This window comes from Callospermophilus lateralis, unplaced genomic scaffold, assembly GCF_048772815.1.
Source record: "Callospermophilus lateralis isolate mCalLat2 unplaced genomic scaffold, mCalLat2.hap1 Scaffold_63, whole genome shotgun sequence".
In the NCBI taxonomy this organism is placed as follows: Eukaryota; Metazoa; Chordata; class Mammalia; order Rodentia; family Sciuridae; genus Callospermophilus; species Callospermophilus lateralis.
In genome coordinates, this window is record NW_027514713.1 from 14047530 (window position 1) to 14119618 (window position 72089).

General features: G+C 38.8%; 3 pseudogenes; 2 read left to right on the forward strand and 1 right to left on the reverse strand.

Moving 5' to 3' along the window:
• Positions 1-36955: 36955 nt before the first annotated feature.
• Positions 36956-37442, reverse strand: LOC143389605 (transmembrane protein 138 pseudogene; annotated as a pseudogene).
• Positions 37443-37644: 202 nt separating this feature from the next.
• Positions 37645-44713, forward strand: LOC143389672 (ribonuclease H1 pseudogene; annotated as a pseudogene).
• Positions 44714-52904: 8191 nt separating this feature from the next.
• On the forward strand, positions 52905-54459 carry LOC143389671 (unconventional prefoldin RPB5 interactor pseudogene; annotated as a pseudogene).
• The last annotated feature ends 17630 nt before the right edge of the window (positions 54460-72089 follow it).

Consider the following 72089-nt stretch of genomic DNA (forward strand, 5'->3'; position numbering starts at 1 on the left):
GGGAAAACCATATCCCATACCCCTAAAGCTACAGCAGGGCAGAGCAAAAAAATTGATCTTCCCACTCTGCTTGTTGGAAGCAGGCAGTGTTCATCAATACCTTGCAGGGTGTGTCAACAGCAGGGTGCTGATCTTCCATTCCATGATTGACAGAACTAGGTGATAGTCTAGAAGAGTGCCAGGGAATATAAGTAGGGGTGAGGGGGGGATGGGGGTGGGGTCCAGGCTGAAACTGAGCTTCCATTCCCATCCTTCTGCAACAAAGTGGTAGAATCATCCCTCCTCTCCCCTTCCCCTGGGTGCCAGTGGGGCTGAGAGGAACCTGATCTTACACCCTCAACTGGCAGAAATGAGGCAAGGCCAGTGAGTGCATATTTTCTTTGGAGATGTGTCAGAAGGGCCAAGCAGGGAAGTGAACTTGCACCTTGCCCTCTGTAACAGGCAATGAGACTCAGTGCATTCTTTTTCCACTGTAGTATTTGGTGGGTCCCAGAGGGAAACAGAATCTACACCCTGCCTCCCCATCCCCCATGCTACATTTCAACATGCCTACTAACTAAAGACATCTGGAGTAAAATGAAAAGAATCAGGAAAATCGAACATGAATGAGAATAGCCAGTAGCACATGTCAGCACTGAGATGAATAAGATATCAGAATTACGAGAGGAATTTAATACTTCAACAAGGAGTTTATTTAAACAAATGAAAAACATGAAATCTTAGGAAAAAGTCTTGTGGGCCCAACAGGAGACCAGTTTTGATGTTCACAGCGTGATGGAGATGTTGTAGATCTTGGTTATGGATACTACACCAAACAGTGTACTTAGAATGGGTATTTTTTTTTCTGGATCTAAAGTTTTAATTTTAAATAACCAAACTTTGTAATTTTATACATAATCCAATACAATGTTAATAAAATTAGCATTTCAGCCTCCAAAAATTGGTATGTGACGGAGATAGTCTTGAAACCAGAATGGATACTTTTATTTGAAGTAAATTATACCTTAATAAAGTTGATTTATAAAAAATACATGGGGCCAGTAATTCAACTGTGGATCTTCTGGTTCAGTAGTTCTATGACAGAGTCCAAGCATATATATTTTTTATTTTAATTAATTCCCCATATGATTTGAAGGAGCTGGAGTCTCTGAGGAATACAGATTTCTCCGGAGGAATCTAGGCTAGTTGTGAATTCTTTAGAATATAAATCCGTTAGCAATCTGTACAAATAGAAACTTGTTCTGGTAAATTATGAATTACTGGATAAGTACCTGCAGAATAAACAGAATACATAATTACAAACTGTTAAGTGTATTATCCCCATATGGAAGTTGTTTTTGTCCGTTTCTTTTATTGGGCAATGTTGTGAAAAATGTTATGTGGTCACCGAATTGGACAGGGTTGGGGGGAGCCAGGGGAAGCAATTTGGGGTGGAAATGGGAAAGACAGTAGAATGAATTGGATACAACTTTCTTATGTTCAAACATGAATACATGACCAGTGTTACTCCACATGAAGTTCAACCACAAGAATGGGAAGTTGTACTCCATGTATGTATGATATGTCAAAATGCATTCTATTATCACATATAGCAAAAAATAACAAATTAAAAAAAAGTTATGTGGTATTCCTTGAAGCTATCAATTATGGTGCTAGGTCATAAGAAAGCTGCATTGTGGTATGTCAGGTGACTAATGAGAGAGGAGATTAGATACAGTTATATATTCTAATCCTATTGGCTTTGTATTAGGGGAACTATTTGTGGGGGGAAAATAAACATTTGGAATATTCAGCCTATATTAACAGGTGATACACTTAAAAATTTGCGTATGTACTTGTCTTCAAATCTGTATGATTTCTAAGATGGGGTAGCTTTTTTCTTTCCTAATGTAGAACCATGACTGAATTAGAAGGCAAATACAGTATTATTCTGTTTTAGGAATAGCACTCTGGTGAGATTTTAAAAAATGTAAATAAGTCTTATGTAAGTGAAGGTATTCAAGAAGTTCTGGGTGTGGCACAGAAGGGATGGGTACTGGGGAACCTCTAAGAATATTTTAAAATTTCATTTTTTGCTGTTCTTTAAAAGACAATAAGCCATGAATACAATTGTGGAACCATAAGAAATACTCATAAAAAGTGATTTCTGCTGGGTGTGGTGGTGCACACCTATAATGCCAGCAACTCAGGAATGTGAGGCAGGAGGATCAAGAATTCAAAGCCAGACTCAGAAAAAAGCAAGGCATTATACAACTCAGTGAGACTTTGTCTCTAAATAAAATACAAAATAGGGCTGAGGATGTGGCTCAGCGGTTCAGTGCCCCTGAGTGCAATTCCAGTATCTCCCCTGTCCCCCAAAGTGATTTCTATATGTGCTGACATCCCTGGTTATGGATCTAATATGCTTGTTTGTTTAGTAAACCTAGGAGTTAATAGTGAGGAGTCATTTTTGTTTCCTTAGGTGGCTCTGGGATCTATGAGGTAACAAGAAATATCAAGGTATGTGCTTATCTCTGTGTCTCTTGCCCTTCCCATGGAGATTCCTAAGTTTGCAGGATCTCTGTTACCTGTCTGTTTGACAGCATGATTCTTAACCAAGTGTAGTATGTACAGCCACTTTCAGCATCACCATTGTTTGACCTGGAGAGGAACACAGCCAGTTTCCCAATCATTAATGACTGACTGTGGAAAGCAGTTTACTCAAGAATGGGTCCTGATTCCTACTCGAGGTGAAGCTTCTTTTATTGAGGGCAAAAATAAACTCAAAGTGCTTTTTCTTTGAGGGTAGTGGTGGGAGTAGGGTTACCAGGGGTTGAACTCAGGGTCATTCGACCACTGAGTCATATCCCCAGTCCTATTTTGTATTTTTTAAATTTAAATTTTAAAGTCAGGGTCCACTGATTTTCTTGGTGCCTTGCTTTTGCTAGACTAGCTTTGAACTCAAAAGTGGTTTTTGAAGTAACCATCATAACCACTTTTCCTGCTTGGTGCCTGTACTTGCCCTTCTATGGTGAGAACAATTTAATATGTTTGGAAAATAATAAAGGCATTGTATCTAAAGGGAACTTTAGAATTACATGTCTTTCCTTAATTCTTGGGCAGTCTCAAGTAATCCCAGAAAGTGTGGTCACAAGTAAACCAGTGGAGGCTATCATAAAAGGAGGAAATCTATCCCATTATGTCTGCCCCATGCCATTTTCTTATCTGTCACTTAGGGTTTCTGGACTACTAAAGTTTTCTGGTTGTGTTAATGGAATGGTTGTATTTATTTACAGCTCTGTTACTTAAGCAACTTTCTAAAAGTCATTTGTACACTTTGTAGTTCTGAGAACACACTTTGCTTTAATTGAAGGTCTTGCACCCATATTCTGATGGAAGCAGCTAACATTTTTTGAGCAATTCCTGTGAAAGCTTCCCTTTATGTAGATGATTCTCAGAAAGCTAGGTTTTAGACTGATTCCCTATAGGTGCTACTATTTTACTCTAAGGCCTTTGAGCTTTGATATTTTTTAAGGTTCAAGGTATTGAACCCAGGGGTGCTTAACCACTGAGCCAGGTCCTCAGCTCTTTTTACTTTTTGAGATAGGTTCTTATTAAGTTGCTGAGACTGGCTTTGAACTTGGAATCCTCCTATTTCAATGGATGCACCATTGCATCTGGTCTGAGCTTTGATTTCTAAGAAATAGTTGAATCTTTATTGAAGTCCACTGAAGTGTTTTTTATTCAATAGATGATTATTATTGATTTTAATATAAAATCATTTCCCAATAATTTTCTTTCTTTTAAAAACAGACTTTGAAGAAAAATTTCTTCTTCAGGATAATTTTTCCAAATTTCTTCTTGTAACTCTTGATTAAAGAAAGATAATTTTTGGATAGTACGGGGACAGCTGACTCCTGTAGGTTTAGAAGGAATTGACATTTAATCAAGTTTCTGGGGACAGACCACTCTTGCCAGTTTATATTGGCATAGAGCCCTCCCTTTTCTCTGTGGAGAGTGTGGCTTATGATTCCACATGGAGGCTGGCTGAATGATAAGCCATTAAATATTAACAAAGCACCTACCCGTGTAAGGCACAGTACTGGCTATAGGGATATTTAGAAGGTTAAGTTTCTTTCTTTGAGGACTTTATTATATAATTATAAAGGTAAGATGTAAATGCCTTAAAATGAATCAACAGTACAGTAATTCTTAAATATTTTTAGGTTTTCTAATGTAGTGGTTCTTGGATGTTAATGTGCCTTAGAATCACTTGGAAGCCTTGCTGAAATACTGATAGTGGCCAGGTGCCGTAGCCCACACTGTAATTCTAGTTACTTAGGAGGCAGAGGCCAAGAGAATCTCAAATTTGAGGCCAGTTTGGGCAACTTAGACCCTGTCCCATCCTCTCATTATCTCTCCCTCCTTCTTTCTTGTTCTTATCCTTTCTCCTACCCACCTCCCTTTTGTGTTTCTGGGGATCAAACCCAGGTCCTTTACTGATGAGCTACACCCTCAACTCTGAATTTCTAAGAAGTTCCCAGATGCCACTGGTGTTCCTGGTCCAGAGACTACACTTAATGAAGCGCTAGCGGTCTTTGTGCATTAGAATAACCCAGGGACTTTAAAACACACACACACACACACACACACACACACACACACACACACACACACACTTTCCAGACTGGGTAAATAAGGATTGCGGTGTGATGGGACCTTCAATGTATTTTTCATTTTTTTAAAGCTCTCAGTTATTTGTAGTATGCAGTCAGATTGGGGAGTTACTGGTCTCACATGTAAGGGGCATAATTTTAGATTTAGAGTACATGATATTCCTGAGAAGTTATTGATTCTGATCTTAAAGAATGGTAAGAGAAAAGAAAGGGATATTTTATGTTCTTATAAAACTAACACTGAGAATAAGTCAACCAGTTTTCTAGTGGTTTCTTGGGGGTAGGCAGAGAGGCTTGTGAGGCAGCAAGGGGCCAGTGGGTAGGATTGAGGTGCATGCTACCACTAGCAGTAAGGAGCATTTGCTAACTGCCTTCTGAACTTCCCCTTAAATAGGCTAGTACTTACCCTAACAGAGTTTCTTGTAAGTGCATTTGGTGTGAGGCATGACTGTGGACTATGAAATAGTGATAGGCTAAACTTTGAAAAATGACTGTCATTTTTACATTTCATTTAAACTATATTTATTTATGTATAAAATAAGATATTGCATATAGTTGCTATAGTTCAGTGTGTGTGTGTGTGTGTGTGTGTAACAATTTTAGAAACATTGTTTTTTACATGTTGATCCCTTAAGTTCTAGCTATCGGTCCTACATACAGTGTTTGCTCAATAAATCCATGTTTGTTAAATGAATTGGAAAGGTTATCTTTTCGCATTAAGTGATCCTACATTAGGAAGGACAGAGAACACTTGTTTCTGAGCTTTACAAAACAAACAAGCCCCTGCCATTTTAGGTTTCCTAACCTAGGCAAGAAGTCTCATAATTAAAGGAAATAAAAAATAATGGAAATACATTTTCTCTAGTGTACTAGTCATAAGCTGCCTGTCATCTTTAGAGTTCTTTTCCTTTTCAGTTCCAATTGATATTTAATCATGTAAAATTTAGGTACTGTTTTTAGATTTTGTTTTTGACTTTATTAAGTTAAATTGATTATAAAATAACAATATTTTATGCTTAATTTCTTGGAAATATAACTTTTGTTATAAATTTCGTAGGGCTCAAAACTTAAAAAATAAATATTGGAGATTTGGTATTAAAATTTCGACCTTTTCTGTTTTAAGTCAGTTGGAATGCTATGGTGAAGTGGCCATCCTGTGTTGGTGACAGGTCTTTTCTCCACCCATCAAGGGAAATGTGATGCACAGCAGCATCTGGATTTTTGGCCCAGGGCGAAGAGGAGGAGAGATAGTAAAGAAACCTGATCAGATCATTTGATGGTAATTTCACAGGTGGCAGGTCACTGTGTAGGGCCTGGCTTTTGCTATTTATAGAGCTGTAAGTGGATGTAAGTACACACTGGGGCCTGAAAGGATGGTCTTAGAGTGTAGTGGTAAAAGTGGGAAAGTAGAATCTAGGGATAAATGGTCATTGGTGAGTATCAATGCTAGAGTTAAATGAGACTCAAGTGGCTGTCATGATTTCCACTCTGAATTAATTGCCATTCTTGAGTACCTTTGAAAGCAAACAACAAAACAGACCAAAGCAATCACTGATAGGCTCTGCTTTTAAAAAAATTTTTCATTGATATTATAATCAGGTAGACTTGATTTCAATTTCAATTTAAAGAGCTATCCACAGAGCTACAAATTAATTCAATTTCAAAAGGACTTGATCATTTTCACTGCTTCCCTCTCTGATTCCCTATCTTTCTGATGGGGAAACAGATCTAGCAGGGTCATAAAACCAGCTTAGTTTCACAGCATTGAAACTGGAGCAGGAATCTGGATCTTGAACCTCTTGGTTAACTTTTTTTCTATTTCATTCTTTTTCCCAGCGTTTTTCTTCCCACTTCTTTGACTGGATATTGAAGCCAGGGGTGCTCTACCACTGATATACATCCTCAGCCCTTTTTGTTTATACTTTACATTTTGAGATAGGTTCTCATTATGTGGCCCAGGCTGGCCTCCAACTTGGCAATTCTCCTATCCTACCTCAGCCTTTAGATTCATGCCTGGCTCAATTTTTTCTTTTTCTACTCTGTTAGTTCTATAAGGTTATTCTTTGGTGTGATATTTTCTCAGAATTATTTCATTAGTTGAAAAATGTCTCTGTTGTTTTTATTTCTTAAAATGAAAAATATAAACTCCTTTAATTGATAATACATCTACTCAATTCCAGCATTATTAGTAATAGTCATAGTACCTCTTGGGAGAAAAGGGGGTGTTGGCTAGGTATGGGGGCCAGTGAGGAGCATACAGCATTAGTTAGCTGTTGTCCATAGACTGGTGGTATCTGAGATAATGCCTGCAGGGGTAGTTACTTTGAATTACATCTTGGTCTTGACCTCAGATTTGGAGACCAGCTCTCCTAAGAAAACTCTTCTTCTGTTCTGCCTTCAGCAGCCTTGCAGAGAAGTAGAATAACTTATTGTTTAAGTAATTGTTTGTTTAAAGTTTTACTAGCTAGTTCTTCTGCATAGAATTGACAGGCATCTCTGTGAGAGTATTTCTAGTCTATTAAAGGCTCTTCACCACATTACTTGTAATCTAATCTTAGTGTAGAATGTAATGATAGGTTTCTGTTTTTCTCTCCTTCCCTTCCCACTTGTTTTCAAGGCCACACACCAAGCTCTGGAGAGGGAGATGCCTGTGGGCTGGGAGTTGGCTGCCCTTACTCTGGCTGACTATATGTGGCTGCTGAAACAAGTGTTTTTGGGTCATTCATTCTCAGGTCACAAAGTTCTAATGTGAAGGCCTGAACATAGACTCTCTCCTGAATGATTTATTAGTTCCCCATCTGTAATTGGAGGGAAAGAGATGAACTTAGTGTTTCTTGAACTTAAAAATAACCCCAGGGAACTTATTAACAGCACACGCTCCTGGATTCTACCTCTGGGGGATCAGGTTCAGATCTAAGATTAGGACCATATTTTAGAACCATGATTGCTCTGAGTGCTAGGATCTCATTTAGTCCTGATGATGTTTTTATAGTACCTACCAGTGGAAGATGAATTTTAGACCACAGAAAATTTATTTGTAGTTATAGTCAATTCTCAAGGATTTACCTCATAGATGTTTTTAATCCCCAAAACCTTTAGCTTGAGAAGGTTCCAGGTTATATTTTCAGGCAACCCTGTTGGTACGTACCCAGATACTAAAATATATATATATATATATATATATATATATATATATATATATTTTTTTTTTTTTTTTTTTTTTTTTTTTCAGAAGAACTAATTTGGATGGGAAATCTGCCATTTGAAAAAAGTTCTACCTTCTGTTACTGTAGTCAAGTACAACTGTTGGCATTCTTTATTGGAAAACAACAGTGTGATATGTTGCCTTGTGTTTGGGCAGTTCATTAGGGTCAGCCAGTATAGTAGCTCTTAACTTTTGGGCCATGTTAAGAGTAAATTTGATTTTTGAAAGGATTTGCTGAGTCCATTTAAATGGCCTCTAAATGTGTGTAGTTCAGTATTGTTTCTAGTTGTTTAGATTTGTTGTGTATCAGTTCTTTGCTCTGGATGTTACCTCTTGGTAACTCTTACTCATATCCAAATCCATACTCCACATGCTGTGGGGCTCCCTGGCATGTCCAGCTTTGCCACGTGGGGCAAGGTAATCCCTGCATGCCCCCCCATCCCACTTGACATCGCAAAGCCTGCTGTGACCTGAAGCACCACTACCCTGGTGGCTCTCTTCTGTGCTTCACTGAGTCTGTTGAAGATTTGAACATTCACCTTAGAGGGAGGAATGATTTTCTAGTCATTGGAACTTCTAACAGGCCAGTTGTGATTGTAGGAGGGATTTCTTCTCTGATCCTATTAACCACACGGTTTATACTTAACTGGACACTGGCTATTTAAATAGATGCTTATTCTTCAATTATTGAGTAGTTCCCAGTTGGCAGATTTTCAATTGGGATTGAATTTCCTTGGCCATTGCTGTTTGTTGTGCTCATGCTGGTTTTTGCGGCATCTCTCCAGGCTCTTGAGCCTTTTCTAAGCAGGAGAGATGTCAGAGTGCTTTGTCTCATTTTCTTGGCTATTAGGAAAGGACTTCCTGTAAAATAAATGGAGGGCAAAGGAGAGTATCATGCCTGTGGCATAGAAATGCTGCTAGCAAGCTTGAGGCATATCAGAGAGATAGGTCCTATGAGTAACATTTACTATTGCCTTTCTGCTTTGGAACCTTTCTTTTTCCTTCCTTTTTCTGTTTCTGAGGCCTGAGATTTATCCTGAATTTAAAAATGGACTGGTTTTGATCACTTGAATAGGCAACACATTCAGCCGGGAATACATGTGCAGACTGAGATGTCTCTTAATGCCAATTTGTAGTATAAAGTCATTTGAAATGATATTTTCAGTCAGTAATGTATTACTGCTTCAGAGTCTCTGGCTAGATTTATGCATTTATCTCCTGTTTTACTAGGTGATTTGCTTTTATTCTGCTAGGAGAGCCCATTCCACCTCCCAAACTTTAAATGTCAATTCAAGACACATGCATGTTTAAATGAGAAGGCATTAAACTACTTCCAAATGACATCAGACAACAACACCATAAGCTTAGAAACAAGGAGAACCTTGGATTCTTGTTAGATTTTCCAGCAAGCTTGATCAAGTCATTGCAGAAAGGATTATGTGATCCTTAACATGAGTTTTGGAGAGATTCAGTTAAATAGGTGGATGAAGTACCAATGGAAAATCAGTACCCAAATGTCAGTTGGTATGATCTTTTCTCCCATAACTTGGGGTATGCAGCCAGAAGACAGCCTCTTTTTCAGGGCCCAACTACTTCTTTGCAGAGGGATACAAATAGAAAAAGATGAAACCATTTTCAGTTTTACTGGACTACGGCAAAGTAGAAGCCTCTGGTTTGTTTTGCCCTGCTGCCATTTGCCTTTTCCTTGCTGCTGTTATTCTTTGTGGCCTGAGGAGCTTCTTACTTTAGCTGAAGGAGGGGCATAAGGACAGGGTGCTTTGATTTCACATCTATTGTTTTTTCAGAAAGGAAATGAGCAACTGGTAGTTCCAAAACAGTGCCAAAGGGAGCTGGGGAGTTGTTACTTGTAAATGTACAGGAAGAAAGAAACAAGCACTGATAGGTAGTGCATGATGTACAGCTTATGCCTTCAGAGTATACAGGCTTGTCTTTCTGTGATTCTCTCATAACCATGTAGGAGGGGAAAGAATGAGGCATGTGATTTGTTGGGGTTGAACTTCCGTGCAGAAGTCAGTGTTCTACTCATTTTATCACTAATTTATTAATTTGTTTCACAAATATCTCTTGTGTTCCTAATCGTCTAAGTACTAGGGATAGCAGTAAATTAGACAAGCAAAAATAGCCCTTGCCATCATGAAGCTTAGACTCAAGTGAGGGGATGCTGCTGAAGACACATGGTGGTAGTTGTGATGAATATGATGAAAGGAGAAATAAAACAGCAGAGAAGAGAATGAATAATGTTGTATGGAATATCTCCTTATAAATGACCAAAAGATAAATAAGGACCATTAAAGAAAATGTGGAGTTTTTATTATCTAAAATTTTTATAACATTTCAGTTGTTCAATTTATTATGGAATATTAGCATGTATAGTGACTTAGAAGATTTCATTTTTCCCTTGCAGTATGGAAGTTATCCAAGAACATATTATTCCTTGGATATTCAGCCTCAGTTAGCTGGACTAGAGTTTATCATCACAGTTGCTTTTAGTGTAGATTGTATATTAAGACATGTCTTATAGCCCCCACTTTTCTTTCATATTACTGGGGATTAAACCTAGGGAGCTCTAACAATGAACTATACCACAACCCCTTTTATTTTTTGAGATAGGGTCTTGCTAAGTTGCTGAGGATGACTTGGAATGTGTGATCCTCCTGCCTTAACCTCCCAAATTGTTGGGATTATAGGCATGCACCATCATGTCTGGTTTAAGGGATTGCTTTTTTTTTCTTTTTTTTGGGGGGGGTTGTACTGGGGATTGAACCCAGAGCCTTGTGCATGCTAGGCAAGAACGCTACCAATTGAGATATATACCCTCAGCCCAAGGGCTTACTTTTTATAAAATTGCTATAAAATTATTTTCTGTGATTAAGAGGAGCCTTCCCACTTTAAATAGATGTTTAGTGGTTTTCATTGTCATTTTGTTTTTAACAGTAATGAGTAAGCTTAATGCATTATAGTTATATAGAAAATCAGCATGCATTGTAGTATATTCACATGTGTACCCAGTATAATTTGGTCAACTTTATTTTACAGTTCTTTCATTTCCCCTCCACTCCTCTTTATTCCTTAATCCCCTGCTTTTACTTTTTTGATCTCACTTTGTTTTGACAGGATCCCTTCTCTTATTCCTATCTCCTCATGTAATTATTCACACTATAGGGAATAAATATTTATTATTGTTATATCTTCTTGTTGGATTAATTTTATTCTCTTTGACAGTATTTAGTGTTCTTCCTTGTCTCTTCTGATTAACTTTTCTTTGCAATCTACTTGGTCAGATATGAGAATAGCTACCCCTGCTTGTGTTTTTGCATCGAATGGTTTTTAAAATAGCAATTCTCAAGATATTAGTGATAGCCAGCATTTTATAAAATGGAATCAAATAAATGATTATCAGAGTATATCACACTTTCTAAGATTGCATATTATTTAAAAACTTTTTTGTGTGATATGTGTACATATCACACACATGGATGGGTATGTGTGTGCATGCTACATCCTGATGATATTTGTATTATGTGTCATGCTTAAAAATAAATTCTACTTACTTAGAATTAAAACAAGTCCAAGAGGTAGTCACATATGCCTTTTGTGCCAGACTTATGGATTCGAAGGATCTGAGAGGCATCATCGTCATGCTGTGGTAATACACTGTGGTGATATAAAGGATGAATTAGTTAATCCTGTCAGTTAAGATTTCTAAAATCCTTCAGTAGGATGGGTTTCCTGTGTTCTCCATCAAAGCTGCCTGAACCAGCTAAATAAAAGGCATTTGTAAGAAGAGTGATGCTGAATGATTTTCAGCTGATTTTGGAAAGCTCCATGTTCACATGTCTTTAGAGAATGATTTGGCACCCAGTCAAACACTAATAGAGTGTTTGGAGAATTCTTGGCTAAGGGGTAAAAAGATCCAGCATAAGTGCTTCTAAGTGTTAAAAGGGTCAGTTTTGACAGGGAGGAAAAGCCACATTTAGGGTGCCTGTGACAGAGGTGAGCTTTTCCTGTGGCAGCCAGGCTCATGCCACCACCAGTATCACATCACTGTTCTGTGTTTCCAGAAAACTTTAGAAAAAATCTTTTTAATTGCTTTTTTAGCTAGAAAACTAATAAAAACAGTGACATACATCAGGATTTTCCTGATTCCTTTAAATGGCTGTTTTCTCTCCCATTCACATGATTTCTCTGGTCATATACACAGATTGTTTAAAATACTAACAATCAGTGGCTCCAAATTATAATTTTAATTTCCTAAAACATTTTTGACATATATGCAAGTTCCTTAAAAGATTTGTAGCAGTTTCTTTTTTTGACTTCATGAAATTTATTCTATCTTTGTTTTACATTTCTTTTTGCCAAGGCAGCATAGGTATCAGAAAAATTTCTTAAAAATTTAATCAATATGCTTTTAATGAAAGTCCACAATTTTTCCTGCCTGGGAGATAGTGTAGCCAAATGATTACACCAGCCCAGCGGCTTCTGCAGATTAGTACCAGGCTGGAATGCCAGCGCTCCCTGCCCTGTATGACCTTGCACAAGGTTTTTCAGTCTCAGTTTCTTCATCCGCAAACAGTACCTCTCTCAATGGTTTCAGGTAGAGCAAACAAACTGAAGCCCACAGGCCAAAGTGGACACCCTGCCTGCTTCTGTAAATAAAAGTTTTATTGACACATGTCATGCTCATTTGCATATATCATGCTGTGCCTGCTTCTGTGCAATAAGCAAGGTTAGGTAATTTTGACAGATACCATGTGGATGGCAAAGCCTAGAGTATTTATTATCTGGCCCTAAGAGAAAAAGTGCTGAATCCTGAATCAGAATATTTAACTTATATGTGTATAAACATATATAAAAATCTACATGTATGTATGAGATTTCATATGTGCTTGTGTGTATACATGTTGTATGTATGTAAAGTCTTTCATGAGTTTTGATACATTGCCAACACTTAGCTTTCATAAATATAATTTCATCAAACTCGGTTTTGCTTCATTGTTCAAAAATCACTTGTGAAGAGGGCATTAGATAACATTAAATAAGTATGACAATTAAAGTATTATCCTCTGAAAGTATAAGAAACAACTATCATCACACCTTTCCAGTGTGTTCCACCTGCTGAAAGAATGATTGTGAATGTGTGTGGCTGAAAACAGCAGAAGTTCCTCCTCTCACAGTTCTAAAGGATGAAATCAAGGTATCAATCAGCAGGGCCATGCTGTCTCCCCAGCTCCTGCCCCTCCCAGCTCCTACCAATTGCATTCCCTGGCTTAGAAATGTTTCACTCAAAGTCCTGTCTCTGTAGACACTTGGCATATACTTTGTGTCTGCTTCACATTGTCCTCCCTCTGTACCTCTGTGTCCAAAGTGCCTTATTGTTGTCTGGGTGCCCCAGTCATGATTAGAGCCCACCCTAACACAGTATGACCTTATAAGTTGATTATGTCTACAAAGACGCTATTTCCAAATAAGCACACAGTCACAAATTCTGGTGGTTTGCCTTTCCACATGGCTTTTGGGAGATAGAATTCAACCTGTAACATCAAGTAACTATCCTCAAGAAAACTGAAGATTCTCTTTGTATCTTAGACAACAGATTACATTTTGAAAAAGATTAAAACAAGTATTTCAGTCCATTTGATAACAAAGTCAGACTGATTAAAATGCTGTTGGCTACATATCTTTCCAATGTTTATGCTAGCAACATAGAACATCTATGTTTAGTTGCTCCTAAGTGAACATGAGATTGTAGATGATGAGCACCAGAAGGGAAATACAAAGAGATATTTTTAAAGTGACTTGGTGCCAATATTGATCACACTATGAATGTCTCCATTTGTCCTCCCAGTCTTTTACAGCCTCTGTCTTAGTATTCTTTTCCGTTGTTTCTCTTTTTTTTTCTCTTACTGCCCCCCACCAACACACACATTTATGTTTTCTCTATATGTTTGTATCTTGATTTTTTAATTGACAGTCATTTATTGGACATTTTCAGAGTGATGAAATATACTTTTTCAGCTGGCATCCACAGATATTGACCATTGTTCTGCAGTCTGTGTTTTAAATTTGGGTAAAAGTTGTATCACCTGGGCATTAAGGGTTCTTTCACCTATGAAATATTACACTTTGGGCAGACCCAGTGGAAACTCCTTCTAGAGCATGGCAAACCATATGTAATAAAGTGATTTTCTGGCAGGAAAGTCATTTCTCAAGGCACAGTTTTTTTTTTTTTTTGGAAAAAAAAAAAAAGCCTAGATTCTTGAAAGGAGCTGGAGAGAGCATGGAAATCAGGAGTCCAGCCCATGACAGTAATACAGGTGTCAACAAAAAAAATCAACAAATTCCTTTTAAGGATGTAATTGGCTGCTAGTGTGGTTTCATGAACCAGGCAGCATCCACTTGACAAACAGTAAAGAGCTCCACTGGCAGGATGATGGGCTTTTTAAAGTCAGCTTTAGCAAGCTTAAGAAGAAGCCTGGTGTAAAAGGTGAGTTGGCTGCTTTCCTTGTGTGGTTTGAGCAGAGAGTTCTTTCATATCAGTCAATGGGCCCCTCTTCATAGGCTGCTGAAGGTCTCCTGTTTGAGGTGAGGGAGGGGTTAGGTTTTTGTTTTTTTCTTTTTCTTTTTTTTTTTAGTTGTAGATGGACACAATACCTTTATCTTATTTATTTGTATGTGGTGTTGAGGATTGAACTCGGTGCCCTACATGTGCTAGGTGACCACTCCACTGCTGAGCCGCAACTCCAGCCCCTGGATTTTGTTTTTTCTAACTGGCATGTTTGGGGCTGGCTCTCATCTCGGTTCTGATTTCTCAGGTCTGATCTTACAAACAACTTCAGTTTCAGTTGATGATCAACTTTCACATGAGTGAAACTTTCACATGAGTGAAAGTTACCATTTTGTTAACACATACTTGTGAAACTTCTGGTGTCTTTCATACATGAACTGTGAATCAAATAATGCATAGATACATTTTAATACACCTTGAATTTCTTAGTCCTTTGATGTGAGATTTTAAGCTTTAAATAGTTAATCTAACACTGTTGGTCTGGGTCATCAACATGTTGATTTATGGTGTATTATCCTGATACTTGAACTCCCAGTTGACTTTCATGATGAGAAAGTGATGAGTTCCTCCATTCACACTTGTAGCTACAAAATTCGTCACATCCCAAGCTTCCCCCTTCCTTCTCATTCACCCACACTAGTGGTAGGTTGGAAAGACCCTGGCGTGCCATGGCAGGAGGTGCCCTGGCAGTCTACCTCAGCCCCTGGTTGGAAGGGGATCAGGGACACTTCACCCTCAGGGTGTCCCACCATCTAGAATGGGAGAAACAAATGGCCTTTTCTTGGTTCTGTAGGATCCTGAGAGGTTACTGCAGTCTAAGTCTGAGATGGAGACCAAGAGAAAATGTTAAGTGACTGTCCACTGAAAAGTTAACTGCATTTTCCGCTGGTGGATTTTATAACTGAGTTTTTGTCAGTCTCACTTGCAAACCACTGGGAGAACACTGGGTAGCTTGCCAGATCCTGAGCACAGAGTCAGTGAGCAACAAATAAAAAAAAAGTATTCTGTCAGCAGGTTCTGGACGAAGAAACTCTTGGAATATAAAGAGGCTCAAGTGTGTCCCTTGTCTAACTTTGGGGCAATACCAAGAGTTGCAGCCTGGATCTCTGAGCACCTGGGAGGGGTGGCAGCTGCATAGCACAATCTCAAGTACTTGTATGTCATTTTGCTACTGTATTTAAAGCCATACTTTTAATCATTCATTTTTATTGAAAAAGAAACCATCTTAAAATCCTTTCTGGTCCTAAGTGAAGAGTAGGCACACAGAGGTTTGTATATAACTGCACCTACACATCACATAGAGAGTGTCAACCCGCTGCCTGACATCAACCTGCAGAATAGGGGCCAGACTCATCTCTCCACGATGTGTGAGCTAATGATATTTAAAATCCCAAGTCCTGCTCTCGGCCCATTGTAATTAGGAATTTGTCAGAGTTAATTTAGTAACTTCTAAAAAAGTGGATTCATTCTTAACCAGTGACTTGTCAATTTCCAATAATACTCAATTTTATGTTACTGTTATAAGGATTGCTGATAAAATGGTCATCTTTACCACCTTGACTTTTTCGGATTATCCTCTTTTAACATATTAGAATACATATTACATGAAATATTTAAATATTTTAATCTTATTAAAATAATTTTATTGCTTTTTCATTGAGTTTTCACATGAGGTTTTTTTGAGAGAGAGAGAGAGAATTTTTTAATATTTTTTTTTTAGTTTTCGGTGGACACAACATCTTTATTGTATTTTTATGTGATGCTGAGGATGGAACCAAGTGCCCTGCGCGTGCCAGGCAAGTGCGCTACCACTTGAGCCACATCCCCAGCCCATGTGGGGTTTTTAAAAAAATTTTTTTTAGTTGTAGACAGACACAATCAATACCTTTATTTATTTATTTATTTTTATGTGATACTGAGGATCAAACCTAGTGCCTCATACTTCCTAAGCAAGCTGTCTGCCAACAAGGCTCAACTCCAGCCCCTCTCCCTTTATTTTTCCCCAGAGAGAGCACATGAGGCAACAGGATTTATTAGAGTAACAGAAAGAAAACAGAGCTCTCAAGGGGTGAGACCCTAAGAGGGATGCCAACAAGACCTTGTATTTTTTTAAGATCCTTTTTCAAGTATATAAATTAAATTCATGAGAAGTAACAAATTTAAAATTTTGCATTATGTTATACATTAAAGTGCAAATACATTACTTAATAGTTTCTTATGGATCAGGCCTTCCAAAAATGTCTAACCAGAAGAAATATTGTTTTGAACTGTTCACCTCTCTGCATGAGCCTTTGTTTATCTGTTTAAAATACATTTGCCAACTCTGTTTCTTCTCATTGTCATTGGCTGACCTACTGCCCACTCCTCTCTCTGTCACTTCAAAGCTATAAATGTTGGATATGAACACATTATTCAAAGAATGGCCATCACTCTGCGGTAAGGCAGCCTGATGTATTGTTTTGTTTATACCTGCAAAACTCCATGGGGAAGATCATAGATAAAGCTGAAAACATAGGGTTTGCATTATCTCCATTTTAGAACAATTTTCTAAGTGGCTTAAAATGTGTTTGCCCCCTTTTAAGTATTAGTGAACAAGCCTAAGAGATGAAGACCTTCTTTGACCCATCGTCTTGATATGGGAGAGCTGGACCCATTCAGTCCTGCCTTTGGAGGTCATTTACAACATACCAATGATCTTAAGATAGGTCTTTTCAGACAGGGCATAGTGGCACATGCCTGTAAACCCAGTGACTCAAGAGGCTGAAGCAAGAGGATCCTAAGTTCAAGGCCAGCCTCAACATCCTATCAAGACCCTTTCTCAAAATTAAAAGAGACAAGAAGTGTAGCTCAGTGGGAAGACAAACCAGTTCAATCCCTACTATCAAAAAGCTCTTCTCAAACCTTTTACTCCTGTCTGATGGGGAAAAATTAACAAATTTAAGGAACAGTTCAAATAGTTTCAAGATGAAATTATTTTTCATTAGGTCCGGTGAATAGTATCCTTGGTTACAGAAAATGTGAATGTGACTTAAGAACAATTTAGTCTGGGATTGTGGCTCAGAGGTAGAGTGCTTGCCTGTCATACATGAGGCACTGGGTTCAATCCTCAGTACCACATAAAAATAAAATAAAGATTGTTATAACTAAAAATAAATATTTAAAAAAGAACAATATGACCAGATCTATTCCTCCATATTTTTGCTATCTGTTACTGCATGACAGAACATCCCCCCAAAATAAATGGCTTAAAAGAGCTGTGGGTATTATGTCTCATGATTCTCTATGAAGACTGAGTTTAGCTGGGAGTTCTCCCTTGGGTAGTATCATAGGTTGCAGCAAGATGTCCCTGGCAATGTTCATGTACTATCCCTACAAGATTGGACATCCAAGATGGCATATTATTATGCAGACAGTTGAAGTTATGAAACCCGAGTTCAGTTGGATTACCTGCCTAGTCACCTATGCCTTATGGCTTGATCTTCTCCCAAATGGGATCTAGGAGGGAGTATCCAAGAGACCTAACTGGAAGTCACATCGATTTTTATGATCTGGTCACACACAGAGACGGATTTCAAGAAGTTGGCTCACTGAACTGTGGGAGTTGTCAATTCTGAAATCTGTAAGGGATGTTGACAGGCAGGAATCAGGTACAAGTTGATTTTACCATCTCAAGGCAGAATTTTTTTCTCTACCAATCTATTTTTTTCTCTTTCAATGACCTGAAGAAGCCAATGACATTATTGAGGATCATCTCCTTGACTTACAGTCATCTGAGTATACATGGTCCTCACATCTCAACACATCTTCAAGGAAACCCTTTCATTCAGGTTTGGTGAAATAGCTGGGTACTATATTCCAGTCAAGTTGACACATTACATCATAAACTTCTATGAAAAGGGATTTGCTGATCCATGAACTGAGCAGAGATGAAGAGCGCAGAGAGACACAGAATTTCCTAATTAGCTGCTCTCTGGGAAGCAGGGGGAAATCAAAAGAAGTTAAATGGAGACAAAAATATTATAGATTTTCTGTCTAAACACGCTTTGGGTAAGATTTTTAAAATTGAAATATGGGAATGCTATTCAAGATGATGTAAAATTCTGGGGTTTATTGTTTTTAAAATTCTCAATCTCAGATGCAACCATTTTCTTCCATTCTAGAAGATAAGAAGAAATACTTTTTAGTGATGTTCATCAAGTATAACTAACTAAAACATTTTTTTTTCTAAAAATATTTTAGAAAAATTTTATGCTCATGTGAAAAGAGTAGAGAAAAGTGAAAAATGAGACATTCAAGCCTAATAAAGATGAAGTGATGAGCAGATTCTCTCACCTTGGGAAAGGAATTGGAACATGAAAGTCTTTTTCTGCTTTTGTAAGATTTTTCTGTGTCACCTTGAATAATGCACTGAGCCAGTTGTGCCTGAGCAAACCCTTGTGGAGAGTAATTGCAGCATTTGTACATGAGTGTTTTAAAGGATTTGGGGTGACCAGATGGAAGCCACTTTGCTGCCAGGGAGAGGAAAGAAGGGAGAGAGGGGCTGAGCAGCCACCCCCAGTGGTGCCAGCATGGCCTCCTTTCCAGCCCGGCTTTGGCCTCCAGTCTGTCCCTTTCCTGGCTTATGGACTTGTCATGATGGCAACTCATGCCAGGTTCCCTAACAGGAAGAGTTTTGTGTTTCTCTCCTTTCTGTTTTTTTTTTTTTTTTAAAGAGGAACTCCATTAAGCCTATGGTGCCAGTCTGACTTCCTGCTGACACAGCGCAAGTGGATCTGCACTGAAAAGATCTAACTTTCGAGCAGCCTGAGTTTGATGGAGAGCCCAGACCAGTTAAATAGCATTATTCACCCAGGAATATAATCATTGAAAATGCTACACCAGCTCGATTTCCTGACGGAAGAGAGGCTGACGGGGTAGTAAGAGACTGACAATGATGTTAAAATGTGTGAGAAGAGTCATTTAGCATAGGGACTCTCTTGCAAATATGTGAGCATACTGCAAAGCTCCCTGTAAGAAGGTAGCATAATATCATCAATTGCTCATTCACCAAACAAGGTTTTTCAGGCACTGAGAAGGCCAGTCAGCCACTGTTCGGTGGCTAATGACCTCTAATCAGCTCTTGTAATATTCCTGTTCCACCTGTAATGCCATCACATTTAGTTTTCTGTGCCCCAAGCTGGGCTGATAGCTAATCATTCACTTAGGTTCCGTGAACCCAAAGGTTGTCACTAACTGCCTCACCCACTCTGTCCTTTGCATCCATGATTCTAGACCCAAACTCACTGAAATCTCAATCTAAGAAGCCTCTCCATTGTTTGGCTCTTTCATCAGGAAGATGTCAGAGAACAGAGGCCTATCTGATATGATCAGAGGTGCTACATGTCCTGGACTTTTGTCTTTCTGCTTCAGAATTGTGACTTCACAGCAGTGGTTCTCAAATAAGGATGAATCCCCCACCCCAGGGGACAACGGGCAATAGCTGCAGGCATTTTTAGTTGGCATGATGTAATCAGACAGGACGCTATTGGCACCTATTGGTAGAGACCAGAGCTACTGTTAAACATGTCCTAACACAGGGCAGCTCTTGTCTCCAACCAAGAATTATGTGACCAAAGTGTTTGTAGTGCTGAGTCTGAGAAACCCTGCCTCAACCTGAGGTTGCTCCTTCCAAACCCACCTCATCCTCTCAGTCACTAGGTCCTAGAGCCAGTAACCTTGATTATTCACTCTGCTTCATTGTCAGTCCATCAGTGTTTGGTGAATAAATGAACAAATCGGGTCCGGGGGATACAACCAGCAAGAGAACAAGCAACACTTAGTATATTACATATATGCTTTCTAGCATCATAATTATTTTTAGCTCTGAGATTTTTCCACCCCGGAATAGTTTTACTTGTTCTTCAAGTGCCTACCATGTCAAAGCCATGTGCTAGATGCTGAGTACACAGTAATGAGTTAAAAATGACATGATCCCTGCCTGCTGGACTTTACTGCCTGGTGAGGAAACCATCGTTGCCCAAGTACACAGCAAGTGTGAAGTTTCAGTGTGAGAAGCTATGGAGGCTGCTCGCTTGCCACAGGAGAGGCCAGGGAAGGTCCTGTGTGGTCAGGAACCAGCCAGGGTTTTCTGCAGAACAGTCTGACCCACAAGTGATATTGTAAGTCTGTGTTTGGATACTAGTATTCCCTGGGAATAGTGTCAACTTCTGTGCCATCTAGAACGGACTTTTTCAAGTGCCACTGGAGTGGGGTTGGGGCATGTTAGCAAAGGGGGAAGTGAGAGAACATGGCTTGGCCTGTGTTAGAAGCTGTGCATAGTTGGGCGTGCACACAGGGCTTGCACAGAAGGGCACATAGAGTGACAGTACAACTGGAAGAGGAGGCAGAGGCCAGAATATGAGACTGTGGTGAATCTCAGCTCTTTGAGTGACAGCGTGAGTGCGGTTGCTAGGAGGTCACTAGTATGCTGGGAATTGTCTGGGGAGGCCTAGCGCTGGCATACTGTGTAGGATAGAGTGAAGCAGCACAGCCTGGAGTGAAGAGCCGTTACAATAGTATCACAGTGTTCAGAGCATTAGAAACAAGGCCTGCAGCTCAGCCATGAGAATATTTGGATTACGGAAAGCGAATTGACAGCCGTGTGCCTGGATGTTCGAAGGAACTTGTAAGTCATTCTTTTAATCCCAGTAACTTTTCCCCATTAGTTAATGAAAAAAACAGTCCCTTGTAAATGTTTGTGTTGTCCCAAGATAACCCCTCCCCTCACCAGCATCCTGCTAGACTGGGTAACCTTTATGGTCATGGCAATTTTATGGATTTTGCAATTCAACGAAATTTTAAAAATGAGGCAGGACTGAGGTTTGCCTTTATGTTACGATATTCTGGTGATTTTAGTTCCAAGAAAGTATTTTTCACAAAAATATCTGAAACTTTCCTAGCTGCTAAATGAATAGGGGAAATTGCTCGGGTTCCAGTATGCTTCTGTGTCACACATTGGCCTGTGTAAAGTCCTGGCTGGCTTCTATGTCAAGCCAGCATGTGCAAAGTCTGATCTCTGAGAATGATGTGTGGAGGTCACTGGGGCCCAGCAATTGCAGATAGGAGCTCTAGGGACAAAGAGAGGACAATCCTTTCCTTGCTCATTATAAAGGGTCTTGGCTGCACTGGCTGACAAAAGATGAGCATAACATGTTTATTTGATCATAGTTCGAGGTGGTGTGGAAGCCTTCACATTAAAGACCCAAAGCCCCAGGTGAACTTTCTGCTTTTATGCTTGGGTTGGATAAAGCAGAGACAGCCGTGGAGACATATGACTGCATCAAAGTGGTTAAGCTAATGGAATAGGCAGAGTGGGAACCCAGCCACTCCTATCAGCTCAGGTTCTTCTTGGCCTCTCTGTGTAGCTTTCCTTCCTGTAGGGCAGGAGGCAGGACCCTACAGAAATGGGTCCCTCTGACCTACTCAAAGTAAACTAGAGGGTTTCTTTTATGACCAGCTCTTATGCAGAAAAATGAAAGAAAGCTCTAGTAATAATTTTGGTTATATGGCTGGCTTTAGGGTAAATGGGGTCTGATTTCTATGCCATACCTTGGAAAAGGGAAAATCTAATTTCTGCACTTGTCTTAGGGGGATTTGAGGGGGTGAAAAGAGTGCAAGAGAAAGTCAAAGAGAAAGTTTGCTTCTGCGGCTGCCTCTGAAGTCTTCATTTTGGGGTTCTGTTGGCTGAGCCCCATTACAGCTGAGACCTGAGGAGCCCTTTCTGTAGCTGAAATGTGCTGACACCTTTTGTGAAGTAAGATTTAGTTTGGGTTCTTTTCCCTGTGTTTTTAACACAAATCTTTCTTTCCCTTCTTCTATTTCACTACAAAGGAAGTATTAACTCACACAATAGGCAGTAAACTTAAAATACCAGCTACTCTAAAAATTGAAACCTAAATAGGTCAAGGGATATTTAGAAAAAACTCGCAGATGACACATGTCATAAGAGATGAAGGGAAAGTGTTCAACCCCTGTACTCCTGAACTTAAAGCTTTGACATCCCTTAGAATCAGATTTTTTAAATAGTAACAACAACCCAGATCACTTGGTACACAGAGAAATAAAGATGTGTAATTGAGTTGATAGTACACGTGACCTAACACAATGCCACTCACATATTGTTCTGGGTTACAAATGTGCAGAATATTCTATTCAATCCCAAGTATTTGCAAATACGAGTCATAATTGCTCTCTCAACTCAGTGAAATATTTTATAGATTTCACACTTCTCCTTGAAGTTAAAAAAGTAAGTCTAGACTGAGTTTTCTCCTTTGTAACTTTGACAGCCATTGACATAGGACAAATCCGAATGTTCTTCTAGGAAACATGAATTTCCTCTGACCAAGTAGAAGAAGAACCTTCTCTGAGCCCTTGCCTCTGAGCATATGCACCCCTCATATTTACTCAAATGGAGTCAAAACATTGCCCGAAGTGTTCTGAATAGGTTGAGTTTGCTCAATGACTTGTGGAAGCCAGGAACAGCGTTCAATGCCCTCCCTGTTGTCCAACCACTACATTGTAACTGGACAGAGGTAGAAGTAATCATAGAACCAAACTCACAGAGCTTTTGTCCAGATAGTGAATTGACAATCGACATTTATTGTGCAAATACTAAGGTCAAGTACATTAACACTGGGGTGATTTGTGTAAATTTTTAAAACCCAGATAGCTTGCTAGATTTGATCATCAGACAGCTATTGTTTTCGGAGTATCCTATCCATGTAAAGCATTTTTCTTGTAACCACAGTGGATATAATAGAAAATACTACATAATTTCAAGGCAATGTAATATATTATACCAGGGAAATAAGTATAAATAAATGGATATATTGGGAGTACAGGAAAATAAATGTTTTATATCATGCTGTGTATAAAGAGAACACTTGTTTTAAGTTCATTCTGCAGAATTTGGTTGGCCTTCCAAGTCGCTTTTGGAAGACTTTAAACAGGAGAACACTAAGATTATTAGAAGAAAACATTTAGGAAAAGTTATTGTATCTGGAATACTTTATTCTTTGCATCAACAAATAACATCTCTTTATTGAAATAGGTGGCTAATGGTATATTTTGTTTGTATATTATAGTTATTAATTGAATGGTAGGTGAACTACAAAAACAGAATTATAGATCAAAATTTGGAAGAAATTTCAAAAAATGGGCTGTTGGTAAAACCAAGCACAATTTAGAGACTGGATCATGAAGGACAAGAAAAGGATAATATCTGAGGAATTGGTTGAGGGCATGGATATTTCTTCAGGTAGGACCTTTTATTCTCTCCTCCATTACCTGATTCTGGGCCCCAGAATTCTTAGAGGAAATTACCTAAAATTATAAGCATGTCTATTATATTAGAATTTTTTTGCAATTAGTGGTTTATAAAAGTCAACAATATACAACATTGTTGTGTGAGTTACTGATTTTTTAGAAATCACACAACTCTTGATTTAAAAAGAGAAAGCAATTACATTAGAAAGATATGTAGTAGACATGGTATTAGTCCTGAATCAAATGAGTTTTACCTTATCCTCATGAAATTTCTGAGGGGTCCACATTTGTTCTTCTCTCAAACCTGTAATAGCTTTCAAAACTAATAACAACCATGGTGTGATGAGACAGTGAGCCTCCTGACTTTGAGTGGGGACTCTAAGGAGACTGTCTGCATATTAATTCTGCCTCCATCACCTGCTTATTTCTGGACCTTAGGGGAAGTGTTGATAGACTCTGCTACAGCAGCTACATCTGTAAAATGGGCATATTAAACGCTCTACCTCAATGAGAGTGATGATCAGTAATGGGTAAGGCACAGAGGCAGTTCCTAGGAACACAGGATGTGCTCTATAAGAACAAGTTCTTCAATATGTCGACTTATTTCTGCATGAAAGGAAGTTATGTCAGTGCTTTTTTTTTTAAAGAAAGAGTGAGACAGAGTGAGAAAGAGTGAGAGAGAGAGAGAGAGAGAGAGAGAGAGAGAGAGAGAGAGAGAGAGAGAATTTTTTAATATTTATTTTTTAGTATTTGGCGGACACAACATCTTTGTCTGTATGTGGTGCTGAGGATCGAACCCGGGCCGCACGCATGCCAGGCGAGCGTGCTACCTCTTGAGCCACATCCCCAGCCCCTATGTCAGTGCTTTTTGTAAAGTAGTAGTATGCACCTCAGATAATATCACTCTGATAATGAAATCTCTAATTGTCTCTAGAGGTAGAGAGGAAGTATTGCATTCTTCCAACTTTGGATTCCAGCACAGTCATGTCTTCAAAAAACTGCTTGTTACATTCATCCAAGAGCAGAGTGTCCCATCACTATATTCATTTGCTTTCTCTGGCTCTCAGGTCCTCATGTGATTCTCTCTTCTGCAGTTTAAACCTATACATAGCAGCCCAAGAAAAGCTCGGGAGAAAGGGCAAGAAATGGGTGGGAAGGAGGGTCCCTTAAGGTCAAATGCAATAGTGAAGACGTCAACATCAATTTCATACAGTGAGGAGCATGCTGAATATAATAACATAAGTGTTTTCAGTGATACCACAACACTAAAGTGGTACTTTTCATCGAGTTTCATGATCCCATTGTACTATGCCCTTGCCCAGGTCAAATAGAGAAGGAGGGAGAAGGCGACTTTAAATGTGGATATTTTCCCTAAGTTATTTTGTATTTTTATATTGTAAATATAGAATATTTAACAACAAATACATTGCTATCATTTAGGGCCTTTCACAGTCATAGAATAATACACCTAAAAAAGAAAACTGTTAGAGTGATAGTTTATTTCCCCAAATGACAAATTAGTTTCACTTTATTTACTGAGTTGCTTAATTGAAATACTGAATTTCAACTACCCAACAAACTTCCATTCATATCTGAACCATCTGTCCTTCCACTGATATCTGTTCATTTTACTGCAGTTTCTCATTCAGGTTCAAGTTTAACAGGTACTGTTAAAAACTTTCACTCACTGCTGTTTCCCAGTTACACACCAAGGCCCCCTGGCCACACAGCAAACTCAGAGGAGCTCCCAGGGAGATTTTAAACTTTAGAGGGAAATAGAACAAAGTCTGTTGGACACCAAGTGAAGCATGAGTTTAAGTTCAGCTTCAAAATTCTGTTGTCCAATATTCTCCCTGATGACTTCATAAGTCTGCTACCTGGATTTTCAGGTTTCTGTGATTAAAAGTAAACACATGTCAATAAAGGAGACAGAATGAAGATGACATTTTCTGAATCCAGTGTTTGAGAAGTTGCCTGGTACCCAGAAGCACAAATCGTCAGGGCATAGATAATTCAAAAGACACTGGATCTCGTCACTTAATGAATGGGACTGTCAGTTATTTCTTTTGTCCCAGGGACACTGTGAAACATTTATAGCAAAGGGCCCTGTGAACCAACAAAGTTTGAGAACTTTTTAAACTCAAGCTTTGAGAACTGTTCAGTAACTTCTTACTAAAAAAGAAAGAAAGAAAGAAAGTTTTGTTTAAAAACATATATTTGTACAATAATTAAATATTGAATTAGCATTCTTAAAGATCCAAATTCTGTTTTTTTTCTAGTTGCTTTGGTTTGCTACCATGTAGACAGAACTTAAAACAATGTATTTCTTGTGTATTGAAAAAATGCTTAATGAAGAAACTACATTTTTTTTTTCTTTTTTTGTGGAGATGGTGATTGAACCCAAGGCCTTACACATGTGAACTACAGCTCCATCACAGAAACTATCATTTGTAATTAGTGAAAAAGGTAATAGAAATAACATACCTTTTGGTTATTTGCATAAGTAAACTTTTATTTATCTTTCTACCTTTGGCTGTTTTTCCTATAGTCAAACCTCTTCCATTTGCCTTGTCTACCTCCTGCCCATTTTAAATTATAGAGGTTTGTGGCAACAATAGGAGGAAAATTTTTGTGAATTCATTGCAAACTTTTAGTTAATTTTCAAATAAGTCATAACCATTTACTGTGAGTTAGCCACACATGATGTAATAAAAGCCTCATCTAAGACTTTATCAACAGGTCCAAGTTAAAGATAATTGGATATCATCATCTTGAAATGAATTTTATTATTATTATTATTATTATTATTATTATTATTATTATTATTATTACACTGTGCAAAGAATCTGGCCAATGTATTCAGCTGCCCAGCTATAGAATCATCTAGGATGAGGGTACAGGTGGCCTTTTGACACCTCTTTGATTCATGTTCTGCAGGGACTGCTAATGAGTATCCAATGTTGGTTGTTTTATTCAAACTGAAGAGTGAAAACAATGTCCATATTTTACATTTGGAAAAATCCAGACAGTAAGATGGAAATAAGTTAATAGTTTTATATCAAATGTACTGTGAAATAAGGTAAAAGAAACACCCATGGAATTCCCTTGTACTTCATGCCTAGTAATGAGAAGTAATCATGAACAGCTATTCAGACATTGTACTTGTTTTTTTTTTTCTTATATTGAGAGTAATGATGAGCTGAACATGTTAGTTCATACCTGTAATCTCAGTGACTCGAGAGGATGCAGCAGGAGTATTGAAAGTTTGAGGCCAGCCTCAGCAATGATGAGCAATACAATGAGCAATACTGTACTCCCTCAGGTTTAAGGTTCCCTAAAGGAAGGTAGACCAGGCACGGTCATGGAAGAGAGAAGAGACCAAGGTTCTGGGGATTCAGATGCGCTCCTGCAGGGCAGTCAGAGTAGATGAAGCAAGGTGCAGGCAACAGAAAGCCCAGAGCAAGGCTCCACAGAGGGCAGCAGTGAGCACAGCTGTCTGGAGGAGCCTTTCTGTAGCCCATGTGACACATCCACTGAAAGACAGATGCCTGGTGACCTGTCTTTGTGTAAGGGAACATCTCTCCCTTCTCCCTTTCACCCCAGCAGCAATGGAGAAAGAGTAGGGAGGGAAAGGAGGAAGAAAGGAGGAAGAAAAGAGTGCACTGAGGGTGGGATGCTGAAGACAGGAGGAGACAAGGGTCCAAGGGTAACAGGCAGGCTTCATCTATGTGGCTGGGATGAGCCTCTCTTAATAAGTGGGTGGAAGTTAGGGATTCAAACTAATGCTGTATTGAGACAAGACACCCGATTAAAACCTCCAGGTGCACCAGGTTCCCTTTGCAAGACACATGAGTCACAGCACCATCTCAAATCTGGCTCATGACATGGGAAGAGAGAAGCAGGTATCTTCTGCTATAATCTCTGTGAAGTTACTGGATTAGGTTTGCTAATTTCACTTTGGGTTATTTTAACTTCATCTTCTCTGGGCCATTCTTCCCTTTTATTTTAATGGGTCTTCTTATTACCCTCCCCCACCTTGGTCGGTTGTCTTTCCAATAATGAGCAAAAGAGACAAAGACTGTCCAAACGTCATTGCAGGTGCATGTGCATCCTGGTGGAGGGCCTGCTCTGACCCAGGATTTCTCCTAGTGCCTTGTTTCCTGGGCATGTTTCAGAAGCTTATTTCATGATTTAGAAAAGAAGACCTATTACCTAAAGCACTAGCCCTTCCTTTGAGGACATAATCCAACTTTATAAACAGCCTAAACTTCTTCAGCTCTCTTTTGGGCCATTCCTTCTCCTCATCTTTAGGAGAGGTGGCAGGAAAAAAACTGAGTTCCCACCTCCCACCAGGCTTTGCTGCTAGCTCACCACCTTCAGGCCTTGTTTCCAGGTGGAAAATCTCTAAAGTGTTGAACCAAGGGAGAGGAATCTTATTCATCTGTTACATTCTTGATTTTACCTTCCAAACCTTCTCCATGTTTTCCTGGCTCTGTGTACCAGAGCCAGTATCTCAACATCTTGCTCCATTTCTAAGTCTTCCATTTCTAAGACTGAAAGACATGAGTGACATGTATTTTCCTATTATCAGTGATATATAATGAGACAAGGTTCCCAGAACTGTTCTTGTTGAGATACTGTTAGAAACAGCACAAGAAAACTGCATATCATTTGAAATCCATGCATAGATGATCCATGCATGGACAGTTCTCCTGTCCTTGATTTCATCCCAGTTCTGTGATGAACTGTATTTCTGTAACCTCTGATTTCATTCATCCACCATAAGTGGACTTGCTGCTTTGAGCCCCTGCCCACTTTTTCAGCTTCACCAAGGTTTTTGCTCTGTTTCATTCTAAATCCAAAGATTCAGACCTCCTCAATCTGGTGGAGCTGCAGATGATCAATGACCCTCCCCTCTGGCCCCTGCATGCATCATCTTGGAAATGTTTAACATCACTGAAGCCAGAACACCATGGAAGGGAAGAGCCACCTGAGTTGAATGAGATCCTCAGTTGACTTATTTTAAGTGTGGCAAAATTTAGGACATACTTGATTCTGGATGGAAAAATCAGATTCTGGATGGAAGAAGTGTATCTTTTTACCCAAACTTTCCCACAGATGTTTTGTCTTCTTTCTTCCTTACTAGGTATACTTTATCATTATAAATGCTTACATATTTTCAACAAAAGCTGTGTAAGTGATGGTTATATGATGTCTCACCTGCTTTTATAGCCCCTGTGCACTTCTAACCAAACCCCACATATAAGGGGGAAAGAAGTCTATTTTTCTAAAAGCTCTTTAAAATACAAATTGTTCTTCTGCACTTACAATCATTCTTAATTTATTTGCCTCTTACATAACAAGTGAAATCCTGAGTAGGCATTAACTCTTTTGTTGTTTGCATTTAGTTAAATGAGATGGGATATGGGATGGTTTGGGTATTTCCTGTTGCTCTGTACACATTGTTTTCCATTTTCAAGACTGAAAGATTCTCATGACTGAAATGCATTTTCCTGTTATCAGTGATATATAAGGATACAAGGTTCCCAGAACTGCTCTAAAACCTTGTTTGCATGTTCCCTGGACTCTAGCAGCAGGTGAACCATAATGTCATATCCAATATCTATGTGAATCTGGGGACCAGCAAGGAGAATTCCAGTAGGAATGCCAGGAACTGTCCCCAGCGCTGTCCCCACACAACTTTCTTATGGGCTTTGGAGTGGCAGTGAGGACCATCCTTGCCACCATCTACAGATGATGCTGTCTCTTGGCTCAGGATGGGCAGGAAGGTAATGAAGACAAATGAAGAGGGGCAAGGACACAGAGGCAGTGTCCTTACCAGGAGGGCTTAGTAAGCTCTGAGATTGTGAGAGCCAAATGGAGAGGAGGGGGGGTTGGGTGGGGGGCTGAGTGTCAGCTCCCATGGGCACTGCCCTTAAATCCCAAGGGAACTTCTCAGAGCTCACTGGAAACCCTTCACTTGATGTCCCTAAGTTAACCACTGTCCTTCCATATCACTGCCATCACAGCTTGGAAGCCAGTTCTCTCAATCTTGTACACTGGGGAAGAGAACACCGCCTACCAGCTGTTCCCTGTCCTCTTCCATGTGATGCATACACTCTAGATTTTGATGTTATGTAGATTTTTACTATATTCCTAGTTGATGGAGAAATATGGCAGGAATATAATGCTTCCTTCCTAGATACCACCCTGTTTTTCTCTTATATCATAAAGATAAATAATATCACCCAGAAGTGACAAAATGTTGGCTTGTGCAATTGGCAGGTTTCCCTTTGGCTTTCTCAGAGTTCCCTTTCCTTTTCCAAGGAGCTCTTCCCTCTGGAGGCTCTAGAGGCAGAGCCTTCCAGGGGTCACCCAGCTGCTGTAGTGTCCATTGTGCAGGTAGATATGCAAGGTGAGACTGAATCTGTGCAGATAGTTATTGGAGAATTGCCCATTTTTCTGCCACCAGTCTAGGGTTACTTGCTCATGGTCTATTTGGATGACACCAAAGGAGGACAGATTTCTCTTTGAAGGGAACATTCTATCAAGAGGCAGGTTCACCCATCCCCTCTCTGCATCATCTATCTGCAATGTATTGGCACCCCACATTTGGTTTTCATACTTTATGATTTTATGTCAGTTTTTATTTTCTCATTAAAAGCTTCAGTTATCTCTGCATTTTAGTAAGAACCCATGGAAGAAACTCTCCTTGAAATATAATCTCGATTCATTATAAGTTTGTATTTTACCCAGAATCAAGGGAACAATGGACACACTGTGAAAGTTCCTGTCTCACCCATGTAAAGCTGTGTAGCTCCAGATCGAGAATGGTCTGGTCATCACATAAGGTGTTACAGAATCTTCTCCAGCCTCTGTCAGTCCCCGCCTGTTTGCCCCAGACCATCTTCACAGAGTCTCCACTTCCTCTATCACATCTCCTCTCTCTCTGACCCTTGTGTCTGTCTTAGGCCCACTTAGACAACCAGAATAATCATCCCATCTCAGAATTCCTTAACTTAACCACAGAAGCAAAGTCCCTTTAGCTCCTTACTAGCCCAAAAGCAATGGGGTCAGCTCACCATGGCCTAAAACCTCTGAAACTGTGAACCAAATTCAACCTTTCCTTATTTTATGAGGTATTTTGTCTGAGGTATTTTGTCACAGCAATGCAAGCTAACTCATGAGCATTGTTTGTCAAGAGAGGGTCCCTACCTCTAGTGAACTTAAAGTCTTGGGGAAATAATACACATGAACACACACATACACACACAGAAAATAACAATCTCTATTTTTTATATTCAAACTTTCTGCTTCATATGAGAAGGAAAAGGAAAAGGAAATGCATTTAAATTCTGTTACTTCTAACTTGCAAATATCTCCCACACAAGATCACTCTTCTGCTAGTCAGCTAGTCTAATACTCTTATCATCATGTACTCCATAAAGGTCTCCAACAATGTCCAGTCAACTGCCTGTCCATATTTTAGGTATATTCCTAAAACTAGGTATATTCCTAGTGCTTACTGAATTAAAACTTCTGTCTTACATAAAACCAAATTGAGTTGATGATACAATAAAATTAGAACTCATAACCTGATACAAAATCTTCTTTAGGAGTTCCTCTTATCTGTATTTTAATATAATCACTGACTTCAAACACTATATTGTTTCCAGAGTGCCCATCCACCTGTCATCTGCTTAACTATTTCCAAGTCAAACCAGTTTCCTTCACAGGATGCACTGCTGGGGTTAAAGTGTTTGGGATTTGCTTTGATTTGGTTTTCATTCTCTCTCTCTCCTCCTGAAAAGGCCTGAACTCTCTTCTTGTCCAGCAAATTTCTATTCATCCTACAAAACACAGTTTGAATGCTACCTCTTCAGTGAAGCTTACTTCAGGCTACTTTTCCTGTATTTAGAAACAATTAATTTTATTCTTACAACTTTTGTCACATTGCATTATAATGCATTATATTATATTCTTCCTCCTGTGTAGAATATAAGCTCCACATGGAAAGAAATTCTGGATCATTATTTTTATATTAACAGCACAAAGAACAATTTTTGGCACATGGAGGATACTTAGTTATTGTTAATAAGTGAATAACAAAGAAGTGTATGAAGAGTTAGGAAGAAGAATTCAATGTGTTATGCAATGTTCAGAAACTGCTACATTAATATATGTGTAAAATATATGTAAATCAAATGTTTGCACATAACATGTTTAATTGTAATAATGAAGTCAGGAATAATCACACTTCAACCCTTTTTTATCTGCAGAATTTCTTAAAATAGAATACACTTATGTTTTCCCTATATTCTCTTTAACATACTCTAAGAATGTAGGGAAGACCATTATGTTCAGGATTCAATGAAATTATTGAGAGCAGAGAAACCGAAAGACATGTTTTATCAGGAGATTTACTGTCTAATTGTGTTTTAGTATTAATTTGCAACAGTTAAATATTTCAACAAATAAAGCCATTTTAGTGGTATAATCTAAGATTTTATCATATTTAAGCAGTATTTTATTCAAAAGTAGTATTAGTTTAGGATAAAATCTGCCTAATATGTAACCCAAATATTAGAATGGAGGTAGGACTGTCAGACTTAGAAAAGATAAAATAAGAAATTGGTAGAATTTTCAGTGAAATTCAAATATTAGGTAAATTATGAATAACTTTTGGTATAACTATATCACATGCAATATTGGGGCCATACTCATGCCCCCAAATAGCTATTTATCTGAAATTCCATTTTAAATGGTTTTCTATTTTTATCTGGCTACTTCACATGTAGCATACAAGATGAATAGCAATAAAGACAGGAAGGACTTAGCTGACCTAAGTTACTTTTTATGGCTGGTTTTCCTGGTACCCCAGAGGAAATCCAGGGGCCTCAACTATCCTAGATGCTCCATAGCCTTAAAAGACCCTTTCCTGCTCATGTGAGTTTAAATTCTCAGTTGGGAAAAGTACAATCTGAGGTCATATCTGAGAATGTTTTTTTTTGTAAAGGAGATAAAAGATGATGTTCTGAACAGCAGTAACCTCAGAAATTTGTCTTGGTACTCTTTAAAAAAGTGTCTTCATGTACAATTATCATAAATATGCCCAGTAATGTTAGTCCTATGCTAATGGACAATTTACGTTTCTGAGCACTTCCTGAAATCCAGGAGCTATTGTGAGATTGTATAAGCATTATTGCTACCAATCCTCATAACACCCTTAAAAGATAAATGTCATTATCTTTACTTTACAAATACAGAGACTGAGATTTACATAAATTAAAATTTTGGTCAAGGTTGCACAATGAGAAGAGATGAGAGTGAAACATGATTTTACTACATGAAGTTTAAAAGAACAAAGAGAATACTGCTATTATTTAAACTTGTTCTTCTCCTGGATCTGATTACATACTGAAAAAATTAAAATAGAATAATTCAATCAATGAAATTAGTAAATGTCTACTGAGCCATGTAGTACTCTCAAAATACTCCTCCCTTACTGAGGATTTAGCCAGAGCCTCAGATTTTTTTGGACCTTTCAGTGTAATAGACACATGGGGTGTAAAACTAAAATAAAGGAAGTATGTTTGAAGTCCAAGTGAAAGATGTTTTATTCAAAATATTTGTCCAATGGTAATGAAGAAGAATGCAGGAAGAAGTAGTCTTTTTATCAGTATAAAAGTACATACAGTATGTATTTTATTTAAAAATAATAGACTAAGTTTGTAAGTAGTAAAAGATCATCTCTGTGTTTGTGTGTGTGTGTGTGTGTGTGTGTGTGTGTGTGTGTGAGAGAGAGAGAGAGAGAGAGAGAGAGAGAGAGAGAGAGAGAGAGAGAATAGCAGGTGTTTCCGGTTATCTAGCTTCATTCAATATTTATTGAAATAAATTTTGCTATGTAAAACCAAACCAATCCCTTCTAGAGATTTTTCCATCAAGGACTAAACTGAAAGGTTCTTAAGTCAGTCAAGATATACTAGAAATTTATGCAATTTTTAAATATTACAATAACTTAAAGCATCCCCCAAAATACATGTTGCTAATGAATTACACTAATTCCATAGTTCAATAATATTTCAAATATTAAAGAATGTTGACTAATTAACATACATTTCCTAAATTCTATTTCAGACAACTAAAATTTTGTTTGGTTAATTTAAGCAACACCACTTAGAGAGGCTGAGTAATGTAGCAGAACCTGAGTTAAAGGAAGACATTGGCTAAATGAGCCAAAACATCTGACCAGTTATTTCTGCTGCTGATACCCAAATGGAGCTGGAAATGCTGAGGGACGGCAAAGGTCATTCATGCTGATAAAAGAGTAATATGCCTGCTGCTACAGTTATGCCCCACAAATGAAATCTATGTTTGTGATGACTTGGTTAATCATCACTACTAGAAGTGGGATTGATCTAGGGTCAATTGATAAATCAGAGCAAGTATTAAATTGTTTTGTGTTCCTTGTTCCCTAGTTCTAGCACAGTGTACAAATCAGAGCTGTGATCAAATAGAGCCAGCCTAGAGTGTAACACAAATAATAAAATGTGTTAGCTGAAGATATGAGATTTCAGACATGTTAATATCTAGAAAGCTAACTGTTTGACTCAATTTATAATTATTTTAGTGATAAATATGCAAAAGAGTAGGCAAGGCTTTTTAAAGGAAAATCAAATTAATTCTATTGTATAATACCTACCTTCTAATTGAATTAAAACAAATACTTTATGTTCAGACAATAAGACTACATATATGGGAGGATTAATGTTTAAATATTAACCTTAGTTTCTTTTTTTATTTATATATGACAGCAGAATAAATCACAATTCTTATTACACATATAGAGCACAATTTTCATATCTCTAGTTGTATACAAAGTATATTCACACCAGTTTGAATCTTCATACATGTACTTTGGATAATAATGATCATCACATTCACCATCACTTATAACCCCATGGTCCCTCCCTTTCTCTCCCAACCCTCTGCCCTATCTAGAGTTTATGTATTCATCCCATGCTCCCTCTCCATATCCCAGTATAAATCAGCCTCCATATAGCAAAGAAAACATTTGAAATTTGGTTTGGAGGGACTGGCTAACTCTTGTTCTAATAATTTCAGTAATAAGAAAAATTCACCTGATTTCCTTCCATACAAGCTATACAATTCTCAAACTTTAAGGGAAGCCACCCTCATATAGCAATAAAATGTCAATCTGCCTTTGTTCAAAATCCTTCTACTTAAAAAGATCAACAGCAGATTAAAAACTATACAGATAAAGCAAAAAATCATAACCAAAAGAAAAGGATGTGCGGATATATCTTTTATTTTTTATTTATTTTTAAATTCAAGCTGGTCAAATAGGAAAAAAAAGAAGAGAATTATTAATTCAGAATCTTCAGTATCTGAAGTCTATTTCTTATACTGCTATCCCTATATTAAGACATAATTCAGCTGTTTCTACTATCAGTAAAAATACCTGGCTGGTCATATTAATTCATTAATTAGTTCCATAAGTGTTTGGGATTTTTTTCCCTCTAACTCATCCCCATCTATTCTCCTGTTCTTTTCTAAGGATTCAGTTTCCAGCCATATGCTGGATGTACCACCATGCCACTGGATAGTTCAAGGCTCTCTTCCCAGCAGTGTTTACTACTGCCTAGTCTATAACTTTCTTTTAGAAGCTATTTCTCCCACCCACAGCCACTCTGGGGGGGGGTGCAAAATACTATAAAATTCTAAATATGTAACTGATGTTCAAAAAGTACAATGTAAATTCAGATGAAATTTAATGTAATCTAAAGGCTTATATCTCTAGCTAAAACACTTATTGTTAAATATTCAATAGGAAATCAATTATTTAAGTAGATGACTGACAATTTGAATCCAACCATCTTCACTTGAAGCTTCTCTGAACTGTATTTTCTGAGTACATTGGAATTTTATGTTTTCTGGTGGTATTTCCAAGAAAAAAGGGAAATTATAATTATTATTATTATATAATCATCATCATCCACTGTCACTCCTGAGCAATAAATACCCATTACAAGCTCAGTGGTGCCAGCTGTGAGAAACAGCCCCAGATACCTGAGGCCTGGAGAGGGAAGTGTGCTCATTGGGTATAATCTCCCCTCACTCAAGGCAGAATGCTCATTTATGAAACAGCCTACTTCCCATGAAGACTTTGAAAGAGGCAAGTTCAAGGTAGACTTAAAATACCTAGGTTACTATTTTTTCCCTAAATAAAAGAAATGAATGATAGAGCCAAAGCACTCATAGAAGAAAAAAGGGTTACAATTTGCATGAGTAATAAAAAATTGGCAGACAGTATTCAGATATGAGAGAATCACCAACAGCACCACAAAGACAGAAGTAGGCAGGGAGAGAGTTGTGAAAGGAAATAAAAACTCCAACTGCAAACTGAAGAGTTCAAAGCAGTAAATGAGATCCTTTTAATTCTGAAAAAGTAAAGAAGTGGGAAATCTCTTAGCAGAACAATGATATAAAAAGGGTGCTTTAAAGTGTGTGTGCTTCCTTCATTTATAACTAGGGTAAAAACATCAGAGAAAGATCCATGGAGTTTACCTCAAAGCTCCTCAGGTAATCATTGCTAGGTGTAAGCAATTAATAAAAATAATTAAAATAAAGTCAAATACACATATTATAAAAACCTAGAAAATGCTTTTAAATATTCATTTAGGAATGTATTCATGAGTAATACTCAGCTCTGCAATATGTGTAAGAAAAGCACACATACTAATATTCTTTTTTTCTATGAAAAAAAGAATTTAATTTATTTCCTATTTACAAAATGTAAAAAAGTATTTTAGGTATAAAAATCTAAATGTCTAAGAGGGGATCAGTCAAGAACACCCAGCTATCACTCTGCATCCTTCAGTCACCAGAGTGTGGTGTCAGGAAGGTGGGAACTAGTAGGTTCAAAGCGTGAGCCACAGCCTCAGCAGAGAGGAGGGGTGCAGAAGGAGTGGAACAGGGCAGGGAAGGAAGTAAAGGGCGGAACTGAGGTAGGAGAGAGGAGGCACTATGCACAGGAGTCTGCTGGGGAACTCGTGGAACTTGTGAGAACACAACTGGCCCAAGCATGTCCTAGGGAAGTCCAGCTATTTCCTGGTGCAGAGGCTGACCCTTCCTGCAGAGTTTCCATCAGGAAGGAAAGGCAGCCATCAGTGTGACAAGAAGCAGTCACCTTCGAACTTGCATGAACTCCTTGCCCAGCCATAGAGAGTCCTGGTAGAAGCATGGGTCCCCCAGTCTCACGGCTGTCCATTTGTAGAAGTAGCAGTACAGCACCGCCGCCAGTCTCTGGAATACAAACAGCGTTTGAAGTCCATCTGTCCAAACAAAGCTGTTGGAATTTTTCCAGCATAAGTTCATGACCCAGACATGAAGGGAGATGCTGAGTGCAAAGTACACAGCTGTCAGGATGATGGTCCCTTTGAACTTATGGAATAGGAGGTTGACCAACCCAGCCTGGAAGACGAAGGTGTTGAAGAACATGAGTAAAATGACGATGATGTTGAAGAGGATTGCAATATCTTGGATGATGAAGAGTACCAACTGGATTACAGGTGCTATTCGGAGTAGCTCTGAGAAGGAATTGACAGAGGTCATAGGACAGCAGCAGGAACTGCAAGGACAGCACCAGGCTGTAGTTACTGGTCTGAAGCATCTTTCTTCTGCTTTCTTGGGCCTCCAAGGGCACATTCCACAATTCCCTTAAAAAGAGTTCTTGGTTCTCTCCCCAACACTGAGGAGAAGTGTCTAAGTCTTCCAAATCAAGAGCTGTTGCCCTTGTTCTCAGACAAGGACCTCAAAGAACCATGGGGACACCATTCCGGCTTCAGGAAGCCGGTTTCAAATTCCGGAAGTAGATGGCGGACGCGGGCTCTTTCAGCAAACTGACCTCGGCTTCCTCTCCCCTCTCTACAGCAACCCAGCAGCCATGTTCCAGCCTTCGATTTCCCAGGCCCGCCTGGTCCTGGCCGTCCTCGCCTTTCGCTGACCAGGGCTCCCGCCCACGTCTCAGGAGACCTTGCTTAGGGTCTGATCCTGGCGGCAAGCAGTGCATCAACCTGAACATTTCCGTCTCCTCGAGATGTTGTGGAAGGACAGGGCAGACGCGTTGTGACGCTCCTAGGCCCGACCTGGGCGTGGGGAAGAAACACCGGTGGAGGAGCCGGGTCGGGGAGCCGGCACCTGGCCGCACAGGGAGCGGGCGATCCTGCGCCCCATATACTAATATTCTTGCCCAGGTATTTGACAATGTTCTTTATAAAATCAAGAGCAATATAAGGAAAACTGCTTGCAATCTGTCCCACTGGGACCAAGTAAAATTAAAAAAAAAAAAAAAACAAAAAACTTCTAAAACAAATATTAGGTTCTAAAGGTTAACAAAAGTTAAAAAAGAAAAGTGTTTAAACCTATTAAGTACAAAATGAAGTTCAGCGAGAGAACAAGGCCTTTTCTAGGTCTCTACATATGTCTGCCTGCAACCTTTACTTGGACAATTTCTTTAAAAACACAAAAGATTTTTAGGGCTATGAAAGCACTCTGCTGATATTTTCATAGTGCTTATTTTTTTTTTAAAGAGAGAAGGGGGGAGAGAGAGAGAGAGAGAGAGAGAGAGAGAGAGAGAGAAAGAGAGAGAATTTTTTTTTGATATTTATTTTTTAGTTATTGGCGGACACAACATCTTTGTTTGTATGTGGTGCAGAGAATGGAACCTGGGCCGCATGCATGCCAGGCGAGCGCTTTACCACTTGAGCCACATCCCCAGCCCCCATAGTGCTTATATTATCATTAAAGACCCATAGTACAGACCCTTAGTACACATAGCACCAAGAATGAACCCCAGTGTAAATTATGGACCTTGGATGATAATGAAGTGTTGATGGGGGTTCACCAGTTGTGACAAATGGACCACTCTGGTGGGGTTCTTGATAATGGGGGAGACCGTGCATGTGTTGGGGAAATATCTTCACTATCCTCTCAAATTGCAGTGAACTCAAAACTTCTTTTTCAAACTAAATTCTTTAAAGATGAAAAATGAATTTAGTAACCCTATAGCACTGGCTTCAGGTGTCTTTATCTGCTGTCTCTATCAGTTTTTGTAAAAAAGGAATAAAAATTAATTTAAAATATTATTTTAGTATTATAAAAGCTATGAATTTTAGCATGTGTCACTCACCAGAGAAGAAACTAACATTGTTTCTGACAAGGAAACAGGGTAGAAAGAACTAATTAATAAATATCTGCAAGGTATGACCTTAAGTATGCTATGTATATGTCAACATCTTTAATACAAACATATCAAGAGGTATATCCTCTCTTGGCACCAAAAACAAAACAAATGAAAACAACCTTGAATTACAGACAAATTATAACTAGGATGTTAATCTTTAACTCTAAATTTTGTACATATACTGCTGTCTTTATCAGTTTAAGAAAAAGGAATAAAAATTGATTTAAAAATATAGAAGTATTTAACAGTAAATACCAAAGGAAGACAAAAAAAGACAGAGGCATTTAGTAACCTTCAGGCAGGATTACTCAAGACTGGCCCATCTAGATCAACAAGAGTAGGGATGTTTGGGTCAGTCCAAGATAAAAAATAGACACAAGCATCTGGAAAGAATTTGAACCAAAAGACCCTCTGTAATATAGAGGAGGACATAAAATATTGAGATTTTTTACTTGTTCTGGAGGACATTTTCTGTGAAAGGGAAATATTTAAGCAAATTGAAACTCATATTTTTAAATCAATATTTTTTCAATATTATCAAAATCTCTACCAAAATAGTGAGTTATACTAAGAGCTAAACCATTAAGTTTAGATAGAGACATCTGAATTAAAAATGTCATCATTATTTTCATAGAATCAAATTTTAACATTCAAGAGTCAATTATATGTCAAGAAGTAAGCCTGAATAAATAGCTTAGAGATATCTCTGCTTGATTTGATTTACCTATATACCTACCTAATATGGATTCATACACACACACAAACAAACACACACACACACCTTTATATACATACACACAAAATTATATGATCAAGCATCTGCAGTGCTTCCAGATGTTAAATGTGTGTATGGATTAAGGCAAAAAGAAAAACAACATGTTCAGCACGTAGATGTCTCCTCATTAAGCTCCCACTTGTCCACAATGCTATCTAGTTATAAGGTTTGGAAGCTAGTTTGTGTATTTGTCTAAAAAGTAAACAAGACAGAGCATCAAAACAAAAGTCATCTAGCATAATGATACACAACTGTGACAATTAATTGAAAAACATTTTGATGTCATAAAAGAAAAAATTCACCTCAGATCGAAAAACTATTGTATTCCATAAAAAAATAAAACAAAGATCTTCCCAAGTTTTCACTAGAAAATCAGGTAGGCCTCGATCAGCCTTATTCACACCTGAGATTCATCCTTTGTTTTAGTACCTACCTACTGATGATTTCAGAAGGAGAACAGTAGAACTATCTGAATTTAATACTTTGGCTCAAGCACAGGTAAATTTCTCTTTTTTTAATTCACCAGAGCACAGCCAAGGCAAGGCCACAATATTTAAATAGAAGGCAGCAAAATATTTGCATATAAACAAAGGATATCAACATAGAATGGAAGGAAACTGGATGATCTAGCATATAGTTTCTTTGCTTTCAACTTAAAGTTCAGCACACAGATGTCTCCCCATTCAGCTCCTAACTTGCATAAAATGCCCAATAATAATTAGCAACTCGAATATCCAAACCCAAGGGAAGTATTAGAGAGGTATGAAGTTAACTCCTACTTTCAGGGCTCAAGTCAAGGTCTGCATCATTTCTCAGATGAAAAGCCCTAAGTATGTCCTCCTGCTTTAGGAGAGGTTCACCTATTTTAAACTCAGAACTACAATCTCCTGGAAAACAGAGTCATTTTTCTTTTAACAAAACACAGCAAAATGCAGCAGAAGTACTTGTTTTACTAAAACTTCAGATGACATTCATATCAAGGAATGTCTGAATTTTACATGAGATATTTAATAAGTGAATTAGAATAAATTTAAATAAAGGAAGTATAATCTACACAATGAATCTTGACCTTCATCCCATTATTTTTAAAACTAAGCAGACAAATGTAAATATAGTGTTATATTGTCATTATTCTAATGAAATGGCCAAGTATGGAAAATAAACATAGAAGAGTCAAAATAATTTTGAACAAAAGCTATAGATATAAAAATTATTCATTCTGAGTTAATGATCTACAAATAGTCTGTTCACTGTGGTCTCAGGGTTTGTGTTCTCTCAAAATTTATTTTAAACCTCATGCCCACTGAAATATACTAAGAAGTTGGGCCTTTAAGAAATAATCAGGCCATAAGGACTCTGCCCCCAAGAATGGGATTAGTGCCTTCCTAAAGGAGGCTTGAAGGACTGTGTTCTTCCCTTCCACCATGTGAGAAACAGCAAGAAGGCACCATCTCTCAATCAGAGAACAATGAATCCTGGGGCATTTTGGTCTAGAACTTTTCAGACTCAAGAATCATGAGAAATAAATTTCTATTGTTTATAAATAGCTAATCTAAGGTGCTTTTTATTGCACCCTGAATGGACTTACCCACGTTCTATCTTAATTTCTTGAAAGTTATTATGCAATGCACAAGAATGTTAAATTTTAATATGGTATTATAAACTAAGCTACAGTAAAAGTATGCATGCATTAGTACCAAAAAAATTTATAGTATCATTAGTTCAGTTTTATGTAATATTAAACTAATTTGTTTGAAATACCAAGATATTGTTAAATCATTGTTCCATAAAACACATTAAAATGGCAAAAATGTCTTTTGATTATAAGATTCTAATATGATCTTTTGATTATAAGATTTTAATATGTGATTAAAATTCATTCAGAACATTTCTATGTGTCATAAAATTTTATAATGTTCCTTGAAAGAGTGTCTACTTTCAAAAGATAAATTGGATCAATCCATGCTTCTCACCATATACAAAAAATTAACTCACCATGGATCATAGACTAAGTGTAAGGATCAAAACGCTCAGAAGAAAATTTAGTATGAAATCTTTTTGAACTTAAGAAATGGTTTCTTAGATATAATACTAAATACTTAAGTTAAGAAAAAAGTATAAATTGGACTTCAATAAATTTAAAACTTTGTGCTTTAAATTATATCACTAATGAAATAAAAAGTTAATAAACAGAATAGAAGCAAATAGTTTAAAAGTCATAAGTTTGGTGAGACTTGTATACAAAATATATAAAGAATCTTATAATTAAAAAATAAAGGGACAAATATCTTAATTAAAATGTGGAAAGAATTTGAATAGATATTTTTCCAAAGAACATACCAAAAAAAGATCAATTCAAACTTGAAAAGGTACTCCATATCATCAGTCATGAGAGAAATGCAAATCAAAACCACAATGGTACCACACTAGTTCATATCCACTATAGTGATTATTCAAAAAGACAGGCAATAGCAAGTGCTGGGAAAGAATATGGAGAAATTAGAACCTTCATGCATTTCTAGAAGATATTTAATATGGTTCAATTCTTTGGGAAACAGCTTGGTGATACCTCAAATTGTTAAAAATAGAAATAAAATCTGATCCAGCAATTCCAGTTGTATACCCAAAAAACTAAAATATATATCAACACACAAAAGTTTATATACAAATGTTCATGGTAGCATCATTTATAATGGAACTAATGGAAACAATTCAAGTGTCTATCAACTGAAAAAATGGATAAATACAATATGATATATCCATATAGTGTAATACTGTTTTATATTAAAACAAAGTAAAACATCAATCATACTTCAACATGTATGAACCTTGAAAACATTATGCTAAGTAAAAAAACCCACAATTGTATGATTCAATTTATATGATGTATCCAGAAGAAACAAATACATATAGATAGAAACTATATTAATTGTTGCCAGGGTATGGGGAAGGGGAAATTGGGAAGTGGCAGCTGATATTTGTAGGGTTTCTTATTAAGTTAACAAATAAAAATGTTCTAAAATTAAATGATGGTGATGGTTACACAACTATGCACCCTTCAGCACTAGAATAACAAAAGTGAAAGATCACACTATGATATCATTGCACCCTACAAAATTAATCAGAAAAAATAGTTAAATGATACCATCACAGAAACACATCATCCCTTTTGTTTGTTTTATTAAAGCATCACTTCTAATCAAATTGGAGATCAGCCTCCAAAGTGATCACAAGGTGATGAATTTTAGGAGTGTCTTGGAATTGGTATTCTTATCTTCTCCTTCCTGATAAATGAGGTGCCAAACAAAAAAATATATAAATAAACAACAGCAACAAAAAAAAAAAAAAAAAAAAAAACAATGAGCACAACATAAAAGCAGGGTTTTTCACCCTTTGTTCCATAAAACTGGTAAATAAAGAAATTTGAAATAGCCATAGCAATCCTTAAGAGATAATAATGTACTAGAAAATAGCAACTATTGTCAAATAATCAGGAAGTAAGAATCAATGACACAAGGTATCTTAAAAGCCCTGCAATGACTGTCCAGAGACAAGAGTCAACAGAAGTTTTTCATAATGCTTTTCATTTCTTCCAGTCAGTTTTAAATTACTTAAGCACTATTGACCACCTATTTTTATTTCATGTCTTATTTTCAGATTTTCATTAATACTACCTGCTAGTATCTAAGAAAAATCACAGCAACAGACAATACTAAAAAATATAGTAGAAACTACAGTGTGATGTAAATATGCCACAGGCCTAGAGAGTCTAACTCTTACTTCTGAGTTATTTCTGTAACCTGTTTATTTATAAGGAGTTTAAAGTGTTGCTTATATTGTATTAACCTCTAAATACCCTTACAAAATGCTAACTAGTGAACAGTATAGGAATAGAAATACTTAAAAGTGTCTTGTTCAGTTATTACATCCCATGCTGCAGAGCTCTACTTCTGAATTTTAAATAATAATAATAATTTCAAAAAATGTTGCATGAAAACCAAGATATTGACTGGTATAAATATTAAATATTGTTTTTATTTCAAAATCATAAACTTAAGACACAAAATATTAATTATTTTTGTGCAGATATACTTCTGAGCTTTTCATTTCTGCTTTCACATAATCATTAATAGGATCCTGAGATCGTGGGGTGTGCCGGAGCCTGGAGAGCGATGTGGCTGTGGGCGTGGACCTGAGCAATGCAGGGCCTGCTGCCTCTGGCAGGCCTAGTAGCTCTGGTTGCACTGTGCGGCTGGGCTGCTATGGGCTAGGAATTTTCTACACCATACATAGGGGCCACAGGACCGGTGTCTTCCCCACCTGAGCAAGAAGATACAGACGTCCAGGAGTCAGTGAAAGTCAGCAAACATCTCAGAGAGCCCTTAGATGACCATGAAGAAGAGGTCTCAGAGCCGAGTACGATGTATGTGCGAAAGAACCTAGAGCTAGACCTTGCCCATGGCAAGGATACATTTTCTTATATGGGAGACTCTGTCATTGTCTACATCAATGGATGCTGCTCCAGTAATGGGCAGAGGAGGGCACGAGCAGCAATTGGGGTCTACTGGGGTCCAGGCCACCCTTTAAACATAGGCTTTAGACTCCCTGGATGACAGAAAAACAAAAGAGCAGAAATCCATGCAGCCTGCAAAGCCAGGGAACAAGCAAGGCTCAGAACATCAGTAAATTGGTTCTATATATGGACAGTATGTTCACTATAAATGGGATTACTAACTGGGTCCAAGGCTGGAAGAAGAACAGGTGGAAGAGGAGTAAATAGAAGGAGGTGATCAACAAAGAGGACTTCGTGCAGCTGGAGGAGCTCACCCACGGCAGGGATATTCAGTAGATGCATGTTCCTGGTCATTCGGGATTTGTGGGCAATGAAGTGGTTGATAGGTTGGCCAGAGAAGGGGCTCGGTAGTCTCAAGACTGAGTGGAGTCACTTGGGTGCTCTGGAGAAGACAAGCTATGGCTTTTGTTGCTGTCATTTCCGGGGTAGGAATCAAGACCTTGCAGCAGGAGTGGCTGCAGGAGACAGAGCTGAGCCAGGAAGCACTGTGACCTATGACATCTTGGTAAAAAGCACTCCAGGAAGTGTCTGGAAGTGGATGTCTTTGATTTCTGGTGATTCTGAGATCCACTGCTTACTGGGCTTAGTATATTTTTATAGGTTTTATTGCAGTTTGACCCAAAGTGTTTGGGCATTGTTTTATAAGAAATCAATAAAACATTGGATAAAAGATGCAGACAGGAACTCAAGAAGAATTGTGGAAGAGTTCTTTGACCTTCTGATTTTCAAGGTGGAGTCACCTGCCCTTGTAGCCACTCTGGGCATGTGGCTCACAGGAAGAACTTCAGGTGCCTGATGCTGTGTATACAGGAGACTGTGGCTATGGAAGAATGGCCTCAACTCTTTCAAATGTGTGTGTGTGTGTGTGCAGGGCTGGGGATAGAACCCAGGACCTCACACATGCTCCGAAATTGCAATTTTGTGCATGTGTATTTGTGGTGGGCACTTGGGATTGAACCCAGGGGTGCTTTACCACTGAGATATTTCCCTAGACCTTTTTATTTTTTCATTTTGAGAGGTCTTGGTGAGTGGCTAAAATTGATCTTAAACTTGTGATGTTCTTCTCTCAGCCTGCTAAGTGGTGGGATTATAGGTATGTATCACCACTCTTGGCTCAGTTACAGCTTTTTTTTTTTTGGTACCAGGGATTGAATCCAGGGCACTTAATCACTGAGCCACATCCCCAGTCTATTTTTATATTTCATTTAGGGACAGGGTCTCACTGAGTTTCTCAGTGCCTTGCTAATCTCCTGAGGCTGGCTTTGAACTAGGAATTCTCCTGCCTCATCCTCCCCAATTGCTAGGGTTACAGGTGTGCATCACTATGCCCAGCTCAGTTACAGATTTTAAAAACAAAGATGCATATATCTTCAAAAAGTTTCTTTGGCTTTTTTCCTTAAAAATACTGTGTGGGTGCAGGTTAACTCTTCTGTACCTATTGATTTTCTGTATGAATGATCTGTACATGAACAAAAGTGGGGTGTTGAAGTCCCCAGCTATTACTGGCCTGAAGTCCAGCACTCTAGAACAAATGGACGTAACAGACATCTATAGAAGGTTCCATCTAACAACTGCTGAATACACATTTGTCTCAATAATGTGAGGAACATTTTCCAGGATGATCACATGATAGGCCACAAACAAGCCTCAATAAATTTTAAAAAATTGAAATAAAAAAAAATACTGTGTGGGTTTAAAACAAATGTTTGTCATGATCATTTATTTTTAAGTTTTATTTTCCATAAAATAAAAACACAGAAAATCACACACACACACACACAAAAAAAAAAAAAAAAAAAAAATTCTGAACCCTTACTCAATAACTCTCTTGGGTAAAAGATTCTAATCGGTAACAGATAGGAAAAGGACACAAATGTCCAAGATTTAGCCATGAGATAAATGTCTAGCATATATCCATGCCCATTAATTTGCTCAACTTGCTTAATGTTTGTCCTTAAGATTTCAAAAGCTCAAACTATATTTTAACCTAAGAGATATTATGTTAAAGTAGTATTTCACTATTTAGCAGCTCAAAATATGAATAATTTGCAATAATCAAGAAATAATTAAAATATATATTTCCACTTTTCTGCAATTTTTTGAATTTTTCTGAGCCTGTACTGATGTATCTATAAACAGTACCCAATTCTATCATTTTTCTTAATTTTATTAAAATTCTACAATGGAAAGAGGTAAGAATAGTTCCTAACAAAATATCCAAAAGTATTTGTGTGTGTGTGTGTGTGTGTGTGTTGGGGGGGGGTGTCTGGGGTTTGAACCCAGGGCCTTGTGCATGTAAGGCAAGGACTGTACCAACTGAGCTATATCCCCAACCCCTTCAAAAGTATTTCTACCAATTTTAAATTTTAAGTAGTGCAAGAAATTAATAGTCAAACATTTGTCTTACATTAAAACTATAACAGAGAAATGAAAGAATTTTTAGGCAAAAGCTGTTATTAAGTTGCACAGAGATAGATAATGTGTCATTCTACTTTGAGTAATAAAAGTAAAAGAATAATGGACTGAGGTTGTGGCTCACTGGTAGAGTGCTAACCTAGCATGTGTGATGCCCTGGGTTCGATCCTCAGCACCACATATAAATAAATAAAGTAGAGCTAGAAAAAAGGAAAATAATATGGTTGTACATAGGCTATAACTAAGTGACCCTGACTTCCTTTCCTGAGGCTCTCAGAAATCCAAGTTAGTGAGCATCAGAGACAGTGAGAAAGTAAGTATGTATCCAAATGACAGAGTGCACAGGATTCCAAAGTGGAACCTTTCTGTGCAAGTAGTATACATTTCACTTTTTTATTCAAAAACATGTTAATACACAACCTTCAGATCCTTTTATACTACAGCATTCAGTCTTTTGGTATAATGCAACTGTCTACTGCCTTTACCTTAAGTTGCAAAAAGTTTGACTAAGTCACCACTCACCCACTGAAATGACAGAATTCAGGTTTAAGCTGTCAATATGCTTCTACCTACTGCAACCACCACCTAAAATGAACCCCTTCCCCCTTTTGTGTGAATTGTACTTGGTGTCCTATAAATATTGGTTCTAGAAACTATATCTCTAATAAGAAATCCAGCTCTAAATCAAAGAAATTTCAAATAATGATTATAAGATATTGCTAGTTACATTATTGTAAAGTTTGAATAGCCATTAATATTTTTTTTAATGTTTTGGTATAAATTATTGACACATAATAATGAGCTTCATTTTGACATATTCACAAATGCACACAACAGTTTTCTCCATTTCAATCATTAGTACTTCCTTCCTGCCTCCTCCTGATTTCCTTCCTCTACTGGTCTTTAATAAGTCAATTTTTCTTGTTTAAATAAAAGATATCTTCCTTAAAGTATTGTTTTATAAATTTTATGGCATTAAAATATTCAGAGCACAGTTACTAACCCCCTAAAACATAAATCAAATTAGAAGAGAGTATAAAAAAACAAAATTCGTTTCCAGAATTTTTGCTTTTAGCAAACTGTTTTTTAAGGTATGACTACACTAAACAGTGATCATCAAGGGCCGGTAAAATATGTGACACTACTGGAACAGGATTAGCACCTTAGATCTGCTACAAACAAAAAAAAAATGTGTACACAGTTAGTGAAAAATCTCTTGAGTTCAAAGAGGCTGTGACCTTATTTCCCTTCCCCATCATGTCATGACACTACTTCACATCATCTTAACAAGGAAATAAATTTTTGCCTATAAGTACTACCCAGTGATGTAGTACTACCCCTTGAAGAGACTATCAAAATCCAGAGCTAGAAAAGTGTACTCAAATTATATAAGAGAATAGATAACCTAAGTTCACCTACCTATCCACTGTACCTAACTATCAAGGACATAGATGCAGTTACTCATTTCTTTTCCTATTTCACATTCTCAATAAATCAATTGTGACTTCAAAGAGTAGATTGAGGTCACATTCTCATGAGGCTTTACAAAGGTCACTCCAGTGTCCCTCAGGCACACTTTTTACTTCACCCATCCTTAAGTTAAAAGAAGCATGATCCTTCATGGCCCACAACTTCTTGGGATGGGTCTTCAGTTAATCCATTCCTGATTGGTGAGTGATTTTCCTTCTACTCATAGTACACACCTGGAACCATCCTTCCAATCAAGTCCAGGTTCTCATCTTTAAGTGACAGAAGGACATTTTCTTTGATTGCTTTCTAATCACACAAATCACTCCTTCCTCCCAGTTATACCCCTCCCCACACTCAGTTGCATCCATTACACTTTCTGTCCATGATCTTGCAATTCTCAATCATCTTACTCCCTTTTTCAGACATATTCTCTAATTCACTAATTTTAATACCTCCAGTCTAACTCCTCCACCAGGCCTTTCAGACCTCCAACTTTAATTTCATTAATCCTCAAAAACATCATTCCACTAACTTTCCCATGAATCCCCAATCACTCTATCCATAAATAAGTCTAGCCTCTGACTTTCACACTAATTACATTTTCCCCTTGTCAAGAACATGCTTATCTCTCCTGCCAATCGAAACATGCCTTCAGGAGTCATATCAGGTCACATTTTTATAAAAGATTTCTCTTTCTTCCCATTTCATCCTAGATAAGTATTCTGTCAGAACTCCATCTCATAACTATTACTCTCTGTATGTTTAGCTGAAGAACTTATGGATCAAAGACTAAATACTCACATTTTAAATCTTTCTCAGTAACTAAATGTAAAATTTGTGTGGTTATAGGTTTATCATAGAGGGATACATATTTTAGTCATTAAGTGCAGGCAGGTTTGTCACATAAGATTTCATATTGTCCATCTTCTCAAAACCTCACAATCATTTCTATGTTAATTTCCATCTAAAGTATTTCTCTAGACAAAGAGCTTTATTGTTACAATAAGAATAGCTGGTACTACTGAGACATACAGAAAGGAAAGAAAGAGTTAACTTGCAGAAGTAGATTTAAATGACAACTTACATTTGGAATTTAGGTATAGGTTCTATCTCCAGAGTAGAGGACACATTTGTTTCCTGACCAGGAAAATAAACATACTCTCTCTCTGAAGGGTAAAAATTAGACAGCTTTGCTAGTAGCCCCCTAAGAGTAGGGAGTTTTCTAAACTCCAAGTTTCTCAGTTGTGACACAAATCCACTGTGTACAAATATCTACAGAGTCACTCAGCACTGCCCGAATCATGGATCTCATAACAGGGGAACTGATGACAACTTGAAGCCCATACTGTTATGCCCTGAGTCCTAAGTATTTTTTCTCTGATCCAGGAGATTCCTGTCTTTTACCAGCATCTATGTTAACTGTGGCAACCTCTATAAACTGTGATGCTTGGTAGTTCCTGAGAACTTCTGGATGTTCAGTAAAAGTTAGTCTTTTTAATTAGGAGATTCTAGTTTACAAAATAAAACAGAAGCTCCCACATCAATTCTATACATCTATCACACAATGATATTAACATCAAAAATAATAACTCAAAAGTTCAAGGACTTCATGACCTAATGAAGTCAAGCCAAGCTAACACAAGAGAAATCAGAGCAGTGGTTGCCTTTTAAAGAGGATGTGGGTAAGAAATGAATGGAAATGTAGAGTTTCCTGGGATATGGGAAAACTTTTTTAATGTTCACTAGTGTCCTGGTTACAATGAGGCCCACAATTGTCAAAATACATCAAGCTGTAAAGTTCATAACTATCTATTTCAATATGTAAATCATATCTTCATAAGAAAGCATTAAAATTCTAAACATATAAACACTGAACATGCTGCATCTCCTTTTAGTTTCAGATAAAAATGATTCACAGAAACAAATTATGGATCACTTTCACATAATGCTGTGGAAGATATTCTGAAGTAAGATCCCTTGGACATATACCCAGATCCTTCAATTACTGGCTGGAGGGTCTCAAGAAACTTCCTTAACCTTTTCACATTTGGGCTTCATAAGCTTTAACAGAAATATAATAGAAATTCCTACCTGTGGTTTTGAGGGCTAAATCAGGTAAGTCAGTAGAGTGCCTAGCACACAGAAAACATTCTCTAAAAATTAATTATGATTATTACTTACATAGAGCATAGGTATAATTATATAGGCTTCAAAACAATTAGAACACTTTTGTTAATGCAAAAGAGCAATAGTCTTTTAAAAATCTAGAAAGTTAAATGTGCACTCATGGACTAGTTATCTATCTGGCACATGTACTCTGCCTCATCATATGATGCCTCCACCATGTTACAGTGTAGCAAGAAGCTCCTCACCAGTTACCAAGCAAATGCCAGCACCACGTTCTTAGACCTACCAGCCTTCAGAACAAGGAACTAAATCAACATTTAGTCATTAGCAATTACCTGGTCTCAGGTATTGTTATAGCAACAGAAAACAAACTATGATACCTTATATAAAATCCGTTACTGCATCTGTAATATATTTCTCATATTTAATATCATTCCACAAAAATATTTCCTATATCATTATATATGTATACATGTATAAAAGCTTCACATGGAATCTCATAAAATTGTATAATTCATATGCTTTTATGTATCAGATAAATAAAGAAATATTGTAAAGTATTAGCTCTATTTCATATCTGTTATTATATGTCTGAGATATAAGAAATTTTATTTCCTTAATTGCCATTAGTGGGATAATATTTTTAATGTAACAGAAAAAAAATAATTAAGTTAATAAAAAATATAAATTCCCAGAAAACAAATAATTTAAGAGCATGGAGAATATTCAAGCATACTGGGTTCATGATTTTAATCTGCCTCAAAAAAAAAAGTTGAAGAAGAATAATAGTGACTACTGAGGGTTTAATTTCTTTGCTTAACAATTACAACACCTGTTGCACAATAATAATATAACGTAAGAAAATTAGTTGCAGATTTTAAGTGACTGTTTCAAAAAATATTATAATTAAGGGGTATTGTTTTTATTTTAGTATTTAAGCCCTCTTTTTTCACCTTTCTTATATATTAGAGTACAAAAACAGTACACCATTTGCTGCACACAGGAAGTGGAAAGAATAGAGACAAAAATCCCTCTCATCTATGCTAAGAGAGTATTACCAAATAGGTTACACATGCTTCAGTGAGCCACTCTGTGCAGAGGGATGTTGGGGCGGGGAGGTGGGGGGATTTTAATCACAACTACATTCATTTATACCTAAAAGTAATGCATGCACTCACATATGTAAATTCAATGAAGTTCACACTTCCTTTTCTTCTTGCCAGTTCTAAATAGTTAATCTGAGAACTTAGCTTGTAATTCACTGTTTGACTCCTCAAACAGAATAAACTATTTTGTACAAAACCACCTGCTAATGAGAAAAGAATTGTAAATAATCACTAAAAATAGTTGTGAGTCATCTTTATTATAAATCATTTTCTCCATTCCTAAGAATTTTCAGATTTGAAGTCAAGACAAATGAATTCTTTATCCAGGGCAACTCTCCTAAAACTGACGACTTTATTTCTAACCTAGAAATGTGTCAAAGTTTCTGACTTGCCATTAAGTTTCCTCATTTCCTCAGTATAAAGTCAGGAGAGGATTTACTATGTTTCAAGGAGGCAGAATGCATTACTGACAAATGGATAGCTTAAGGCTTTGCAGAAAACAAATCATGATATAGTTCTCTGCCCAAAGCCATGGCTTCTGCCAAACTTTTCTGTCCTTGACACAAACTCCAGACATCTGAGCCTAGGGCGGCCCAGCACCACCACCTTCTAAAGTGGCTTCAAAAGGAGGAAGAGAAACACATGGTCTAGTGTTTGGAAGAGCAGGGCATGCTTCAGTTTGCAGATGAGTGTTTTAAAACTTGGAAAGAATGAAATGATGCGGGGGTGACTAAAGGATAAATGGAGGAATATACTAAGTTGACTGATGGGAAAATGCCATATAATTAATCTACTGTTTCTCATTAAATGAATATAGAATTAATTATAATTTCAATAAAGAGAGTGATATTATAATTTCAAGAGAGAGAGAGAAAGAGAAATGAAAATATGTCCTCTAGGTGCTGTCCCTTCAAGGACAAAACGAACCACAAGGAGGATCCCAGTGACCATCTTAAGAGCCAGGATTACAAAATAGAAAAGAACTATGCATTCAACTTTTGCAGAAAAGAAAAGCAGAGGAGAAGCGCAGAGGAGGCTCAGCCGCCACGGGACATTTGGCTGGGCTCTGCCACCTAAGAGTCAGCCTTCCTCCCTGGCTGTGGGCCTGCTGCTCCGAGCCTGCGGAAGCAGCGAGAGTGAGAAGCCTAGAGCCTGAAGCACAGACGCGAGCAGTGGCCCCTGCAGCAGCGGCAAAGACAAGCATGGCCTCCTCAGCAGCCGGTGCGCAGTGCATGAAGGCAAGCAGGAGGACTCTGGGCAGCAGCCGGCCAGGTCGCCTCCATAAACCGGTGCCCCATTCACGGAGGCCCCTTCTGACTCTGAAATGAGTCGAAGTTTGTGACACACGCTTCCGCCTTGGCCTTGGTGCTGTTGCCTGCCCTGGAGGTGGTGTGACTCTGTGAGGAACAGGAACAGATGTAAGAAAAACAATAGATGGTTTAAAAAAAAGTGATGGAAAATTTTTGAATCCAGAGTTAAATTCACAGAAGATTTGCAGAAAATGAGTGATGTTGCAGGTAATATTGGTGAAATTAAAAGTGACTTGGGGTTTAAAGCCAAACAAGGAATTGCTCAAAAACCTCATTCCAAACAAAAATTTCAAATATTTTTGAAGCAAATTTTGCAAATGAAGTAAAATCTGAGGATTTGCTTGCTGATAAGAAACTGTGGGTTCGACTTGAAGAACTAGAGAGGCAAGAGGAATTGTTGGGTGAACTTGATAATAAACCGGATACTGTGACTGCAAATGGAGAAGACACAGCCTCTTCTGAAGTGGAGAAGGAAGATCAAAACACAAATGTGAATGTGATACATGGAGAAACAAACTCCCTTACCCCCAGTAGTTATCATTAGAATGTTACACATTCAGAACAATTCAATGGACAAGTGACTAGTCAGTTGAACTCTTCAGTAAATGGTTCAAGTTTTTGTCAGAGTAATGAAGAAGATGATGAAGACAACAGTCATGATGGTGATAATGAAAATGACCACAATGCTTCAAGGATTGGAGATAACTCTGTACCAAAAAATATATTTTCCTTATACTGTTTAACCTAAGAGGGTTTGAATAAATACTGGAAAAAAATACCACTTTAAATTCAGTGGAAAGAAAGAAGAAGTCAAACTTAAAGGAAACAACTCTGGAAGAGTGGTCATTGTGTTCAAGAGCTGCCTACAATTCAAGACTCCTGCTGACATTTACAGAGTCTTTGTTGATGTTGTGAATGGAGAATATGTTTTTTGTAATTCTATTCTGAAGTCTGAAAGCAGAGAAAATAGTGTTTGTAGTGATATCAGTGAAAGTAGTGATGCTGAATTTGATGATAGGAGGGAGTTTTGAGGAGTATTAGCTGTGAAGAAGTCAATTGTAGTGACACCAGTGAAAGCATTTTAGAAGAACCACAACAAAAAAATCATCAAAATAAACTGCTGAGAGTCATAGCCTGGTTGGAATGACACGTGTCATTTTTGCCAGAAAGGAGTGGTTGAGAGGTGATGCCAGCAAGCCATTGAGATGATGATGGTTTTTTTGAGCTGTGTATTCAATTGTATATTAGAACCCTGCTGTCAGCCTCAGGCGCTGGGGCTGCTTTGGAGTTCTCCCAGGGATTCCTGGAGAGTTCGAATTGGTTGGGGAAGTGCTGGAGGAGGGATTTTCAGTTGGTGGGTGGTGTGTCCCTGGGGAAGGCCGCATGTGTGGTGTTCTGGAGAGTTTGGAAATAAAGTTTGTTCCTGCTTGAGTGGCTCATGATTTGCACCCAGCCAGACTGCAGCAATAAACTTTTGCCACTATCAGGAGCACCTGAGGCTTTTTCTGGAACTGTAATAGAAAACAAATTTTTATCCTCTTTAACACCACACTCAGTCATTGCTTATCCTGTACTACTCACCATTCTGGAACAAAAAGAATTTCTGTCAGAAGTATCAGAAGAAACTGACAAAAGGGTTTCGAAGTTCAAAGCTGCCATATTTCAATAGAAAAACTAGGAAATGGGAGTTTATATCCTAAAACCTAGTTGTGAATGTATAAAATGTATAAGCAAAATATGTTACATGTAGTTTGAAATAAGGTGTTTTTAATTAATTTGGTAGCAAGCTCTCTTATTCTTATCAGTGATATTACAAAAATCAAAGTAAATGTTGGAATACAGTAATATTCAGCTTGTTTTGTTAATTCTCTTACTACTAAGTTGGCCTTACAATTTTGAATTATTTTTCAAAGAACACAGTTCGTACACATTGCTTTTGTGTTTTAAGCTAAATACAAGCAGTTTTGCACCAGCTGTGATATTGTGTGTGCCATATGGACCATTTAAAAGAATCTTTTAATGTATCAGATGCTTCAACAATTATATTACTTGCTTTTGCATTTTAAAGGCACTTTAAAAAAATCTACTATAGGTTTCATAAGCTAGGTGGCATTTTAAAAGAAAGAAAGAAAAACAAACAAACAAATACACAAAAACCTCTTTCCTTTGAATGTCATACTGTAATCTTTCAGACAGAAAGCTACACATACCCCTTGGGAAAGTTTCTTTGACTGGAAGAATGATATTTTGTAAAGCATTTCTTTTCAATTAAAAATTTTATGAAACTTTGTAAAATGCTACAGACTTTATAATTTAGAACTGAATATGGAAATGTCTTTGATTCATATGTGTATATACCAAACAACAGATTCTTGAATTCTTACAATTCCATAGGAACTACTTCTCCCTCTTCTGTATAATTTTCACTGGGATTACCTTTGGGAGAGAATAAAAGTTTGTCTAGATGTTTTTAAAAAAATGAATGAATTAATTTTTCAAATAAATTTTTTCTTAGATTTTAATCTTTCTAACATTTTCATTCTTTAGGCCTCCTTTATGACTACTAAATGACCAGATAACATAGTTACTTTATTACTTTATAGTAAAATTTCTTAAAGAGAAATTTATTCTAACATTGAAAATTATACTGCAAGTGTTAAGAATTAGCCTGATGCATGCTAAAATGTAGCTTTTAAAAAGCATTTTGCATTAGTAATAAAATAAGTCATCAATGCCAGTTCACCTTCTATTCATGGCTAAATATTTAAGGGTTATTTATAGCTTCTTTAATGAATTCTTGCTTTACCAAGGTGAAATTATGTCTTAGAAAAGTAAAAGCTATTGGTAACTAGAACAGCACAACTGTAAAAAGTTTTATCAATAAATATTTTAATGATAAAGGGGTTAGCTTGAATCCCCAGTAATTAATGGATAAATTAGAAAAGAGAACTGATTTTGAAAGATCACCTAAAAATGTAGAAAATTTGTCCTATATTCAGTTCTGATCAGCTGTATGTTTTGTAGATAAAAACAGTTTTTGTTTCAGTTAACCTTGCTCCTAAACCAAATAGTGCAAACCACTCACAAAGGAACTCTCCCTTTTCTTCCCAATTGCTATTTAAGTGATCCCCCTCCCAAAGCCAAATATGTTAGAAGAAGAACCTTACACCTGTTTGGTCTTACAGCATCCAGTCTGAAATTTTTGTCTTCATTTGCCACATATTTAGTGTATAGAAATGCAGAAGCTGTAGTCCATTTGTGGTTCACCCTATTCTACAGAACCCAGAATGAGAAAGCAAGCTGATTACTTGAATGAGCTGATTACTCATTCTATTTCCCTATCTCCATATTTTTTTTACTTTAAAATTCCATGACAGCAATAGTATAAAGTAAGTAGCATTAAAAAAAACAATGCATGTCTAAGTGACTAACAGTGGTATACCAGATGCCTTGAGTAACTTTGGTGCCTGAAACAGCTTAGTGAAAGACAAAAGCAGAGCTAAAGTGTACAAAAACAAACATGAAATAGAAAGTGCAGATTGGTACTACCAAGCCCTGCCAGTTACATGGCAGCAAAAAAGACTGAGCTCAGAAAAGAAAAGCTCAGAGCCACAAGTTTGTGGTATGTTTTCAAGTACTTAGCAGAACTAGGACTAGGACATCATTTTCATGCCTATCCTCCTTGCCACTGACTCATGCACAAAATCCTACCAACCCCCATGTTGGACCTCAAATCACTGGCAATCTAATACTAAACTACCAGATTGGTGATGTTGTAAGGCACAGCTGAGTTAACCCATCACTTCATATAAAAGTGCATTAGTATTCATAAGCTGCAAATTAAATTGCTCTAAAAATAAGCTATCATTTGTTTAACAGTTCCCAAAATGCCTGAGAAGGAAGGGGAGGGGGGTTTATTACAGACAGATGGAAGTAGTTGGGGTGGGGGGAGTATAACAAAAAAGTATGTAGGGGGAAATTAGTGTTTTCATAAAATTATGTACAAAAGAAACAGGCCTACAAAGAAACACTGCTCTTACGGAATTATTTCCCACTCTCAGGTACTATGGAAGGACTAACTTCAAGGTCCTTAGACAAGTGACCAAATCTAAACAATAATACTTTTACAAAGGAAGTCCTTTCTGGGAAGACAGCTAAATCTTTTCACAGAAGAACATGAGAAAGCTTCAGAAACCAGGATCCTTAAGGTGTGAAGCAGGAGCCCCTCCCCTCCCAACTGCAGCCCTGGGCCTGCCCTACTTTGGGAAGTCCTGTGAAACAGTGTTGCAGATGTGGGTTGGTTTTGCTGGAACCAAGCATCAGCAAGTGTCTCTAGAGTGCTGGAGGTTGGGGGACACCTCCTAGCTGAAATAGCAATGCCCATGTAGAGGTGAACAGTGCTTTTCCTCTGGGCAATTCTCAGGGTGGCAATACTATTACAGAGCTTCTAAAGGCTGAAAAGTTAGGCTAAAGAAGGGCATAAGGGTGGGGGTGGAAAGGTGGTTAGACAGGGGATAGAGCTGGAGCACAAGGACCAAAGTTCCAGGACAGAGACATAAATATGCTGCACCACAGAGCACACCTGGCAGTCAAAGGCAGGTCTCAAAATCTCCACTAACACCTCAGCACGCTAGATTTGGGCAACCTCTTAAGCCTGAGCACATGAGCTTTGTCTCTCTTGGACCTTCTAAAAGTTCTGTTTCCCTCTTGCTGCAGAATGGTAGCCTTAAAGGGTATTCAGCCTCCACACCCACTGCCTACGTCCCTGCCCACCCACACCTTGGTTTCCTCCTGGGCTCCCGCACGGCAGCCTCCTCAGAGTGTGCCATCCCAGGTAAGATGCATTTGCAAAGTTCAGAGGCTGGGAGCGGGCAGCAACTTTCTGCCCAGCCAAGTGGGTCCAGGGTACCAGCGCGGCCCCTGGCTGAGCTTGGGGTGTCAGGGTAGCAGAAGAGACCCATGATCTACTTCCAGAGCATTCAGCGCCTGTGCTGCCACTGCAGGATGGCAGGTCCCTCCTCCTCCTCCCCACACAGCTCCAGACACAAACATAGGGCCTAGGTCTTTCCCCATCCTGAACCCAGTAGGGGACTCTCCACAATCCTGGCTGCAGACAGGCGCTCTTCCGGGAAAGTCGCACCCAGTCTTCTTACCCTAATGGCTCCCACCACACAGCCCGCCTGCCTGGCCACCCTTGGTTGCTGCCACACAACCTGTGCTCCCCCACAGGCTTCAGACAGAGAGGCAGGGAAGTGAACACCTGGGAGCCTACTCCCCAAGTCACCTGCATTTGCATTTCTTACAAAATGTATTGCAAGTTTCCCTGTTGGAGCCCTTTAGAATCCCAGCACATGATCACCAGGAGATTTAAAGCTGGACTCTACTCCACTTATTCACCCAGAGGCAGGGTTTGACAATGCTTTCTAAAGACGAGATTTAAATGACATATTATAGAGGGCCTGGGCTTATCTTCTCTGCCCAGGGTTCCCTTCAGGCATAAGCCCTGCTCAAGTATTCCCAGGGGTAGGATGTGTCAGAAGCAGAGAGAGGGACTGAGTTATAATACTTGGGCATCAAGAGCTACACAGGGGAGGAAGACGGGGACTGATGGAAGAGTGAGCCCGCAAGGGAGGGGGCCTCTCTTACATTGGCAAAGGTGATCCCGGTGGCGAATATTGTGCGAACTAATCAGAAAATGTCGCGCAATGTCCCCGAACCTGCAGCATAAATACAGGAGAGCTTGCTGCTTTAGCTCCTGCCAACCTTGGACACAACCTTAAACCATAGCCCTTCAATATTTGACCAAGCATAGGCGACCAAATACATTTAGGAAAAAAGAAGTTTCCTCTGCCCTCCTTGTGATGGATTGTGTCACAGCTGATAATGGTCTTTGGTTCACAGACGTGGTTCCAGCTGCTACTTGTTTATTCATGCAGTACCTCTATATGCAACACTGTCCTGATTCCTTGTATGTATCTCTGCCTTCCTGCAGTGCAGAACTGCAGATATAGCTTGATTAGCAACAGACAGGTTATATGAGAAAAAAACATAACATGATGCATATTTTGTTTACAAGTTGGGTTCTTGTTTTCATTAAGACTCTTTCCACTAAGACACTGCAGCATATGCATTCCTCTGCTGAAAATTTTCCAAAGAAACCACATTGATTTGGGTGACAAGAAGTCCAGCAGCTTATACACCCTGAGAAAAGAGATCCTTGTGGTTAAATAATAATAATTTGAAATCATTTCTCCTGAAGAGGCACACTGGTTTTACCATAGGAAAAATGATAATATTCCGGATCTTCTCCCAGTTTTGTTTTTCTCTCATGTGGTATATTTCTTTGAGACTTCTAAGTGATTGTTTTTTCTATGCCAGGGTGAATTATTTATCCCCAGTTGATCACCACTGGATTATTAACAAAATGTTGGGATGGGAGGAATCCTTTTTCAGTATGAAGCCAAACAAAAAGGCAAATAAATCCCAACTAAGACCAACACTTGTCGCGACCCCTTGCCCGCAAGGAAGACGCAACTCAGGAATCTTCTTTCAGCAGTTTATTCAGGCCTTGATTTAAGTCTCTTTTAGTGACTCCCTTTCTTTCTTCTTTCTCCCTCTCCGAGGGCCCAAGCACAGCCTAATAAAGCCCCCCACGTACCAATCTTAAGCCACCGCGTGGATCTTTCTTATAGGGTGGCAAGAGATATCGTGCCAACTCTCCACAAAGGAATTTGATTTATCACAGGCCACAGTGGAAGCCGGCGCCATCTTCTAATGGCGGCCACAATTTACAACAATGGCTTACTACAGTTCCCCCTTCTAATTTATAAAACAATGCAGGCGAAAGTAGAGGTCCTATCCTACTGTGCAGAAGTGGCTGCAATGTATGGTTCAGTCCTAAGGAGGGCCCTTCCCCAGACCTGACCCCATATCAGCCGACGCCTTTTTTCGTAGGGCGGGAGTGTGGACGTCAAACCCGCATGCAATAGGACATGCTTTCCTTGAGGTCCGTTGAAGGATCACTCAAGTGCAGTGCTTTGCCTCGCATCCTGCATCGTGATGAAGGTGGACGAAGGGGGACAGCTGAGGCTGTTCTGTGGCTGTACACAACGACAAACGAGTTGACAGCACCCTGAAAGAAAGGCACGGACTTTAAGGCGATAGAGAAGCATTAGTGTGGAAACCCACCTGCGTGCAATGGCAGCAAGACCGGCAGAGTGCAAGGGCTTTCCAACACTAAGAGAATAACGAGGAAAGACATGTCGATCCCAGTGCAATGTTATAACAACTTGGGGTGCAACGACCATGTCAAAGATTTACTGTTTAAGCTGCGCAAGCCAGACTTGAGGTGAATTGCCATTTTCTAAAGCTGCAAGAGCTTGGATGATCATAGCCTTATCGTAAGCATTGCGGGCCTTGAGGCGACAGAGAAACCACAAACAGAGAAACATACCGAAGCAACACATTGCACCAAAAATGCCTACCCCCACCCACTCTTTAAAAAAGGAAAAGGCAGAAGATATCCAATCGGTGAATTGACCCAAAGTCACGGGATCAACACGGGTGTTATTCAAGACAGCTATCTGGGTTAGTTGAGACTGGATCATGTCTTCCGCTTCCATGGACCAATTTCCAGCCAAATATTCGCCAATGATGCGGGAAGCATTCCTGGAATCATTAAATCTGACAGAGGTTATGCATAAATGTGCACGTTGGTCAACACAACCCAAAAGTACTAAGTCAGCCAATTCTTCTACCTGAGCTTGGAGTAAATCTATTCTTTGGTTGGCAGCTAAAATCCCTGACAAAATATGTTGATTAATTGTATTTTGGGATTCAAGTATGGTGGAAGTTTGTTGGACAACTTGATTAATGGTGGCAGCAGTTTGTACTTGATTGGCCATAGCCACTCCGGCCGTAACCGCTGCAGCAGCAGATATCGCCACGGCTGTCACTATAGCCGCTGTGATCCCAAAATCTCTGCGGACTCTAAGTAGCTCAACAATAGGGAATTTATCAGGATCCGCAGTGACCGGGATTGGGACGAAAGTTGGAATTTTCATAACCACTGCTACAGTCCAGGAACCATTCCAACACTCAGATAAGAGACAGGTAGTATGAGAACAATCCAGCATCCCCGATGAGGTGGCCTCAGCCAAAAGGAATAAGAAAGGGGATTGGACACAGACCATTGCAGGAGGCAATGCGGCATTATACAACAGAGAGTTGAATGAAACAGATGTAAGTCTATTACCTTGTTCACTTTCCCTAACAGTACCAGAAATATTAGCCAGCCAACTTTTGGCTCCTAGCAACTGAGCCAATGCAGAAATATCGGCTGAAGCCCCCTTTTCATTAGAAATCAGCCATTGAAACCAGGACCAACCTACTCCTGTAGAGGAGCTGGCACTATTGTTAAAGTTATAAACATACCTCTTAAGAGAGGGGGAAAGGGAGAAACCTCTAGCAACTTGATGTTTCTCCCAAGAATGATCCTGACAAGGCGTAAATGTTGGGGGGAAACCAAGATTAGGGGAACAGTAAGGAGAGGCCTTGAAATGAGTGGCATTATAAATACTACTAGAAGAAGGAGGCACTGGGATTAGTACCTCGGAGATAATAGCCAAGGTAGTTATGTTAAGAGCAGAGCTGCTGTTTGCGGGGGTCTCTGAGCCTGATTGCTTCCCCGAAGCTACCTTGCTCAATACAGCACTGATAATGCTTCCTGAGACCTGATTGGACCGCAATGGTTCCTCCCAGTTAGTCAAATTTTTAGTCTTAAGGCTAATGCAATTAGCGTTTTTAAGGCTGAAACAAAAAACTCCTGTGAGATTAACTTGAGATTGATTAAAAATTCTCTCCATGTCCCCTCTAGGAGAGGCACAGGGAGCAGACATCTCACATGAGGTAGAAAAAAGAGTGGGGAGGACACTAGAATTACCATGAACCGGCATCGGCATTGGCCATGCCCGTGCCACTGCCCACCACTGCATTGGTGTCGCCTGTGCCATCGGCACCAGCACCAGAGCCAGAGCACTTAGCAGAATGAAGATCTTCATCACAGGATTGTTGTGGTATCTCTTGTTGCTGGTCAGCTGATGTCGAGACTCTTCTTGTCAAGCGTTCAGGGACCCACAACGGTTCCGTACGATCCTGGGGAAAAACACATACAGATCCTCGTGCCCATGTCAGCACGGGGTCAGGGCCGTTCCATTGGCCCGTAAGAACATCGTTCCACTTAACATAGCCAATCACAGAGGGCTGAGGGGACACATGTCTATCGGCCGCAGAGCGACCATGAATATCCAAATTCAAAAAATTAATGGTAAAGAGAGCTAAGGACAGGCGTTCTTTAGGAGTGTGTTCAGCTCCTATTCCCCCTTTTTGTTTTTGTAAAGTTTCCTTTAAGGTGCGATGAGCACGCTCAACAATGCCTTGTCCTTGAGGATTATAAGGCAAACCATGAGTAAGTTGCACTCCCATGGTAGAACAAAAAGCTGTAAATTGTCTGCCAGTATAAGCAGGTCCATTATCAGTCTTAAGGGATGCAGGTGCACCCCATGCTGCCCATGCCTCTAAACAGTGAGTAATGACATTACGTGCCTTTTCTCCCGATAAAGCAGAAGCATGGATAATTCCAGAGCACGTATCAACGGAAACATGCACATACTTAAGGTTACCAAAGTCAGGTATATGTGTCACATCCATTTGCCAAACAACCAATGGCTTTAATCCCCGTGGGTTTACTCCATAATTAGGGGGATGAAAAAATGTGACACAATGGGGACATTGCAATACTATCTGCCGAGCATCCGCTCTTGAGATGGAAAAACGCCTGCGCAGCGTTAATGCATTAACATGGAAGTTTTGGTGAAACAACTTAGCCCTCTCTAAGGAGGAAGCCAAGCATATCAATTGACTTCTAGTGGCTAAGTCCGCACAGGCATTACCTTGGGATAACGGACCAGGAAGAGAGGTGTGAGCCCTGATGTGCATTGGATAAAAAGAAGCAGTGCGGTTAGAGATAAGCTGTTGAAGCTGAGTAAAGTAAACAGACACATTGTGGGCATCACTAATAGTTCCCACGGCCTCCAGGACTTTTAGTGCTTGTACCACATAACTGGAGTCCGAAATAAGATTAAAAGGAAAAGAACACTGTTTAAAAACTTCAATAACAATTTGTAGTTCTACCCATTGTGGATTTCCAGGAGCAAATTGATGCTGGATAGGGGGAGAGTCATTAATTACATAAGCTCCCATTCCAGACTTGGAACCATCAGTAAAAATGTTAACAGCCCCTGGAATTGGACTGGATGAAGTTACCTTAGGGAAAATGATGGGATGTTCTTTAACAAAATGGAGTAATGGATGAGAAGGGTAGTGATTATCAATACTCCCTTGAAACGAGCAACACAGAATAGCCCAGTTGTCTAGAGTAGCACATAAAACATTAAGTTGAGCTTTAGTGTAGGGTATGATAAGAGAAGAAGGTGATTGGCCAAAAAATTGAATGCTTTGTTGAATCCCTTTAAGTGCCAATGCTGCAACAGCATCAGGATAATATTCTAAGGATTTTCCTGGGGATACATGTGGGTGGATCCATAGTAAAGGCCCATCTTGCCACAGTACTCCAGTAGGCTGCCGCATAGTGGCAAGCACACATAACTGGAAAGGTTTATCACTCTGGAGCCTGCATAGAGTGGCATGCTGTATAGCTTGTTCTACTTTTATAAGGGCCGCTCTAGCCTCAGTAGTGAGGCTACGAGGGGAAGCAAGATCTGGATCACCCTTAAGAGTAGCATACAAAGGCTGGAGCACAATATTAGGAATATGTAAATATCCTCTTATCCAATTAATATCTCCCAGCAATTTTTGAAAATCATTTAAAGTTCGGAGATCTTGAGTCCTGATGGTAATTTTTTGTGGTTTTAATTTGTCATACCCAATTGTCGCTCCCAAAAACCTGATAGAATCTCCCGTTTGAACCTTTTCAGGTGCGATGTGCAGTCCATGTTGAGCCAACAGCATCACGAGTTCTTTATAAGCCTCATAAACTGTCTGTTCTAATTTTGCGGCCAATAACACATCATCCATATAGTGAATGATCTTGGTGGAGGAATACTTATGTCTGAGAGGTGCGAGTGCCTTTCCCACATACATCTGGCACATCGTGGGACTGTTAGCCATCCCCTGTGGCAACACCACCCACTCAAACCTTTGATCTGGTTCCTCATGATTACACGAGGGAAGGGTGAAAGCAAAACGTTGGGAATCTTTAGGATGCAAAGGAATGGAAAAGAAACAGTCTTTAATGTCAATAACAATTATATGCCAGCCTTGAGGAACAGAAGAGAGCAGAGGCAGCCCTCTTTGAATGGGCCCCATAAGCTGCATCTGAGCATTAACTGCTCGTAGATCATGCAGTAGGCGCCACTTCCCTGATTTTTTCTTAATGACAAATATGGGAGTATTCCATGGAGAAGTAGAAGGTTGGATGTGACCCAAATCAAGTTGTTCTTTGACTAGATCATGGGCTGCTGCCAGTTTAACCGAGGGAAGAGGCCACTGAGGCACCCAAACAGGCTCCTCGGTGAGCCATGTTATGGGTATTTGAGCCCCAGTGGCCCCTAGGAAAAACCCAGACCAAACCTGTTAAGCTATTGATGACCTTGCACAGGATGCTTACGTCCCTGTAGGTGCCTTCCTAGTCCTAGACCTGGCTTATACCCCATATCTTGCATGATATGTAGAGACACTGGGGAATAGTCATTACTAAGAGTGAACCCCATGTCTTTCATCAGATCACGGCCCCATAAAGAAATAGGTAAATCAAGTACATAAGGCTGAAAGGTACCATCGTGTCCTTCCGAGTCCTTCCAAGATAGATGTCTACAGCTGATTTGAGGGGCTTGGGCATATCCAAGTCCTCTTAAGGATTGATCAGAAGCCTGCATTGGCCATCCCCTAGACCAGTCCTTAAGGGCTATGATACTACGATCTGCTCCTGTGTCCAGCAATCCCACAATAGATTTACCTTCTATGCTTAATTCCAAAGTGGCGCGATTGCTCATATCCAGTGATAAATAGGCACAATTTCCTCTGGTGGTACCAATCTGATTTCCTGTCCGTGACCTTGAGTCAGCAGGGAAGTGATTATGCAAACTAGGCAAAATTAGCAATTGAGCAATCCGATCCCCTGGGGAGATAGACACAATGCCCCTTGGAGCTTCTACCATAACCTTTACTGCCCCTACAGTATCAGGGTTTACAACTCCGGGGAAAACATGAAGACCTTGTAGGATAGAGGATGTACGTCCAATTAACAAACCTACAGTGCCAGGGGGTAAAGGCCCTTTGAACTCAGTTTCCACCAATTGGACTCCCATCTTAGGTGTTAATACGAGTCTGGAGGTGGAACAGAGGTCCAATCCCGCGGCACCTGTAGTGGCTCTCCGCATCTCGTGGGATGGCGCAGAGAAGGCCATGTCTCGGGTTCGGGTGTGACATTCTCCATTGCCCCATATATTTGTGGGCCCTGGGGTCGGGGGCCCCTTTGGCCGTTTTTTGGCCCAGCTGAAATAGGCTGTCCATGGATGTCCTTCACTGATCTACACTCCCTTGCCCAATGTTTCCCCTTTTTGCATTTTGGACACAGCCCCGGTTGACGAGGGCCATTAGAAGGGCCACCGCGAGGAGGTCCAGTAAAATTGCCTTTTTTGGGACAGTCACGTTTGAAATGGCCGGATTGACCACAATAGAAGCATGTTCCGGCACCAGGACCGCCCCCTTTTGCAATCCGAAGGACAGCAGCTGCAAGACCTGCATTAGTTAAAGGTCCTCCAAGCTCTCTACACACTTTCATCCAAGATTCTATGCCCTTGTTTTTATAAGGAGCGATTGCTGCTTTACATTCTTTGGTGCATTGCTCAAAAACAAGTTGTTTAATCAAGGGCATTGCTCTATCAGGGTCACCAAAGATTTTTCCTGCGGCATCCACCATCCTAGCAACAAAGTCCGAGAAAGGTTCTGTGGGGCCTTGCATGATTTTTGTTAAATTGCCAGACACTTCTCCTCTATTTGGGAGTGATTTCCATGCACGGATACAAATGTTATTGATCTGTTCATATACCTCAGGGGGATATCCTGTTTGTTGATTAGCATATCTGCCTTGTCCCAAAAGCATTTCCTTGTCCCAATGGGGGTGTCCCGCCGTATAGTTTTGGGCAGCCTGCTCTACAGCACCCTCTAGCACAAAGGCTCTCCAGTCCAAATATCTGCCTGGAGAAACACAAGCCCGAACAAGGCTAGCCCAATCAGAGGGAGTCATACAGTATCTAGACAGACTCTCCACCTGAGTTAATGTGAAGGCGGCATCCACCCCATAAGTACGCACAGACTCTGCCAGGGTCTTCACAATTTTGAAATCTAAGGGCTCATGGAATCTTCCCCTATTGTCATCCTGGAAAACTGGATAAGCAAGACCCATCTCAGCATTAACAGCCCTCCATGTTTGGGCATGGAAAGCTCTCCTCGAAACACCCTCACCGTACGGCGGCGGGTCTGGAGGATCATTTTTCTTGAGCTCCTGTTTATTTTTATTCCCTTCTCCCATAGTTAAATTCCCTAGCTGCCGAGACAGTCTCCCGAGCTCCTCCTGTTCTTCCTCCTCCTCTTCTGACCCACTTTTGCATGGGAGTGTGCGCAGTGTACTGAGATCTGGATACAAGCGTTTCCTCCCCCGTTTCTCGCTCTGCACATTCCCCTCCTCCTGAAATATTTCACTCCGTGCCAGAGACAATTGCCTCCTCCCCTGTTTCTCGCTTCGCACACTGCCATCCTCCTGAAATACGTCACTGCCTGCCGGAGATAATTGTTTCCTCCCCTGTTTCTCGCTCCGCACACTCCCACCCTCCTGAAATACCTCACTGCCTGCCATTTCTGATCTTTCTTCATGTAATTGCTTTAAAACTTCTTGTCCTTTAGTAAGTGCTTCCTGACATCTGCTATCTGTGAGGCAACTACGAATCATCTTCCAAAGGGGTATCACCCCACCCTCTAATATGCCCTGCTCAGAAGCAAAGTCAAGGTCTGTGCCTAACTTATCCCAGCTAGGCAGAGTAAAGCTGCCCCAGAACGGAAACCACGATGCAGCAATATCTGTCTTCTGTAAAAATCTCTGTAAAGTACTACGTTTCACTTCTAGGCTCTTGGAATGTAACAGGTTATCTAGGGCCAGGAGAAGCGGACTTGAAGATACCGCACCCATGACACAACAAAAGACACACAACAAACAAAAGTGAAAGTAAGAGCAAAAGTACACAGTGCAGCTGCAATAAGATTTAATGCTCTCTCTGGCTTTACAGAGGAGCTGCCGCCTTGACAGCGGGTCCTAAATTACCTAGGACTAATCTCCGCTTTAACCGGGGTCCCAATTAACCTGGGACTAATCTCTGCTTTAATAGCAGGTCCCAATTAACCTGGGACTAATTTCTGCTTTAATAGCAGGTCCCAATTAACCTGGGACTAATCTCTGCTTTAATAGCAGGTCCCGCCTTACCTGGGACTAACCGGTGCACCACCCCTGACTGCTGAAAGTTCTGGTTCCCGGGTCTCTCGGCACCACTTGTCGCGACCCCTTGCCCGCAAGGAAGACGCAACTCAGGAATCTTCTTTCAGCAGTTTATTCAGGCCTTGATTTAAGTCTCTTTTAGTGACTCCCTTTCTTTCTTCTTTCTCCCTCTCCGAGGGCCCAAGCACAGCCTAATAAAGCCCCCCACGTACCAATCTTAAGCCGCCGCGTGGATCTTTCTTATAGGGTGGCAAGAGATATCGTGCCAACTCTCCACAAAGGAATTTGATTTATCACAGGCCACAGTGGAAGCCGGCGCCATCTTCTAATGGCGGCCACAATTTACAACAATGGCTTACTACAAACACTAATCAGAGAGAGCAGTAATACACAAAAGGGCCCCAAATGGTAAACCATAGCCTTTAACTTGAACATTATGAGGATGGGTGGATCTACAGAAAGCAAAGCAGGATTCATCTTACTGAGAGAAGATTGCCATTGTGTAGCCTCTAGGAGAGGTGGGGTGGGGGAGTGAAGAAAAGGAAGAAAAGAAAAGGAAAAAGAAAAAAAATAACCACCACACACACTAACACATCAATACCACCTCCAGGACTGGGTCTGACAGCTGAAGACAGAGTCTCCCTTCTCCCATGACTTGTGTGTGTGTGTGTGTGTGTGTGTGTGTGTGTGTGTGTATAATCAATCACCAGTGCTCAGTGGGATCGGATTGAACCTGCAGTTCTCAATCACTAGAGAGAAAAGATGCAAATATAGGTGCCCTCTCCCCAGGTCAGTCTCTTAGTAAGTAGAGAGCTCCACAAATACCCTTCCTCCTTCCTCTCACTCTTCCAGTTTCCATCCACCATGAGCTTGATGAAAATCTCCCCTGTGTATTCTTCCTCCAGCCTTGGAAGGTATTAGATGGAGGAGAAGGAGTTGAAGACAGGCTTTACACTATGTAGCCACATGCTCTCAGACCCATCAACAGTTACGCACTTCAACCAGTCCCAGGAGAGCACTGTCACTGAAGTCTCAGCCTGGGGACTCCTGAAGGCTTCCCACCAGCCGGACTTGGTCCCAGCCCCAGCCTCAGCCCATACATGACTCTCTCCCTACTCTTCCAGCCTCCATTGGGCCTGCTGCTTGCTATTGAAGCCAGTCTAACAGCTTTCTGTTAAAGGTGGATTCAGAAAAAGAAGATCAACAATTATAATGAGTAAACCTTAGAAAATGCATGGGGTAGGGAAGACAGTTTTATAACTTTCCACACTGCCAAAATTACCTCCACTTTTTCATTTTCAAAAGGAGTGTGTAAAACAACTCAAACATTAAGGAAAACCCAAGTTACTTGAACTCTTGTTATGTGAATCCTACTTAAAGTGCTGTTTGAAAAATATGACAAATATGCATTTGTATAAACAGCCAATCAAAAGTACAGTCACTAAAATCGAGATACAAACTACTTTTTTGTAGGAAGGGTCATGTATATGCACATGAGAAAGTTTACACCTTTTCTAAAGACAACCCAACAACCCAATATCTTGAAATATATTTTGTAAAAAAAAAAAAAAAAAAAAAACCTGATTCAATAACATCCTATTAAGCTGTTTATTTCTGCACCCTTTGATTGAACATTATGCTCACCTTTGTTTACTCCTCATCTGCACATATCACCCACACCACAGTCCTGTCCAACTAAATGGACACATTTGCTACTTTCATCACTATATTACCCAGCTTCCACTTACTCAGAAACCAAAGTATTTGGAACAGAGCTGTTGGTTTATTTTATTTAGGGGAAAAAAGCAATATACAATAACGAACTTCAGTGTTTCTATTACTTAAAATTAATAAAAATCAGTAGAGGATTTTGGAGAAGTAAAATTGATCACTCTCACTCATTTAGGTGAATGAGTTAAAGTTGCACTACCTTAATTTTATTTTAATAGGAAAATTGACACAATAATTTAAACTCTAATTTTAAAACATACATTAGAAGCTCTAGGTTAATGTTTAAAAAAATAAATCTACTGTCTTAACTGCATGATATAATCAAACTATCTTATAAGCAATAAAAGAATATTTAAATTTATGTAGATTATATAAATATAATCAACTTATGCAATGATGGAAGAGGCTGGCTTTTAAAATAAATTTTTCAATTACAAGTCACCATAAAATAAAAATGTAATAAACAATTTCCCAACTCTTTGAGTTTTCCAATAAATAAAAGATATTTCCAGACATTATAATTTGCATCAAATACCCTGTACTTTGGGGGGAAACCAGTTAATTTTTGGTTAAAATAGAAGAATTTAAAACAAGTTTTATTAAAAAGTGAGAAAGCTAAATAGTGATGGCCTCTAGGTGTCAAAAAAATTATATTAAATTTATAGAATAAATTACTAAGATTAATTGCAGTATAAAGCTTTGGAATAAAAGGAGGGAATTTAATTAAAATTAAATTAATTAAATTTCAAATGTTTTAATAGGAAGAAGCATGCTTGAAATTAACATGAAGAGTAGATTTCTTTTTTGAAAGAAAATAAGTGAGATAGCATTGTCAAATAATAGGAAATGATTTTATTTATGCAAATCATTGACAGATTTCATGTATTGCCTCTGTAACACTCTGGTGTTCTTTAGGGGTTTCCAGAATTTCCAAATATATCATCACTGGATAAATGCAAAAGAAACTGTTGAATAAAAAAAATACTGTTCATCATCATTTTCATAAACAAAACTCTCTACGAATGTTTTCCAAACTCACTAGAGTCTATAAGTTTGCTGAGTTCCCCAGAATATTTTAAAAGCACAGTAATATTTGAGGAGATGTTCCATGATTATTTAATATTTTTATATGCTAAGTCTATATAAAGAGTACTTCTCTAGCTATCTCTTGTTGAACTCCAAATCCCCCACTCTTCTCTATACTATGAGAGTGAATTTGTTCCCTATAAAAATGAAGAATGACTTCCAGAAAGCCATGAATTCTTTCACTACTTATTGGTGGGAGACTATGATCCAAAAATATTATGTTTACAGGAGTTCCTGACCATTATTTAAGTTTTATTTTGCAAGATATTAAAAGGTTTGCTTGCCCTTAGCTGTGCTACATTGAAATCAATAATAGATGATAAAATAAAAACTAATAAAAGACAAAGGCAAGTTTTAAAACACATGTTAATAAAAATAAAGAAAGCTTGTAAGAATTTACAATAGAATTTGTAGAACATTGGTTAAAAACATTGACTGTTTTTATAAGACTAAAGTAAAATAAACCCAATGCTAATAATCAAATTCATTTAAAACTTTAGCTTCCCTTTAGTTTATCATGGATTTAGTGTATCATCATATACAAACCTAAAAGTAAGTAAAATGCACAGAAGTTCATGATATGGTAATATTTTATACAAGGGATTGCACCCAGGTGCACTTTACCACTGAGCCACACTCCCAGCCATTTTTATTTTGAGACAGGATCTCACTAAGTTGCAGAGATTGGCTTTGAACTTGAAATCCTCCCACTTCAGCTTCACAAATATCTGGCATTACCAGGCATGCCACTGCCCCAATCGTGTCACATACATTATATTTTAATATAGAATATGGGACATTCATAAGATTTGTTCAACAAAAACCTATAAAATTATTTTACCATGTTTTTAAAATTTGCTTCTAATTTTTATTCTTCTGTTTCACTGTTTCTCTTATTTTAATAATAAAACCTTAGCCCACCACACTTTTGAAAGGACATGTGCATGTCTAGATGGAGAACATAGTTTCCAGTCCCCATTATAATTAAGTCTGGTTATATGACTAGATTCTGACCAGTGATATGTGAGAAGAAGTGACATGTTCAACTTCCTTATCACATTCTTCAAAGGAAGTTGTTAGCCTTCCATTTCTTTCTTCTCTTCTTCCTGTAAATAGCAAAATAATGGTGTGAGCAGCTTTGACAGCAAGGAAAGGATCACACACCAAGAACAGTGAAGTGCAAGATAGAAAAAACCTGGAACCTTAGACAGAGCCACCCCCACCATCCTGAACTACCTACCTGCCTCCACACTGTTAGATGAAAAGTAATAAACTTTAATCTTCTATGAACCTATCCTGGTTCCTCTGCACTGCTCTAACAAAATACTGTAAACAGGATAACTCAAAAATGACAAAAATTTATTTCTCACAGTTGTAGAGGTCAAGTAGTCCAAGGTCCATGGGTCATAAAGCCTGGTGTCTGGTGAGGGCCTGTTTTCTCATAGCACTGCCTTCTTGCTGAGCCCTAACATGATAAAAAAGAACAAGGAGCTCCCTTGGGCCTATTTATAAAAGGCACTGATCCCATCCATGAGGGCTCTACTCTTATGATTCAACCACCCTCTTAAAGGGGCTGCCTCTCACTACTATCAAATTGAGCATTCTGTTTCAATATAAGAATTTGGGGGGGATACAAGGATTCAGACCAGAGCAGATCCTTGTGTTTTTGTGTGACTTTGTCACAGCAGTTTATCTTCTTTTCTCATTTATAGACCAGACTTTAATTAATAAAATCACACATACTGGAATTATTTATGTTTAAATGATAAAGAGCACAAGTCCATAATTTATTATCCATGGCTTTATTCTGTCTACCATTCTCCTTTCCATCCACTGGGACATGTACTTATATTTTTGCTGCCTTTAGCAAGCACATGCTTATGTTCACCACTAGGCAAACATCTGATACCAGA